We start from the raw sequence: 60948 nt of genomic DNA on the forward strand, positions 1-60948 counted from the left end.
CAAACACCTATCTGACTTTTAGAAGACATCTGAAGGCAGCCCTGTTTAGGGAAGCTTTAATGTTTGATGTTTTAGCGTGTTTTTAATATTCTCTTGTGAGCTTCCCAGAGTGGCTGGGGAAACCGAGAAGGCTCTCTGCCATGCACACAACAACAACACGCATCTCAAATTATAGCACAGTTATTGTAATTCTGAAGCAGGAAGCGTTTAGCTGATTTCCACTTCACCCTTCTGCTGGCAAGATTTAAGCAGGAAAATGGCTAATAAAAATCTCTCTCACACACATGCAACCACGCACTGACACGCAGAGAGAAAGCATTTGGGGATAAATATCTTTCCTCCCTTTAAAACTTTACTTGCTGGGTTTGGCTAGAACGCAGGTGTTTTTAATGGTTTCGAAAACACAACACGTGGGGGAAAGTCATCACGGAAACAGTAACGGTCCAAAATAGGCAAATGCATGGAAGGTACTTTCGCCGGAACACACAGGACTCAACGACAAGCTTACACCAACACTTTCCGAATCAGAAGCTGGAGTTTCTGCTGCACCAGCACCTGCTGCTCTGTTGACAGCTACAGGTTTCCAAATTTCCATGATGCACAAACGCTGTCAACATCTCTTCAAAGGTCCATTATCTCTCACATGGACATGAAACCTGATGTCCGTCTTACAACTGCACAAACCCTACATGGAAGGAAGCACATGTCTAGCTCTTCCAAGGGGCGCACTATTTGCCACCTTTTCCTCCTGGCATCTGCGCAAGTCACGTTTCCCCCTGCTTTCCAATTTCCAGCAAGTAGGCAGGCTATTTCTAGATGCCCACGAGAAGCGTTTAATTGGACCTCAAAGCCACATCCTTAATCTGTACGTGACCGTGGTCTCCAGGGAGTCCCTGAAGACAGGTTGCTCAGACAGTAAGCAGGTGTTGTGTGCCTAGCCGAGAAGATACTGGAAGCTCTGCATGACAGTTTCTAGAGCTGGATTCTGCAAACCTCTATTTTTAACTGATTAACCTTGAAAAGAAGGTGAAAACAGCCGGCATGCACACTACAAGCCTTCCCCATGGTGGTGTTATGGCAAAATGTGATGTGATTGTGGTAGCCACATATATTTGAAATGATTCTTCTCCATGGACAGGTAGAGTTTACAGGTAGAGAGTCAACTTTCAGCAACATCAGGTTGGGAAGAAGAAGAAGAGTTTGGATTTGATATCCTGCTTTATCACTACCCTAAGGAGTCTCAAAGCAGCTAACAATCTCCTTTCCCTCCCCCCCCCCCCACAACAAACACTCTGTGAGGTGAATGAGGCTGAGAGACTTCAGAGAGAAGTGTGACTAGCCCAAGGTCACCCAGTAGCTGCATGTGGAGGAGCAGGGAAGTGAACCCGGTTCACCAGATTATGAGTCCACCGCTCTTAACCACTACACCACACTGGCTCTCTCAAGGAGAGGAGGCATGGCTGAGAGGAACACAGTCTTTCTGCTCTCTGTCCATTGCTTAAGAGAATTTATTTTCCTCCTCTTGTCCGGTTTATTTCTGGTATTGGAATCAGGATGAAAGCAAAGTGCCCAATTTGACAGGTCACGGGGAAGTAAAGTGGAAGAGTTCAAGTCTCCTCACCAGAACTTATGAGGTTAAAACACCAATTTGGATCAGTGCAAGACAAAAGTGGAAAGCAAGATTTCCTCACTACGCATGGAAACAGGAGTCATGCAATCCTTTCTCCTGCTAAACCATAGATGGATTATTAGTTTTTCCAGCTCTGTGAAAATCTAGTTTATTATACCTGATCAAGTTATCTACCAAACGAAAGCATTAAAGTCCCCCCCCCCCCGCATATTATATATCACACATTGTTCTTCCTTGTGTCTGCAATGGCACTACCCTACTTAAATCAATTGATGAATTTGCAGGAGATATTCTTTTTGGAAAGACATACATTGCAAAGACCTGGGAGGTGGAGCAGGCAGGCTGTTCTTAATCAGAGGAGGGAACAGATGTATAAATGAAAGTATGCAAGCAAAAGGACAGAGAGATTAAGGACAGCAACTCGTCCCTGTCCATCAGCAATGTTCACTTGCCTTTGGCAGCAGGTAAGTGGTGATTTGCATGAATGTGCAGATCGTTCCCTCAGGGCCAAACAGGATATGGCAGTAACCTGGAAGTGGGGAGGGTGGTCCCAGTCAAAATTGCGCCCCCAGCGGGATGAAAAAAGCAGCTTGTTGCTACTTTCAGCCAGAACCATAGCAGGAGAGGAAGGACTGAACCCTCCCTCCTCATGCCCTGTGGTCCCACAACCACTTGGACTCTCTAGTGACTGCTGTTTACATCACACACACACACACACACACACACACACACTAAAACCTGCAATTAAAGCTGCACCTAGTTTTGTTCGTGTGGGTCAAGTTATCTTTATCCTTAGCACACAAACTGCAATGAAACCCTTCACACAAATTTACACGGCACAGAGATGCTTTTTACCTAAATGGCAAGGTAGGGCAACACAGTCCATGTTAGCTGGTAATTTCTCTGTTTTGGCTCTGAATTTCACCTGCATCACTGCTGCAATTTACTGTGGGCTGGAAGTTCTAGTTTCTCCTCTTTCTGTTCACAGGAAAGCCATGTTCTTCCCATATAATCCTACTCAGACCCAGACCCTTCCTCAGGCACTTTTAGCAGAACTATGCTAAGTGGCAACCAGGGCCAGATTAAGGTTTGATGAGGCCCTAAGCTACTGAAGGTAATGGGGCCCTTTATATGTCCAGCTGTCCTTTGTCAACAACAAACTGTCACTGTTTTTTGTGTTGAATATATGCTATATGGTAATTTATGGACCTAATAGGTATCTAAAGCCATTTGCACATAACAAAATATGTATTTTATCAAAGTAATTGTATTTTTTTCTTTACATTTTTTTGGGGGCCCCAAGCTATAGCTTGTATAGCTTATACATAAATCCGGCACTGGTGGCAACAAAGGGAAGGACCTTTTTGGTAGTGGCAACCTGTCTCTAAAAAGCTCTCCACATAGAAACTTGCCTCACAGATACATTGTTATAACATAGTGCACGTTTTAAGATTTGCCTCCTGCTATTTTATTTCTGCATTTCATGTCCGATCAATCTAATTGTGCACTGCCCTGAATTTCTACACTGACTGGAGGACAGAATGAAAAGCTTTTAAACAGACAGACATCTCCTTCCATTAGCTTTCCAATCAATGCCAAATACCCACATGGCCTTATATTAACAAAAATAATATTTGTTTTGTCATGAAGTTAAACCTTTTCCTGCTGTTTCTTACTCCCTATATACAGGTGTATGCTGGACTGATAATAAACATTTTCTTTAACTGCAGAAAAGGTCAGACCAAGAAACATCCCCACATTAAGCGACCACAGAAGGCACAGTATATTTTCCACAGTGCTGTGAAGCGACAGCATGCTGAGGGCATTGTGGGTAATTTAAATGGCGGTCAGCTTTCAGACTCAGCTGCCTGGTATGGGGATGGGGGATAGCCTTGGCAACATTAGTGGATATTTCTGAAGCACTTGAATTTTGGGTGCTGATGCCAGTCTTTGGTGTTCTGTTTATTACTTATTATTCATACTAATGCTTTTACACATACCTTTCAAAATGGATCACACAATCAAATAAAAGAATACAAATTTACAAAACACAACAAAAAACCAAAATCACCAAGAAGACAAGAACTTTCACAAGGAATGGGAAAAGTTTATAATTTATTTACGAGACCACTGTGAGCAGGTTAAAGCATTAGCAGGATTTTAACCACACTTGCAAAGTAATGGAAAGCATGGATAATTTAGAAGGATAAAAAAATTGGATAAGTATTGATATGCAGTTGTAAATAATACCGTTAGGACCCATGGAAGGGATGGAGGGAAGTCAGGAGATTCAGAGCAATCTCAATCTTTGGATTCGGAACTGTTTTTGTTGTTGTAAGTTTATATTTTTTTAAAATCATATATCCCAGCATCACCACACAAAACAAGACTCAAAGAAAAAGTGAAACCAGCAATCACACGAAAACACAACAGCAGTACAATCCTATGCACATTTACTTGGAAGTAAGCTCCACTGTTACTCTCGGGTCAGAAAATCCCTAACACAGCTGAAAAGTTCGCTCCTGTTCCGTTCATGGCTTCAGATGTCAACGAATCATTATCCTTAGGATATTTTTTCACCACTGGAGGTCACTGCAACCTTAATGTTTCCTTCCCAAGTTCCTGACAGACTACTTCTCTATTTGATGCTGGCATTCATAAAGCATAACTCAGAGCAGTTTACCTTCCTCTGCTAACAGACGTCATTGTCCATGTACCAGTAGCCATGGCAAAGTCAATTTCTCCCCTCCTTCCCCACAACATGTGGGTCCCCACCCAAGACAATTCGCTGCCTGGCACAAAGGAAAAGATGTCTCCCCCATTCCATGCACAAACTGGCAATTAAATCTTGACACTGGAGTTTAATTAAAACATTGGCAGTTGGGAAGCAACTCCCCTGAGCCAAGGAGATAAATAACTTTAGATGGCATCTGAAGGCAGCCCTGTATGGTAGCTTTTTAATGTTTAATTATGTTCTTTACATATGTTGGAAGCTGCCCAGAGTGCCATTCAGATGGGTGGAGTGTAAATAATAAAATGTTTTTTTTGTTGTTGTTGTTGTTGTGAAATAGGACGTCCCTGTTTTCATCCGAGAAATGTTGGAGGGTATGTTAACTCATTCATTCGTTTATTTCATTTATATCCTACCTTTTCCTCCAAGGAGCTGGGGCAACCCAATAAGATGTGTGGGTATAAATAGTAAAATTATCATTATGGGATGGGATGTCCCTATTTTAATCGGAGAAGTGTTGAAGGGTATGCCAGTCATATCCTAAGCATTTGAAACTCTACATACTAAACAAAGTCAATTCAAGTGAATTAAAGGGTTCGTATAGTGTTCTCTGTAGAAAACAAACACAACATTTTGCATTTTTGAAATTTAGCTATACACTAAGCTGCCAGGATTGCGCTGATTATTGCAGCTAACACTCAAAAACACCAAATCCATAGCAATTAGTACTATTTTCCTGAATTTACTCAGCATCACAATATGCTGCGTTGATGGAAATTTGTCCCAAAAAAAGGTCTGAGGATAAAGAATTTTAAACCCCACCCAATTATTTTAAAACATGAATGGAATACTCAGGTGCATTAAGAAATAGACATTGCAATGACATGAAGCCTTGCTGCTCAAATGTTTTCAGAGTTTTGACACTCAAGCTACACATAATTTGGGAGACGAGACCCACACCAACTGTTAACATCCAACCCACATTATCATTAACAGATGAAAACTGACCTAGCTCTTCCACATGGGCAGGTAACCCAGTCAGACGACATGAAGAATCACTCTACCAAAATACGAATGATGAATGAAATGAGACTAACCCATTCAGTGAGGGGCAGGGACATTCTCAGATACTGTATATAAAAGCCTCTTCATTTTCTGGCAATGTAAAGGGAATTTAAAGTGGGTGTAAACGAGAGCTAAGTTCATTTTAAGGTCTCTTTTGGCTGCCAGAAGTGCTGCAATGCAAATGAGAGTCAGGCCGATAGTGGTATGGATATATTTGTTGTTTCTTTAAATAAACAAAGCAATCTTGTGCAGGAAGATATAGGGGTCCTTTGACTCTCATGAAAGTGACACACTCAATGAATATGGGGAGTTTCCCGCTGCCACTACAATGTACGTGGTTGTGCCATGCTTATCATTTTAATCCTCACATGCAAATGTACAGTGGTACCTCAGGTTACATACGCGTCAGGTTACAGACTCCGCTAACCCATAAATAGGGCTTCAGGTTAAGAACTTTGCTTCAGGATGAGAACAGAAATTGTGCTCTGGTGGCGCAGTGGCAGCAGGAGGCCCCATTAGCTAAAGTGGTGCTTCAGGTTAAGAACAGTTTCAGGTTAAGAACAGACCTCCAGAACAAATTAAGTACTTAACCCAAGGTACCACTGTAATCCATTTTTTAAAGAGGTTCGTCTATATCCATCTTCATCCTAAACTAATACAGTGGCACCTCGGGTTAAGTACCTAATTTGTTCCAGAGGTCCGTTCTTAACCTGGAACTGTTCTTAACCTGAAGCACCACTTTAGCTAATGGGGCCTCCTGCTGCCGCCGTGCCACCGGAGCACAATTTCTGTTCTCATCCTGAACCAAAGTTCTTAATCTGAAGCATTATTTCTGGGTTAGCGGAGTCTGTAACCTGAAGCGTATGTAACCTGAGGTACCACTGTATCTTCCTCTCCTCCGTTTGTTGAGTTCAACTTTGTCTATTCTAGATTGTAAGCTCCTTGTGGGCAGGGTCTGTCTATTTTTGACTAAGTAATTCTGTAAAGTATCAAATGCATTGATGCTAGTTTTTAACATCTGGATTTCTCCAAATGTTGTGATGCAATTCTCCCAACATAAAAAAAAAATTGTACAAAAAGACTGGTCATTTTTTAACTGGTCATTTTTTGCCTCCAAACTGATTAACTATACCAGACATAGGCAAGCCCAGATATTTGGGACTACAACTCCCATCACCCCTCACCACTGGTCCTGTTGGCTAGGGATGATGGGAGTTGTAGTCCCAAAACATCTGGAGGGCCGAGTTTGTCTATGCCTGAACTACACAGTTCTGTGGCATCACTAATTACAGTTTGGTCAATGGTGGTCACTGTTCATTGCCCTTTCTATCTATCATAAATGCATCCAACACAAACAAGTTAATATTACAAGATGCAATTCCAGAAGGAACATTTCTATGATTGGCTTGAGTCAGAAACACTGTTTGAAAATACCGTGGCTCATAGAACACACACACACATTAATTAAGGAATTAATGGCATTTGCTGAATGTTGTGCTACCCTTTGTGACTTTGGAATGTAGCTATGGGGTCAGGTTTCCTTCAAGGTCGTTGAATGTAACCAGATAAGAATAAAGAGTAATATAAAAAGAGAGAGTAATGAAGTGCTCGTACACAGACATCCAGATCTGGTGGGACTAATTAACAAATTCTTAGATCTTATTTTTATTCAGCAGACAAGTGGCTAACACATAGCAAGTGCGACATGTAAGAGGAAACAGATGCCAAGCCTCGAGCAATGTGAGAAACACGTCTTTCTTTTGATTGACAAGCGCATGTGCTGGGACCTGTGTCACAATCCGCCTTTCTAGAAAGCTATACTTAACTGAATCAAAATGTACGCATTCTCTCTTTTTCACGATGTGGGCCTTTGAGACTGATTTCATTTCTTTGAGTCTTGTTGGCCAAGTTGGGTGGCTTACAGTTGGGTGGTTTAAATGCTTGGTTAAAGCATTTATTTTTTAATACCCACCCAACATTGCTCCGAAGAATATAGGGAACATCCTATTGTTCCTCAGGAAGTTTCTCCCACATTTAATCTCACCACACACAAAGACATCATATCATAGCTGTCAAGTGTCCCTTATTTGGCGGGACAGTCCCTTATCCCAGCGCCATGTCCCGCTGCTGTCCTTTATTGATGTTGTCCCTTAAATAAGCTACTGAAGGTAATGGGGCCCTTTCTATGTCCAGCTGTCCTTTGTCAACAACAAATTGTTGCTGTTTTTTTGTGTTGAATATATGCTATATGGTAATTTATTGACCTAATAGGTATCAAAAGCCATTTGCACACAACAAAATATGTATTTTATCAAAGTAATTGTTGATCCCTTATTTTGGCTGCTGATCCCTTATTTTTGAGGCTGCTGGTCCCTTATTTTCAAATCTGTAAGTTGACAGCTATGCATCATATACACATCTACATCGGTCACCTTGAGCCAATTACAACTTCGGCGCCCAACCTACCTCACAGGATTGTTGTAAAGACAAACGTGTGAGAGGAAATATCACGTGCAACACCTTCCACAGATAAATGAAATGAAATAACATTTTAGCAGTAAGCTGCCTTGAGTCCCTGTCAGGGAAAAAGGCAGGATGTAATAATAATAGGGCTCCATTTACAATAAATGAATCACTCTCTCCGTGTTTCCTAATAAATGGCTGGCTGTAGAAGCATCGCAGTTAAAGAATTTAAAGTGGATTGATGACCTTTTCCTTCAAAATTATAGGAAGGGATTCGTATGGCAGCTTCATTCATTTGGTGCAGGGATTTTATTTTCCGTATAAATAGGATTCTGTTTTTGTAACTACACACACACATACACACACACACACCATTTTTGAATGTTATCCTAGATGTGGAGGGGAGGAAAAATGGGGGAAAGAGACATTCCAAGATCAAATCAGAAACCAGGGTGGCTTCTGTAATTCCAGGACTCTCTCTAGAAAAACGGGACACTTGGAGAGTATGTTTTTACTTCACTGTTGCAGAGGAGCCATCAAAAATTTAAATGCTGTTGGAGCCATAGTTAATGATCTTGTAATGTCCCTTCTTATATGGCCCAGCATATAAGCCATGCCAGAGAATCAATATGGAAATGGCAGAATTCTCCAAGAAATTTGGATGGGCACGCGAAGGTGCAGTAAATATCAAAATGGGTGGAAAGTTTTGCATGTAATAGCAGCCGCTGGACAGTTCCAGCCAAACATGGAAGCCATAACACAGCAGAATTAGAAAGAAAATACAGTGGTACATCAGGTTAAGAACTTAATTTGTTCTGAAGGTCCGTTCTTAACCTGTAACTGTTCTTAACCTGAGGTACCACTTTAGCTAATGGGGCCTCCCGCTGCCACTGTGCTGCTGCCACCCGATTTCTGTTCTCATCCTGAAGCAAAGTTCTTCACCCAAGATACTATTTCTGGGTTAGCGGAGTCTGTAACCTGAAGAGTCTGTAACCTGAAACGTCTGTAACCCGAGGTACCACTGTATAAAACAAGTGTGACTCTTTTATTTTTCAGCCCCTTACTTAATAATAATAATTTTATATGTTGCAAATACAACAAAAGAACAAGGGAAGAAATATTGCCAGATCACATTAGCAATAAAAGTATTCCCTCAATTCTAACTTAAACATATATATTACTATTAGTAGTCCATGTGCCCAGATAGATAGCCGAATGAGATTGATGAGATAGCAGCAGCTTCATATTTAGCATTGCCTGGGAATTCTAAGACACACACAAAAAAACCAGTGCCGTTTTGAATGGCTCATTCTGCCATCTTGATTCCCAGTGGCGTCCAGCTATCATATATTTACAGAAGCCGGGCTCAATGGTCTCAGAAACCATCATGCAAACTTTGGTTATATTTTAAGGGGTGTCCAAATGCATAGCAAACCAACAAACAACTTTCTAGAATATATATATTAGACACGTTCAAATGTACAAAGGACAGGAAGGACTTCAGACCAGCTGAGTGGTGAATGCTGGGAGTTTATCCTTCCAACCCTGAAGGATAAGCCTCTTTGCAACCATGAGGGGTTCACAGAAACCATCTTCATTGGCATCTGTCACTCCTCACATCACAAGAAGAGCTGCAACTGATACAGGCAATAACGAGCTAAATGGGCTATTGGTTGAAATTCAGTGTTTCTCAAATTGGGTCACCAGATGTTCTTGGACCACAACACTCACCATCCTGACCACTAGTCCTGCTCCCTAGGGATTATAGGAGGTGTCCTGGAATAATATTTCACTGTGATTAAAAACTGGATCTGTCAGTCAGAACAAAAGATACCCATACCTCTCCACCCAGTCCAAAGTTTGAATTCCACCACAGGGAAGACTTTTTCATCCACCCCCATACTGTGCAATCTTGGAGTGCTGCGATGCTTATCTCAAGGATTGAATTGAGTGGCACTGAAAAAGGTGCTCCTATAAATACCTGAAACATTTAAGGCCTTGCTAGCACCTTGAACCGGGTTTGGTAGCCCAGAGGCAGCATTTAGAAGTGAGGTTACAGGGAACCAGGCAGAGGGCCTTCTCAGTGGGGGCGCCCACCCTGTGGAATGCCCTCCCACCAGATGTCAAGGAAATAAACAACTATCTGACTTTTAGATGACACCTGAAGGCAGCCCTGTTTAGGGAAGTTTTTAATGTTTGATTTTTTTATCATGTTTTTTTAATATTCTGTTGGGAGCCGCCCAGAGTGGCTGGGGAGGCCAGGCCAGAGGTAATAAATTATTATAATATTATTATTATTTAGGATAATATTTAGGATGTGGGATGCGGGTGGCGCTGTGGGTTAAACCACAGAGGCTAGGACTTGCCAATCAGAAGGTCGGCGGTTCAAATCCCCACGATGGGGTGAGCTGCCGTTGCTCGGTCCCTGCTCCTGCCAACCTAGCAGTTCGAAAGCACGTCAAAGTGCAAGTAGATAAATAGGTACCACTCCAGCGGGAAGGTAAATAGCATTTCCGTGCGCTGCTCTGGTTTACCAGAAGCGGCTTAGTCATGCTGGCCACATGACCTGGAAGCTTTACGCCAGCTCCCTCGGCCAATAAAGCGAGATGAGAGCCGCAACCCCAGAATGGGCCACGACTGGACCTAATGGTCAGGGATCCCTTTACCTTTACTTTATTTAGGATAGGTATTACACCTTCCAGTCCGGCTGTTCCAGTGAGGAACCAGGCAGCCACATTCTTCACCACTTCCAGACAGCCTTTAGGGACAGCGCTATGTAGGGCACGTAAAACAATAATCCAGGTGCAAGGTGACCAGAGCATGGATGACTGATTCCAGACTATCTTGGTCCAAGAATAACCATGACTGGTGAACCAGCCAGAGTTGGAAGGTCAGCTGTGTCTCCAATGACAACACTGGGCAAAGGAGCATCTCCAAGCTATGTACTTGACCGCAATAAGGAGTGTTATTCCACCTATATTTGCTCCACTCCATGACCGCTGAGCGAAACCATGCTTACTATTTTTTCCTAACTGAATAATCTTACACATGCCAAGGCCAGCTTTGAGTCTTTAACTGAGGAATAAAAATAAATATATGCATTCATCTATAAAACCATTATTTTGCAGTCATCAAATACGAATCGATCCTATGGGAAATCTGTTCCTGCTTGGGGAAATGGAGAGGGAAAAGAGAAGACATGGTGACCTCTCTACCAAATAATGGGTAAAATAATGGAAATTTGCCTGTTGGGATGGAGAAGTCTGATTGTAAATACTTTTCCGGGGAGTTCAAATAGTGGGTTGACTTGATAATGAATGGTACAAGTAACAGGTTAGCTAACTACAAACATTGTCTCTCCCAGCAGAGGTCACTAGAGGATGTTTCATGGATCAATGAGAATTTAGGATGGCCATGAAGGTGGAAGGATGCAACTTTTCAAAATGTGAAGACAAAATATGCCACTGGCCTAGAATTCTACACCAACTTATGATATATAACTCTAGAATACATCATCTTGCACTTCTATTTCGTCTCTTTCAGTTTCTAAAATTGCATTTTTATCAGTTTTTTCAAATACAGCAGAAGAGATACACTTAGGGAAATCTTTAAAGCATATAAAGAGAATGTTGCCTGGACACCATAACCTGTTTTTGCAAACTATCAACAGTCGACTCTGTATCAAAAGGCAAGCCTGCTATTGAAATGTATCCCCCCTCCTCAAAAGCATTTCAGCTACCTGTGTATCTGCAGATACTTCGGTCTTTCTCTTGCTTCCATGGTTTAGTAAGAGAGTCCACAGCACATGCCAAAGGAATGAGGCTAAGAAGCAGAAGCAACCAGCGATCCAGACAGCTTTTCCTTTCGAAAGGAGACCCATTTTGGGGTGGGTGGGGTGGGGATGTTTTAGCATTGGGGGCAGGTTTGGGGCATTGCTAGGGAAATTTTGCCGGGCTCATTCAGTGGCCTTGCTCAGCCCAGCCAGAACTACCTAGCTATGGAAGGCATGGATATGCTGCCGGCTGGAAGGAATCCACCGGCAAACTCGATCAGACCTATAAGGGAAGCAACGTGATGGCCCAGTGACAAGCACGAAACAGGTGCAGAGAAGATGGGCAGAGCCTCGCTTGGAAGATAATTCATCTGACATTCTCAAATGGACCAGGGCTGTGAGCATCAACCTCAGCAGTTCCTAACTTCTGCTGCAAGTCATCTGCTCTATCGTTTTCTATCCCTCTAATAGCTGAAAAGGGAGGAGAGGGGGAAAATGCAAGGGAGATGCAAGGGACTTGGGTGTGGGTGGAGGGCAGAGACATCAAAACAAGGGGTGGAAATCTGTTACAGATGTTAAATGTTAAAATTGGGCAATGGACAATATAAAAAGGTAAAGGGACCCCTGACCATTAGGTCCAGTCGTGACCGACTCTGGGGTTGCGGCGCTCATCTAGCTTTATTGGCCGAGGGAGCCGGTGTACAGCTTCCGGGTCATGTGGCCAGCATGACTAAGCCACTTCTGGCGAACCAGAGCAGCGCATGGAAATGCCGTTTACCTTTGCACCGGAACGGTGCCTATTTATCTACTTGCACTTTGACGTGCTTTCAAACTGCTAGGTTGGCAGGAGCAGGGACTGAACAACAGGAACTCACCCCGTCGTGGGGATTCGAACCGCCAACCTTCTGATAGGCAAGTCCTAGGCTCTGTGGTTTAAGTGTTTCCCAACCTTGGGCCTCCAGCTGTTTTTGGACTACAACTCCCATCATCCCTAGCTAGCAAGACCAGTGGTCAGGGATGATGGGAATTGTAGTTCAAAAACAGCTGGAGGCCCAAGGTTGGGAAACACTGGACTTTAACCCACAGTGCAACACGCATCCCTGAATGGCCAATATAGCTGCTAATATTTCTCACTTCTCACATGCTACTGAATAGAACTTCCACTTAAATTTGGAACCTGTAATTGGAACTTGGAGAAGGCATTGCTACTTTTCAGCCCACTAGATGCGAGGCCTGATTAGCACTCCGAAGTATTGTGTAGAAACTGATCAATCTCTTCTAATTAGGGATAGATTAAACTAGGGGTGCTTAGGGGTAAGGTGGTTGTTTAGGCTTCACAAAAGAAGTTCGAAAGACAGTACCAGTTCTCAAAAAATGTGCACGTGCTTACTTAACTGCTTGCACAGCCGACTTCTGGCTACGTGATGGAATCTCCTCCTCCTCTCTTCTCTCCCCCACATTGTTGAGGGTAAACACACTTGGGGGGACGGCAGACCCCAGTACCTCCGAGCACCTCCCAGTAGGCATGTCTCTGGAATGGCGTGTCCCTTCACTCCAAAATGCCCTCTGTGACACTTCCCATATGAAAAGTGCACACAAGTCTTTTGGCATCACACAGCAAGAAGATAGAGACATCCGTAGATCTAAACTACGTTTTATTTACCATATATACAGAGAATACATAATCCCATCTATGCCCTCCAAACTCTGGCAGAAAACAGCAAGCATACAGCAAAAGCGAAAGTACAGTCCAATAACACTCTCAGATGGAAGAGATAAGACAGTCTTCCGTTCCCACACTCTTCTCAGACATCTCATGTGATTTATACTAATCACACTAGCCAGCATCGGCTTACGTAAAATCCTAACACACACATCCTCCAAATTTGCTCTAGAGAAGGTTGGGGACCTTCCAGAGGAGATCTGGAGCGAGTGCAGAGAAAGGAGGGGAGAGGGAGGGGAAGTTTCCTTTCACAAGCGGAACCCTACTCGCTCAGCGTTGGAGATTTGGAAACAATTACCGTAATACAAACCGAAACATAATACATCTCACCATAGTGAGGAAGGCTGACCAGGTGACATGACCTGCCATTCAACCATATTATTCCTGACATTCAGTCATGTATTTTTTGAACTCAGTGGTGGACGCCACAGTTTCCTGCAAACATGCGCTGGATTATGGAGAAAGCTAGAGAGTTCCAGAAAAACATCTACTTCTGTTTCATTGACTATGCAAAAGCCTTTGACTGTGTCGACCACAGCAAACTATGGCAAGTTCTTAAAGAAATGGGAGTGCCTGATCACCTCATTTGTCTCCTGAGAAATCTCTATGTGGGACAAGAAGCTACAGTTAGAACTGGATATGGAACAACTGATTGGTTCAAAATTGGGAAAGGAGTGCAACAAGGCTGTATATTGTCTCCCTGCTTATTTAACTTATATGCAGAATTCATCATGCGAAAGGCTGGGCTGGATGAATCCCAAACCGGAATTAAGATTGCCAGAAGAAATATCAACAACCTCAGATATGCAGATGACACAATCTTGATGGCAGAAAGTGAGGAGGAATTAAAGAACCTTTTAATGAAGGTGAAAGAGGAGAGTGCAAAATATGGTCTGAAGCTCAACATCAAAAAAAACTATGATCATGGCTACTGGTCCCATCACCTCCTGGCAAATAGAAGGGGAAGAAATAGAGACAGTGAGAGATTTTACTTTCTTGGGTTCCATGATCACTGCAGATGGTGACAGCAGTCACAAAATAAAAGACACCTGCTTCTTGGGAGAAAAGCGATGACAAACCTAGACAGCATCTTAAAAAGCAGAGACATCACCTTGCCGACAAAGGCACGTATAGTTAAAGCTATGGTTTTCCCAGTAGTGATGTATGGAATTGAGAGCTGGACCATAAAGAAGGATGATCACCAAAGAATTGATGCTTTTGAATTATGGTGCTGGAGGAGATTCTTGAGAGTCCCATGGACTACAAAAAGTTCAAACCTATCCATTCTGAAGGAAATCAGCCCTGAGTGCTCACTGGAAGGACAGATCCTGAAGCTGAGGCTCCAATACTTTGGCCACCTCATGAGAAGAGAAGACTCCCTGGAAAAGACCCTGATGTTGGGAAAGATGGAGGGCACAAGGAGAAGGGGACGACAGAGGATGAGATTGGTTGGACAGTGTCATAGACGCTACCAACATGAGTTTGACTAAACTGCGGGAGGCAGTGGAAGACAGGAGTGCCTGGCGTGCTCTGGTCCATGGGGTCACAAAGAGTCGGACACAACTAAACAACTAAACAACAACAACTAAACAACAACAAAACCATACCCTTCAACATTTCTCTGACAAAAATAGGGACATCCTAAGGAAAAGCAGGACATTCTGGGATCAAATTGGAAACTGGGACAGCTTCTGTAAATCCAGGATTGTCCCTGGAAAAAGGGACATTTGGAGGGTCTGCAGTCGGGGTGCAAATTGGCGATAGCACTGGCTAAAGTTTGTAACTGCATGGCTTGGAAAGCCAATCTGCCAAGCGGTCAGTGTTCAAGCTGATCAGGGTGTTTTTCAGGCTTTGTGCGTAAAAGTACTGCTGCCTGTTTCCAATTTCTCTAAGTGGTGGAAAGCTTCAGGAGTGCAGCTCTTACCTGGGTTCTCTGTGTTTTCCCTTCTTGCCCACACATCTGTCTTGTTGCCCCAACCCCAATTTAAGCAATATGAAAGTTCTGTCCCAAATATGGCTGTATGTAGAAAGGAAATACATATGAAATACAGTTTGAAACCTAGCAGTCAATACCACGATCCAAACACAATACATGTACTTGGAAGTAACCATGCAGGGCTTTTTCTTTTCTCAATGAAACCTATTTTTAACTAATTAAAGCCACAGGTGAAATTTGCCACCACTGCTCCTGCATGATTCCCTTTAATATAGCAAAAAGTGGACGGGAGAAGGAGGACAGTATTTTGTGGAGTGCTCAACGTGGAGGAGACTTCCACCTAGAGGAAAGTTGTGCAATTGCTCCTTGTATGAGATTAATTTCAGAGACCCTTCACAATTAGCCAAGTGCAAAGATCTTTTAAAATTACTTCCTTTGCCCTTTGAAACAACCGAACATGTACAAAACAAACCTCCTGTCAGCAACCTTAAAAATTGTAATCTTAGATTGCACAATCTTTTTGCAGCAAATTTATGCACAAGGATTTGTCCAGTCATTCGCAGCGTTTAAAACATGGGGGCAATGCCTCTATGTTTAAAACCTTACATTTGCCCAACCATTTCTGTGGCACTACAGCAGACCAAAATGAATTACAGTGGCACCTTGGTTCTCCAAAGCAATCCATTCTGGAAGTCCATTCGACTTCCAAAACGTTCAAAAACCAAGGCACGGCTTCTGATTGGCCCCAGAAACAATGCCACCAACCGAAAGACATTTGGCTACCAAAAAACATTCACAAACCGGAACACTTACTTCCAGGTTTGCACATTCGGGAGCCGGTTCGTCAACTAAGCCATTTGGGAACCAAGGTACCAGTGTACAGCTTTCTAACTCAAGCACAAGGCCACATGCTCTGAAACAGTCCTGCTAGTTTAAAAACAGACATAATCACATACGGTCATAATCATGTGATCATACATTGTAAGACACCTCAAAACCTCACAGCACCTTTTATTTCAATCCTTTGAAAACTTTCACACAGGCAACATGGAAACCATAAGCTCTCAGTCCTGTCGCCTCCCTCAACTAATCCAACTGTTTTCAACTGTATTCATTTACTGAAATTGTTTATACACCACTTTCAAACCATCGCAGCCTTACCCCAATCCTACACCCATGTGAAATATGACATCTTCTACCCTAGGAATCATCAAGTGGACCAACTTTTTGACTAACTTAGTCAAATCAGCCTTTGAATCGAGACTGGCCACGAGGCAAGATGAGGCGACCGCCTGAGGCAGCAGGAGCCACACTGGCAGAAGATGTTCCTGGGGTACATCTTCACTCACTCCCTTCTTCCCTGCTGGTGAGGGAGGCATTATTTTGTGGTTGGCCTCAGGCACCAAAATGTATTGGCCAGGACCTGCTTGGAATAATTTTATATTTCCAAGAAGAGAATATGTTTACGAACATGCTTCTCTGTTCAACAACCATCTGATGCCACAGAAAGCAGACCAATAGTATATAACATTTTATACGCACACAAGTGTTTACTTCATTCTGTGTGTGAATGGATGATTCTGTGTGTGTGTGTGTGTGTGTGTGTACACATTTGTAATCTTCACATACCTCTTCTTTGCTTTTGACTGCCTCCAATTTTTGGAAGAACGCCATGGTGTCCTCCCGGCTGTTGTAATACCGCGTGTTCATTTCATCCATCCGGTTGATCTTATAGAATTTCGAATGGTAAGCTACTACATGCTTCTCCATCATGGTTCCGTAAAGTACCGAATAGGAGTGGCTCCCGATATCTCCTGTCTGTTGCCTGCAATAAAAGGAAACAAACAGAAAGTGTTTATATGGCGGCAAACTTAGCATCCAGCAAAGCCATGTATTCAGAACAACATAGCAGCCAGACCTGCATGTGTCTATTGAGCAAATCTTCAATCGATTGCCACAAAACAGTGTTTCAAAAGCATGCACAACTGAACTTTAATTTATAGCCTTTGACAACGGAGATTCCTTAGGACCTGATCCCTAATAATCAAGAGGATGATTCTTAGTGTACAAAAGCTTTCACAACTGCGAAATCCCTGAACATGAGGGGGGTTTAAGCGTGCAGTTCTATCTTCTTGAGGCAACCTTCTTGGAAGCAGGTATCCATGGGACAGGACTGAAAAACCTGCCCACTGAGTGCCCCTGTACTGAGGCGAGTAATGTGTAAAAGGTATGTCGAATTTGTATAAAAGGCTGTGCACATTATGCACAACAAATGTTAGCGATTATGGCATTTTCCGTCCGCCTCTCAAGCTCTGATCCAACTTCAGTCGAGCCCGGCAGGACCCATAGCTGTCAACTTTTCCCTTTTCTTGCGAGGAATCCTATTCGGAATAAGGGAATTCCCCTTTAAAAAAAGGGGAAAGTTGACAGCTATGGCAGGACCTTTACGCTCCTCCCGCTTAAAGAACTACGATTCCCGACAGCCCGCTGGGCTTGTCGGGAAAGGAGGTGTTGACATTTCTCCTCTTCCTGCCCGGGCAAGTTCCTATAGCTCAACTTCTGGTTTCGTTTTGACTGTTTTGGATCTCTGTCTCCTTGGAGAGGATCCCTAAAGTAGGTGCCTTTCCAAGAGGCAAGGGGGAGAAGCCAAAGAGCCAGCCTCAATTCCGTGGGATTCCCCTCTCTTTCCTTGGCCCTGGAAATGGAAGGAGCGGACGTGGAGGAAGGGCTTTTCGTGAGCTGCCCCGTTTGCCTGCGGGAGCTCCCCGCCAGCTCCATCAACTCACATCTGGACAGATGTTTGCAGCAGCAGAGCGAAGCGGGAGGCAGCGAAGTCCCAGAGGATGCGGAGCGAAGCGGCATCGACGGCAGCAGCAGCAGCAGCCCAAAGGACGCGGGGATGGGCGCGTCTTGCCGGAAGAAAATGCGCCTCTCCAACTCCCCGGAGAGGAGCAGCGGGGAAGAGCGCGCGGGGATGGGTAGACCCGATTCAGCCCCGCTGTTCTCCCTTTTCCACAAGGCCAGGAGCTCCGGGGCACCTCGGGGCGCCTCTGCTGCTGCTGCTGCCGCCCCGTCTCCATCTCCATCCCGGGCGCAAACGGGAGAGAAACAGCCGGACGGGGAGGATCATCGGGGCTCAGGTGCGCGTGGCTGCGAGCTGGGCTGGGAAAGCCTGGCCCGAAAGCTGGAAGGGAAGCCCCTGGCGGACAAGCTGCGGCCCAGCCTCCTGGAAGACTACGTGGGGCAGGATCAGGCGCTGGGCGAACGGACGCTCCTGCGCTCCCTTCTGGAAGTGCACGAAATCCCCTCGTTCATCCTCTGGGGGCCGCCGGGTTGTGGCAAGGTGAGTAGTTGCAAGGGATCCCCAGGGCAGTGGCGTAGCGTGGGTTGTCAGCACCCGGGGCAAGGCAAGTAATTTGCGCCCCCTAACCCTAACCCCCACATGTTGCGCCCAGTGCGGCCGGCCCCCTCTGCACCCCCCACGCTACGCCACTGCCCCAGGGGTCGTCTAGTCATCTAGTCCAGCTCTCTGCAGTGCAGGGATCCAACCCTTCCTGGGTGGGGATCGAACCACCAGCTTATTTATTTATTTATTTAATTTATCTACCGCCCTATTCCCCCCGGGGGGTCTCAGGGCGGTTCACAGAGTAAAATCGAGATATAAAACCACAAAATACATAATAAAAATAAACAACAACAAACCAGTAGCCACCCTACAACAACAACAAAAAACCCCACACATTTTAAAAGGGCATAGGATGTAAAACAGATCAACCAACGGCTTGCTTAAAAAAGAACATTTTGCCTGCCTAAAGGTGTATAATGAAGGCACCAGGTGACCATCCCTGCATTCCACAGATGGGAGCCATGCTCCGGACCTCTCAAGGAGGATGCACATGAAGGAAGGCCTCAGAAGATGATCTCAGGGTCTGGGTAGATTCATATGGAAAGAGGTGGTCCTGCACCATCCAAGGCCTTATAGGTTTTACAGCCAGATGTGTTGTGCAGCGGGGGGGGGCTCCTTCTTACTTTCTATCCCCCTCCTCTCTGACACACTCCACAGGGCACAGTCCAGTGTTCGAAATTAGCCAGGCGCCAGGTGCGTTTTTGCGACTGGCGTGGGTCCAATTGCGACCCCAGGGAGATCTCTGGTTGCCAGGTTGGCGACTGACATCTCCATCAGGCTTGCCCCTCCAGCTTCCTTAAGGAGTAGAGCTTTTTTTCCCCTTCCATTTATAGCCCACCTTTTCCTCCAAGGAGTACGTGGTTCACACACACACTCCCAACCTGCATATTAATACAGTGGTACCTCAGGTTAAGTACTTAATTCGTTCCGGAGGTCCGTACTTAACCTGAAACTGTTCTTAACCTGAAGCACAACTTTAGCTAATGGGGCCTCCTGCTGCCGCCGCACCGCCAGCGCACGATTTCTGTTCTCATCCTGAAGCAAAGTTCTTAACCCAAGGTACTATTTCTGGGTTAGCGGAGTCTTTAACCTGAAGCGTATGTAATCTGAAGCATATGTAAACCGAGGTACCACTGTAATAAATCTCATCGCAAAAAAAAGGACCTGTGGCATACTGAGGGAGCGATAACATTGAGAGTAGCTCATCTCTGTTTCACATTTTTGTGGTCTTTTCAAGGGCAGAATTGAGGACTATCCCTTAAAAAAAAACGTGAAATCTAGGATTCAGCACTGCTGTGACTGCCTTCCAGCCCTGAAACAAAAGGAAGCACATACCATTCCCCTTCTGCAGCACATACCATTCCCCCTTCTTGTGTAACTGGTGAACCTAAAACCAAAGAGATACAGCGTGTACTCATGAGTTTAAAAGTAGCATCTCTTCACTGAGAAAGTCTGCCATCTCTTTGCCATATTTGCCAAGTCCTAAAGTTGCATCCAATTTCCCCACCCTGCTCCAGCAATTTGAGTAATTCTGAGAAGCATCCTGGAAATATTGAAATAAAATAAATGTTTGAATTATTCTTTCTCAGTCTTCTCTGAACTGAAACATTTCCCCCTCTTTTTCTTTTTGGAAAAAAAGGTTTATAACTGAAGTTTGTAGGGCAGCAATTAGACTTGTGAGCAAATGGGCAAAGGTAGACGTGTATGCACCCTGCAGTCAAAGAAAAACAGGATGGCATACCGAAAAATAAAAAAATCCAACATTTTTCTGATAGGTTGCACTCTAAGTTGCTTGATACCTCCCCCCACCCCCCCACCCCCGTTCCCACAATATTCTTTTCCAGCTCCTCAGCTTTGCTTTCTGTTTCAAAGCCCATCAAAACTTGATCAAGACGGGCCCTTTTCCACAGAAACCTTGTGAGATTGTGGGTTAAATGATGAGTGTGGTTTAATACGTCATAATGCTACTGTTTTTTTGGCATGTTGTTACCTCTGCTCTGTGTTGTTACCTCTGCTCTGTGGGGGCGCGGTGGGCAGCAACTTACATAAATGTAGGTTAGAAATTTGGTTTCCTTTTCTCCATCCTATACTCACTTGTACCCGCTCCTTTGATTCCCGCCCCTGACTCTGCCTGAATTCATCTGTTATTTCAATGGTACCAAGCACAGGAAAAGCTTTCGTAGTTTGCTCTCAACGATAACAGACAGGGTTGCCATATATACTGGAAAATTCCGGTAATCTCGGGGCGTGGGCTAAATTGGCACCCTGGGGAAAATTTTAATTTAATAGTAAATGTCTGGGATTTCGTCCGTTCTCTGTTCAGCGGCCGCTTCCTTGTTGCCTCCTAGATGGTAATTTTGGAAGCCCTCTCGCCACCCCGCTGTCCGCTGTTGTCGATCACAAATTTGGACGATTGTCAAAAAAGAAAAAGAAAAAAGCTCAGCAACGTTTTGGAGCAACTATGTCTGGATTTGTACTTCTTGAAATATGGCAACCCTATAACGGAACAAATCAGGAATAAAGCATTTAAGTGAGGAAAAGTTATATACAGTGGTACCTCGTTTTACGAACTTAATCCGTTCCGGAAGTCCGTTCTTAAACCAAAGCGTTCTCAAACCAAGGCATGCTTTCCCATAGCAACGGGGGGCTCAATTTACAAATGGAACACACTCAACAGGAAGCGGAAGATGTTCTGCTTCCAAGGCAAAGTTCACAAAGCAAAACACCTACTTCTGGGTTTGCAGCGTTCTTAATCCAAGTTGTTCATAAACTAAGCTGTTCTTAAACCAAGGTACCACTGTACACCTTGATGCTACAGCACATGAGACATGTGTCTTCCAAGATTCTCCAAGTTGCTCCAGGAAGAGACTAAAAAGCTCAGGCTAAGTGTCAGCCGTGCAGGTCGAAAGGGAACAATACTCTTGAAGTGACCATCAAATCTGTGGCTATTGGAAGTGGTGATAAATTATCCCCGAACCTTTAATACTAGCATCCTGCGTATAAGGTAAAGGTAAAGGGACCCCTGACCATTAGGTCCAGTCGTGACCGACTCTGGGGTTGTGGCGCTCATCTTGCTTTATTGGCCGGGGGAGCCGGCGTACAGCTTCCAGGTCATGTGGCCAGCATGACTAAGCCGCTTCTGGCGAACCAGAGCAATGCACGGAAATGCCGTTTACCATCCTCCCGGAGTGGTACCTATTTATCTACTTGCACTTTGACGTGCTTTCAAACTGCTAGATTGGCAGGAGCAGGGACCGAGCAACGGGAGCTCACCCCGTCGCGGGGATTCGAACCGCCAGCCTTCCGATCGGCAAGTCCTAGGCTCTGTGGTTTAACCCACAGAGCCACCCGCGTCCCTAGGCATCCTGCGTATGCCCACAGACAAATAGCATGAACCAGGAGCATCAATTTGTTCTATCGGGCTACAAATTAACTTTTAAAAAGTTTTCCCTGTTTCGTCTCGGCTGGTCCAGCTGCTTAAACACAAGCTTGCAACCTGAGTAAGCTGTGCTATGATTTATGACCCTCTAATGTGCAAGATTCAGATTTTTGCGTGTCTGCCATGAAGCACCCAATTTTAGTCTAGGGATACAGCAGGGAAACATCCACGGCTGTAACCCAAGCACAGAATAGCTTTGCTGTTGCAATTGAACCTCAGAACTGGCCAAACCAAAGGTTTGGTATAGCCTTGTTTTTGTACTTTTTTTGGTTATGTTTTAACACCCGTGCAAAAGGGTTATGTAAGGGGATGTCTGACATGTTATTACTTAATAAATTGACTCTGAAGGCTGCAAACCAGCTGTTCTCGGTCTTCCATGTGCAATCTTATACTACGTTAATGGAGTTAATAGACGATGGGAATGTGTTAACTTCAAAGCAACATGCTGCCTTGGCAATCTGTATTAAGTTTCACAGGGCTTATTTTTGTCTTTTAGCTTTTAGTTCAAACTTCATCATGACACGGCAAAAGTATTTGTAGTTTAGGTCAGGGGTACAAATGGGGTATTTTAGTTTGGAACATATTGAAGTGTTCACTTCTCTGACAGCTTGATTGATTTCTGAATCGTTTCTTCTCTGTGCTGTTGATCAGCCTCTTTTTCTTCTTTCCCAGGTTGTGGCTTTCTACCATAGACACACGAGTCTTATTGGCATTCCTTGTATTAAATTGAATTGGTTTCCACTACAATTGCTGGTGCCAGGCATACAGGGCTGTCAGTATAAACAAAGTGAGGCTCCTGTCTCCATCAATTATGATCATCTTTGCCTTTTGCAATACAGTGGTGCCTCGGTTTAAGAACAGCCCTGTTCATGGCTGTCAACTTTTCCCTTTTCTTGTGAGGAATCCTATTCGGAATAAGGGAATTTCCCTTTAAAAACGGGAAACGTTGACAGCTATGGCCCTGTTTATGAACTATTTGATATAAGAACTCCACAAAACCAGAAGTAGTGTTCCGGTTAGTGAACTTTACCTCAGTCTGTGAACGGAAGCCGAACAGTGAAAGAGCACCGGCGGCGGGAGGCCTCATTAGCGAAAGGGCGCCTGGGTTTAAGAATGGCTTTGGCTTAAGAATGGACCTCCGGAACAAATTAAGTTCATAAACTGAGCTACCACTGTATAACAGTGGAAAGTCAGCCTATTTACGTCTTCTTATCTGTGCGACCATAAAGGAGATACTTTGCTTCTTTAGAGACACAGCTTGCCAGTGTATATTAACTGACTATAGTCACTGATGATTTTCACAGATTGTGGGAAAATTCACAGTAGGGATGAACTCTAGAATACCAAAACAGTATAATTGGTTATGATCCATCTTGTCTTGATAGCATGGGTGGGGAAAAGGTGCTTATTTCTTAGCAACTCTTACAAAGGTTACGTAAGATGACCACGTTACAATTCAGAAAGGAAAGTCTGAAAACAATGCTAATCAAATGATTCCCTGTGTACAATTTCCAGGAATACTATTGTTTAAAAAATAGGACTGAATAACACCCTAAAGGCATGCCTGCATTAAAATGCATGGACATGTGATTTCCTGTCACACTTCGGTGGCAGGTCAGAGTTCAAACCCACTCCAAACATAAAGAAGTATTTTGGGGACATTCTTATACTTTTTTTGTGTGATGTATTTTTATTGTTATAAAATAGATACTTTTATGCCAGGAAAGCAAACAAACCAACAGACAGACATACAATCCAATAAACAAACTATAAATTGACAAACAGACAATAGCAATATATGAAACAACACAATTCTTATAACTGACATCATTTGTAGTCCCAATGATGTGAATGATTGTAAAACTTATAAAACATGAAATTAAAAATGACTTCCAATTAGTCTCGCTGTACTTTATCTGTTGACTATCTTATAACGCACAGTTACATATTTCATATATAGTTTCTGTTAACTTCCCTACAAACTTATATTTATACAATGAATTATACAATTCAGTCTAATTCTGCCAAGAAGTTTCCTTTTATACCGGGGACATTCTTATTCTTAGTTTAGTTATTCTCACTTTTTCCCTGACAAGGACTCAAGGTGGCTCACAGATAAAAACAAGAACAGTTAAAAACATAGGGGGGAGGAACCAATTAAACATTGATAGAGTTAAATCTATCTGTAATCTATTAAAAACATACAGATAATCGCAACAAAAACAGCACGGCACCAGCCCTTTCAGTAAAATCAGTCAGTTCCCAAAAGCCTGTTGGAGCAAATAGATATTTACCTGCCAGGCAGCCAGTCTAATTTCTCTAGGAAGGGAGTTCGAAAGTCTTGGAATAGTCACTGAGAAGGGACAATAAGCTTTCAGCCGGCCAAAAGAAACCAATGGTTTTTGTGAACCTATGGCCACTTGAAGGGTGTTTGTTTCAACAAGTGAGAAGCATTTTGTCACTGAGGAACAAATGCCACCTCTCTTTGGAGAATGGGGGTTCAAGTTTTGTATTAATCCTCGGTTGTATGTTTAGGTGACGAGTGCTGAAAGTGGTACATGACCCTTGAATAGGACAATGCAAATGAAAAGCATAAAAGCCAGCCATCAGGAGTAGCAATTGCAAACCTCTATGCCAACCCTTTCTTGGGAGAAAAGCAATGACAAACCTAGACAGCATCTTAAAAAGCAGAGACATCACCTTGCCAACAAAGGCACGTATAGTTAAAGCTATGGTTTTCCCAGTCGTGATGTATGGAAGTGAGAGCTGGACCATAAAGAAGGCTGATTGCCGAAGAATTGATGCTTTTGAATTATGGTGCTGGAGGAGACTCTTGAGAGTCCCATGGACTGCAAGAAGATCAAACCGATCCATTCTGAAGGAAATCAGCCCTGAGTGCTCACTGGAAGGACAGATCCTGAAGCTGAGACTCCAATACTTTGGCCACCTCATGAGAAGAGAAGACTCCCTGGAAAGACCCTGATGTTGGGAAAGATTGAGGGCACAAGGAGAAGGGGACGACAGAGGACGAGATGGTTGGACAGTGTCCTCAAAGCATGAGTTTGACCAAACTGTGGGAGGCGGTGGAAGACAGGAGTGCCTGGCATGCTCTGGTCCATGGGGTCACGAAAAGTTGGACACAACTAAATGACTAAACAGCAACAACAACATGCTAGCCCTCCTTTCCCTTACAGAGAGGTGTGATCTGTAGTTGCCAGTCCCAGAAGATAAAGATAGTTGTGGCCAAGCATCATTTTTGTCAAAAGGGCTTGGCAGCAAGGCCATTTGGGGAAATGGGGGCTTGGCTGTCTCTTGTCTATGTCTCTGTTCACCCATACCAGTTGCTTAAGGGGTTTTACATGTGGCTGAGATTCGTTGTCGCAACAAGACTTTTTTTGGGTGGAAGTAGATTTAGACTTGAGCGGCTCAGTCCCTGCATTAACAAGACTAGGACGGATGTTGTGTGAAATTGTCAATAAATTATGAAACTCCGCCCTGCACCTGTTATCTCTACCTTGTTTATTGAGGCAAGAAAACTTGAGGGTAATCGAATCTGACTGACCTGAAAGGGGTTGGTTACCGTTTAATGGATTACTCCATTAAACAGCAAAGCTATCTCGGCTGTTTGTTAGGAAGCAGGAATTTCCCTGGTAAAATCTCTGCCAAATCAGGGATTTCTTTTTGCACCCTTCAGGGCTAATTTCCACAGTTTCCAAATTTCCAAATGGTGGGCCCATCACTGCATGCAGTCTTTAGTAGGTGATGTGGCCAAACACAAAGATGCCCTGAATTTCTGTAGGTAGCTCCCTTTTGCTGTGTACAGTGGTACCTCGGGTTAAGTACTTAATTCGTTCCGGAGGTCTGTTCTTAACCTGAAACTGTTCTTAACCTGAAGCACCACTTTAGCTAATGGGGCCTCCTGCTGCCGCACCGCCAGAGCACGATTTCTGTTCTCATCCTGAAGCAAAGTTCTTAACCCGAGGTACTATGTAACGTATGTAACCTGAGGGACCACTGTATATGTTAAATCTCATTTTGCATACTTGACCTGTATACACCATTTTCTGTTGAGAGTATGAGTTCTACATCAAAAAAAACCCAACTACATTTCTTCCCCCCCAAAAAAGAAAACAACCCACAATTTACTGTGATAACGTGGGTCAGTGTGGTATAGTGTGGTTTAGGGTGTTAGATTAGCACCCAGCTTCAAATCACATTCAGACACAAAGCTTGCCGTGTGACCTTGGCTAAGTCACAATCTCATCCTAGCATGTCTCACAGGATTATTGTGAGGATAAAATGGAGGGTCAGGGGAAAGAATTAGCCTTGAGCTCCTTGGGGAAATGGTGGGGTAGGAACATGGTAAATATCTGATTCTCCTTGAGAAGTTAGGAAATGGAAGTATATATTGTCACAACAGCTCTTCTAATTTTCTTCATTGCCACTGGCCTTGATGAGGACCTCCTCCTTACATATTTATAATTTATTAAATTTGTATACTGCCCTATATCCACAGGTCTCAGGGCAGTTCACATGATAAAATTATAACATATAAACATTAAATAACACAATAAAAATAAAAAATAAGCCCAATAACCCCCTCTCCCCAACACATTTTAAAAGGGCATTGGATGTCAGTCAACCAAAGGCCTGGTTAAAGAGAAACGTTTTTCCTGGCACCTAAAGGTGTATAATGAAGGCGCCAGCCGAACCTCCCTGGGGAGAGCGTTCCACAAACGGAGCTGGGAAGAAATGGAAAGTTTCACGTGTAATGCCCGGCGCTCTTAATTCGACTTGGTGGTCCTTGGGTTTGTGGTCCCCACCCTGCAGAACTGCCTTTCACAGCTGGTCTCCTGGGAATGTTGGCAATGGGGCTGTGAAATAAATGCAGCGTGGTTTCCTTGGCTGTTCAGACCCCTGCCTTCTTCCCAGCTGGCAGCAGACTTCTGTAATAAATGTAGTTCCCCCATCCTAAGCCCTGAGGGTCTTTGCCAGGGAGAGCTAACAGCATGAAGCAGCTGTTGGCCACACCACCATTGCAATTGCATGGGGAGGGGGATATGGATTCCATGAATACCCAATGGAGGGTCATTGATTGCCTTCTGGGTGGGCGGTCAAGTTACCAGCAATAAATGTTGAGGACCAGGTGATGCACACATTTAAATAGAGAAGGGCAATTGTGACGCTGATCTTGGTAAGTCTTTAGAACCCGCTATCTAGTGCGCAGTGCAATCATGTGTTTTAAGACAAATTAATATTGGATATATATTACCGTATTTTTCGCCCTATAGGACGCACTTTTCCCCCTCCAAAAATGAAGGGGAAATGTGTGTGCGTCCTATGGGGCGAATGCAGGCTTTCGCTGAAGCCTGGAGAGCGAGAGGGGTCGGAGTCGCCTGCATGCAGAAGCCTGCGCGCGCTGAGCTCAGCACGTCCAGGCTTCGTGGACCTCTCAGCAAGCAGCGGGAGCCAGCGCTGGGCTCCCACGGCTTGCAAAGAGCTGCCTGTTTGGGGGCTGGGGTCAGGGGAAGCTCGGGCCTCCTCCGCCCCAGCCCCGCGCCTGGGGGGGGGAAATAATTTTTTCCCCTTTATTTCCCCCCAAAAAAACTAGGTGCGCCTTATGGGACGGTGCATCCTATAGGGTGAAAAATACGGTATATGAAAATAAAGGATTAAATTTCTGCTCTTGGCCTTCCAGAGAACCCTCTAATTCCAAGGAGTATGAGAGAGGTGTGGGAGACTTACTACTGTGTTTTGTGTTTTCAAATAAACCATACGCCATCATTATGTTTTGTTTCAGGAGATTGTGTTAGCAAGCATCATGGCATCAGGGTACAATCAGATTTAAGTAAATTCATGTGCAGATTTTAAATCACACATTGATTATTCAGAAGTAAGCTTTGGTTTGCTTTCTCCTTGCACAGTTTCAAACCTTTACAGGAAAGGTGGTTAATAATTTTTAATGAAAATTTAGCAACGTATAAGGTAGTTGCAAACATTACAGAAGTTCAGATTTAATGCATAACTCCTCTTAGACTTGGATTATTTTGACTTTTATCTCTTGAAAGGAAAGGGTAGGAAAGAATGGATCCCACAGAAAAAATTGTGCATAGCAGGGTGTAAGTTTGACGAAAAGGGAAAAAGAAGAAACAGCCTTCTTTATTTTCTAGGAGGGACCGTGTTAGAAGTGAGAATGTTAGCTGTTGTATAAAGTAAAGGGACCCCTGACCGTTAGGTCCAGTCGTGACCGACTCTGGGTTTGCGGCGCCCATCTCGCTTTATTGGCCGAGGGAGCCGGCATACAGCTTCCAGGTCATGTGGCCAGCATGACTAAGCTGCTTCTGGCGAACCAGAGCAGCGCACAGAAACACCGTTTACCTTCCCGCCGGAGTGGTACCTATTTATCTACTTGCACTTTGACGTGCTTTCGAACTGCTAGGTTGGCAGGAGCAGGGACTGAGCAATGGGAGCTCACCCTGTCACGGGGATTCAAACCGCCAACCTTCTGATCAGCAAGTCCTAGGCTCTGTGGTTAAACCCACAGTGCCACCCGTGTCCCTTAGCTGTTGTATATCATACTGTAAAAAAAAAAAAAAATCCTTTCCATTTACATTCTATTTATGTATCCTGTTGTTGTTTTTAATAGAAACCAGTATTCTTATGTCTTAACACCTGTTGTTTGTAATTAAGGCTGCAACTGTATACACAGATATCTTAAGAATATGCTCTACTGAATGCATTGCAATATGCATATGAGCAAATATCCACTAAGATCATCTACAGCTTGGAGATAGATTAATGCAGAATATTCTTCCCCGCAATAAATAAAGGAACTGAACTTTTTCAGATAGCCTTCAAAACATATGCTTTCCTGAATCAGCAACAGCTTGGTAATCTCCGGTTTCTGAAAATGGAAGAGGATAGCCTAGAAAAGTCTAAAAGTGGTTGGACCACCATCGGCCCCAGCTGTTATGGTCAGGATTCAGCTCTTATGGTCAGGACCCCTGGACGGTTAAGTCCAGTCAAAGGTGACGATGGGATTGTAACGCTCATCTTGCTTTCAGGCCAAGGGAGCCAGCATTTGTCCACAGACAGTTTTTCAGGTCATGTGGCCAGCATGACTAAACCGTTTCTGGCACAACGGAACACCGTGATGGAAACCAGAGCGCACGGAAACACCATTTACCTCCCTGCCACAGCAGTACCTATTTATCTACTTGTGCTGGCGTGCTTTTGAACTGCTAGGTTGGCAGGAGCTGGGGCAGAGCAACGGGAGCTCACTCCATCGCTGGATTCGAACCACTGACCTTCTGATCAGCAAGCCCAAGAGGCTCAGTGGTTTAGACCACAGCACCAGTGTAATTTATCAACACCCAGAGAACTACAGGCTCCGCATACATACTTGGACTGAGCTTGTACTGGCTTATATCCAACGACAGTCTTTCTACCTTCGGCTGCCTAAAAGGTTAAGGAGACGAAGAAACAGGAGAGAGGGTGAGAGAGAGGTTGGGGGTGTATGTGCTGCCATTGATGGAACAAACAGAAGTGCCCTGCTCTCACAGTTAGTCCCCAGGACATAAAGCTCTGGCTCTGAAGCGCTCTCCAGTAGAGGATCAGATTCGGAACACCTGCTGAAGTAGTTCTGATCTTCGGGATATCTTTTCGGGCAGCATTTAGGCTTGTCACCGCCTGCCCTCACCAGCTGCAGAGGATCTTTTGGCCCAGAGCAGCTATTGGAGAAGAAAGTGGGGGCAGAGGGGGCTGCTGCCCAGTTGTTGCTGTTTTTTAAAGTACCGTATTTTTTGCTCTATAAGACTCACTTTTTCCCTCCTAAAAAGTAAGGGGAAATGTGTGTTCATCTTATGGAGCGAATGCAGGCTGCGCAGCTATCACAGAAGCCAGAACAGCAAGAGGGATTGCTGCTTTCACTGCACAGCGATCCCTCTTGCTGTTCTGGCTTCTGAGATTCAGAATATTTTTCTCCAAAAACTAGGTGCGTCTTGTGGTCTAGTGCACCTTATAGAGCGAAAAAATACGGTATGCACAGCTTTTTTGCTCTTCCTGGCAATCTGAATAGAATTAACATCCGGCCAAGAAAAGTTCAGATTTGAAAAGCCTTATCCGTACATATATCTTTTGGAACTCCTGAATGAGCTGATTGCTTAGATGAGTCTATTGAAAACCTTTTCTTAATTGTCTAACGTGGCTTCCCTGATAAAGCAGGCCACCCATTTCTCTGAGAAAAAGTTGGTTATTTGTAACATGCCGTATTAGCCCGAATATAAGCCGCACCCGCAAATAAGCTGCACCTTTAAAATTCAAGGCAGGGAAAGAAAAAAAATACAATACACAAATATAAGCTGCTTCCTTAAAATTCCACAGGCACTCACGCCCATAAATGGCAAACGTAGAAGAAAATCCTATGGGTAGTAGAGAGGTTAAACACCTGTTTGTAGCACCGTAAATGCAAATAAAAAAATCAATACTGCACTGTAAAATACGGGGAAAGCGATGAATGGCATTAGAATAAATTGCACAACAGTCTCAAGCTCACAAATCGGCAGTAAAACTTTTTTTTGTTTCGTTTTACCATATGTCTGTTTCGGCTGTGATACCGTAAAAGCCAATTTTTGTAAGGTCACGAATTGCACTTTAACTTTTCACGGTTGGAATTTTTTTGGGGGGGGGGATTTGTGGCTTATAATGGGGGCAATACAGTACATTGAAAGCCCTCCCAGGGCGGCATTTGAAGGTCCACGAGGCCATCATCTTGCTGAAGCTAAGCAGCTGTGGCTCTAGTCAGTATCTTGGAGATATCAGGCGCTGTCTTAGAAGCAAGTCCCCTTAACTCTTATGCAGGAGGGGAATGCCTCTTGTAAGATGATGCCTGCTAAATTCAGGGATGGGGATGAGGCCCCCCAGAAGTTGTTGGGACTCCAGTTCCCATGAGTCCCAGTTAGCAATGGCCAATGCTTGGGGATGGTAGGAGTTGCAGGCCACATTCATCCCATGCTTCAAAGCAATCTCATGCCCACTCACAGAATTACCTATTCTCAGAGTGGTTAACGGTCAATCTCTATTCACAGGGAGCCCTGGGAATTGTAGCAGGTCCCATAATTCTTGGGAGCCATGAGTGTTTGAAGTGGTAGCATTGTTCTTTAAATGTGTGGCATGAATTCAGCCATCGTTCAGCAACAGGTAAAAGAGCCACAGGTTCACTATCCCTGATGCACATGCAACTTCTAAAACTGAAGGAAGCATGCCCCCCCTTCAAAACAATGGGTTTAACAGATATATTAATCCTTTAGTTAATGAATTAAAACTCATTTTGATTGTCTGCTGCCTTTGGGTGATTTGCATCATGCTGAACTCTTACATCTCGGCTACACCAATTAATTGCTGTTTTTTCTTGATTAGTGCACCAATTGAATTAATGGAAGCTTGCAGCCGTTTTTTGTTCTTTGTTTTGTTTATTTATTAGATTTATATACCACCTTTCATCATAAGATCTCAGGGCAGTTTGTAGAATAAAATACAGGATAAAAACAAGTAAAGCAAAGCAGTAAAATAAAAACACCCACCCCCCAAGGCCTGGTTGAAGATGAATACTTTAACATATTGGGGGCTAAGAGTGGAATCCAGTGCTGCTCCTATTCCAGAGCAGACCCACTGAAATTAATGAACGTGACTAACTTAGGCCATTAAGTTCAGTGGGTCTACTCTGAGCAACGCTTAGTTGCTACAACCCTCAGTCTGAGAGAGAATAGCTTCACAGCTAAAGCTACTCGGTTTGTCCGTGACTCAACTGGGATATGAGTCTATATTAACCAGATGAGCCCGTATTGATCAGGTCAGGTTATACAGTGGTACCTCGGGTTAAGTACTTAATTTGTTCCGGAGGTCCGTACTTAACCTGAAACTGTTCTTAACCTGAAGCACCACTTTAGCTAATGGGGCCTCCTGCTGCTGCCGGAGCACGATTTCTGTTCTCATCCTGAAGCAAAGTTCTTAACCTGAAGCACTATTTCTGGGTTAGCGGAGTCTGTAACCTGAAGCTTCTGTAAACTGAAGTGTATGTAACCCGAGGTACCACTGTATAGTCTTTCTATCCTTCGACTTTCTGTGGATACTGAATCCTGACAGCTGTGTCTGATTGCGGCAGGATAGGGAGGAGGAACTAAGCTGAGCTGAAACTCTGAAATCGTGAAAGCCTGCTGCCTCCTACTCGCATTCCTAAAGACTCTCTTGCTGCCTCCCTGAAAACATCTAAAGCGTTTGCTATCCAGACGGTTGGTTCGCCACACCTGTCCCTCTGCTAATCCTTCCTGCTCTGTTCAGGAATGTCCCCTCATAGTCTTACTCGAGCTTATCTTGCTGTGGCTCCTTGAATAGACGAGGAAATGTTTGGCCGATGGACAGAGAACGTGAGTTTGCGGGTGTGTCCACTCTAGGTTCTTTTTCTCCACGGTGGCCATGTTTTTCTCACTTCCAGGATATCCAGATAATATTTGTCCTGAATAGTTGCATCCCTAGCTTTCCCCAGTTTGTTTTCCTCATTTCCCACCCTGGTTTGGTTTACTGAGATCATGTTATATCAGGCATCCCAACCTTTGGCCCTCCAGATGTTTTGGACTACAATTCCCATCTTCCCTGACCACTGGTCCTGTTAGCTAGGGATCATGGGAGTTGTAGGCCAAAGCATCTGGAGGGCCTCAGGTTGGGAATGCCTGACTTATATTATGTGAGCCTAAGGCCAGGTACACACGGTACCTTTGAAGCATATTTCCACCCATCAAAGATTCTGGGCACCCACAGCATTACAGTTCCCATCAGCTCTTAACAAACCATAGTGCCCGAAATTCCTTTGGGGGTCGGGGTGGGAACATGCATTGAATGCTCTTTAAAGATATAGAGTATATAGTCTTCCTTAGTATAGGGCAGTTTCCTCTATTCCAGTCGTGTATTCTTTCTTCTCTTGTTATAAGTTGGGTTTCCCTCCTTTATTTCCGTTTTTCTTCTCCTAAGGTGTTTATAAAAGATAGCTTAGGTAAACTGAGCTATTTCTGCTCTGCTGGGGTTTCCAAGGTGAATTTTGAGACAAATGTACCGAAACATCCAAATTTGTACCTAAAAATATTTTCATAGAAACGTGATGCCGAAGGCATGCCTGACTGTGACACACACCCCTCCCACACATCAAACTCCATGTATGCTGCCCCTCCGGGGGTCACTAAAGCTGCCCCTGCCTTGTGTGTGTCTTGCCTTAGACCACAGAAATGGTGGCTGTTGTCAAGGCAGGTCACAAAACCATACTGGTAGCTTTGTTTGCTTTTGGCAGGTCACAAATTGAGAAGGCCTGCTGTCAGGAGTACCAAAGAGTGTTCATAAATAATTGCCGAGTCCTGCCAGAAGGGCAAAGAGGTTGGCGGTTCGAATCCCCGCAGCAGGGTGAGCTCCTGTTGCTCGGTCCCTGCTCCTGCCAACCTAGCAGTTCGAAAGCACGTCAAAGTGCAAGTAGATAAATAGGTACCGCTCCGGCGGGAGGGTAAATGGCGTTTCCGTGTGCTGCTCTGGTTCCCCAGAAGCAGCTTAGTCATGCTGGCCACATGACCTGGAAGCTGTACGCCGGCTCCCTCAGCCAATAAAGCGAGATGAGCGGCGCAACCCCCGAGTCGGTCACGACTGGACCTAATAGTCGGGGTCCCTTTACCTTTACTTAAGATAAATCAATCTGACAGCCAAAAAGGCCGCTCATTTGTGTGGGCCAAAGCTGTAGTCAGCAACAAAATAGTCCGATGCAACACACAAACCTTTGGATTAACTTGGTTATTGAAATAATCTGAACTCAGTACATAACATTAATGCTTTAAGTAGGCATATGATGCACCTGGTGTTCAAATGACTTTGCACACACTATTTCAACGGTCTTTAGAACAGAGTGGTAAAGTTGGGCTATCTTTGCTGATTTCTTGACCAAATTAATAATAATAATAATCTTTATTGCGGTCCAACGACCCATAACATGGATTCAGAATAAAATACAGATTCATACAGACAGCCCCCCCCCCCAGGGAACGGAGACCGAAGTGTTATTTGTTTAGTCATGGTTATGTTGATCTTTGATTCGTATGACTTCTGAAAGAAATTTTGCCACAGCCACTGTGATATCATTGGACTTGTCGTCCAGAAGATATTTGAAATAGTAGGCTTCAGATTGACCCAGCCTATTTGCCAATACAGTGGTACCTCAGGTTAAGTACTTAATTTGTTCTGGAAGTAAGTTCTTAACCTGAAACTGTTCTTAACCTGAAGTACCACTTTAGCTAATGGGGCCTCCTGCTGCTGCCGCACAATGCAATAAAATATGCTTCATGCGGTCGACATCCTGAGAGCATACACAAGTCCTATTTTGATAAGGAATACCTCTCAGTCTGCCATTTAACACTTCTGATGGGAATACATTTAATCTGGCTTTGGTGAAAAGATGTCAATATGTTGTTGACCAAATCAAATACAATCTGTTTTCCCCAGTTTCTTGTGGCTATTATTGTTGGTTTTAATGCATGGGGAGGAGGACCTTTTTCCTATCAAAGGCAGTTCCTAGGGTAGTGATCTGTTCGGAAGGGTTACATACCAATAGGCCAGAGACAAAAGTGTTCAGCATCACCTGTCTTTCTGCCCCCATAATCACATGCAATTGGCTGCCAGGCAGAGACAGATGACTGCTGCCAAACCTCAAGAATCAGCCACTGAATAGTGCTGCATTGTGATCTCTCTCAGGCAAAGCCTCCACATGTGGAATTTGGGTTTCCCAAATCCTTCCTGCTTCAGTACTCCCTAAAAAAGCTGTTCCTGAAAGTCTGGGATCCTTCAGTACTGCATTTAATGCCATGTAGAGGGCTGCAAAAGGCAATAAATCTGCAGAAATCTGGGAGGCAAGCAATCTGCAGAAATCCAAGATGGCTGCCTTGTGGGAATGGCATGCAGCTTTCTGCTCGCACAAATCTGCCTGCCAATATCCGTAATAATAATGGAAGTAACAAATGGGAGCGCTCCCAAGCTTGGTGTATCAAGCTGATTCTTGTACCTTGGAAGCCTGGGATACAAAGAACTAGAGGCCAATGAGGATTTGGGCTTGTGTTTTGGAAACAGCACCTTGTCAAGCCACATGGCAATTTGTTTTTGAAAATGGAGAGGCTTTCTGAAGCCAGCTGGTGATAAATGGCCTGAGAGTCTGCTGTCCAAAGAGAAACCTTCTCTCCCACTGGCTAAAATAGCTCTTTGGATTCCCCTTCAGGGGATGGTAATTTTCGCGCTCTCTTCCTGTCAGAATAATGTGTCCTTTTCAACTAATGCCAAATAGATTTTCCAATCAGAAAAAGAAAACGAGATGTTTTCTATCCCAAAACACTCCTTCGCTTCTTCGCATCCCAACACTGTTTCCCCCTCTCACTCTTCACAATGCCTTTTAGCCATGTCTTTTGAGTTCTCGGAGGAAAATCAACACCCTGGTGCTTTTCTTCCTTTCAGACCACCTTGGCTCACATCATCGCGAACAGCAGCAAGAAGAACGGCACACGGTTTGTGACCCTGTCGGCCACGAGTGCCAAAACCAACGACGTCCGAGAGGTCATTGCTCAAGCGCAAAATGAAAAGAGGCTCTGCAAGAGGAAAACGATCCTCTTTATCGACGAGATACACCGTTTCAATAAGTCTCAGCAGGTACCGATTGCTCCCGTCTCAGTAGGAAGTAGTCAGAAGGCGTCCCTTTGGAAATGAATGGCTTCTACACGATGTGGTTGAGCAATACTTAAATTGATAGGTTTGTAGCATCTCGACTGAGAGTCTGTGTGACATAGTGGTTAAAGTGTTAGACTAGAACTCTGGGAGGTGAGGGTTCAAATCTCCTGTCGGCTATGAAGCTCTCTAGGTGTATTTTAATTTTATTGTATTTTTAATCTTTTGTTGGAAGCCGCCCAGAGTGGCTGGGCAAACCCAGCCAGATGGGCAGGGTAGAAATAGTAAATTATTATTATTATTATTATTATTATTATGAGTCGTTGGGCCCGTCACTATCTCTTAGCCTAACCCACCTCACAGGGTTGCAGTGAGGATGAAATAAAATATAATGTCTCATCCTTTTTCTGAGGTTCTCTATGTGACCTACATGGTGGGGTTATCCCATTTTTTATTATCTCTACCTTACAAGGTAGATTAGAAATGAAAGAGAACGAGTGCCCTAAGGTCACCCAGCAAGCAGGAATCTCTCCCTGAGTTTGTTGACGTGCATTTGGCTTTCAAAACTAGAACTTAAACTTCTTTTAACCTATATTGAAACCACACGTCTGGCATCTCTTTGCTGACTGAATTGAGAGTTCATTTGCAGCATTAGGAAGACTACAGTCTAGTTTAAACCACAAGCTCTGGGATTAGGAAGTTGGCAGGCAGTCCAGCATTTCAAAATACACACCCACCCTGCGAATAAACATGCAAACGGATCATCCCTAAGTCTGGGTATGGGATGGGGGAAAAGGCAGGAAAGCAAAGGCAATACTGACTGGATTTTTACATAATTTCTTACACTTGCATCTTAGAGTTTTCAGTTCTGCAGTCGACATGGAATATGAGAACTCTGGGCACAAAGAGGTGTTGATAGTTCTAAAAGATGTTTTGAATGATGGATTGCTGCAATGGGGAGATCTGCGTAAAATGTTCCATGAATTCCTAAAGTCGCATTCGAATTGTTTTCCGGCAAAATATCAGAGTTACATGATTCTTTACGACCTCTCTGAATATTCCTTTTGGGGAGAAAGAGGCACAACGGACTCACTTTTGTCAGTTGAGCATTGCAGTAATGATGAATATGTGAACACTTTGCCTCTGTATCTCGAACAGTAAAGCAAAAATTGCAGAAACTTTTTTCTTTTTTACACAACACAGCCCCTCAACATACACTGTAAATGGAATGAATAAAGCTGCTATTACAGACCAAATTAAGAATTTGCTTAATATATGGCATGCAACTATGCACTTGGTTTTTCCTTGAAAGGTGCCTGTGAATTGGGGAGGCAAATCTCTTTACTTCCCACCAGAAGGGGAACAGAGGTTGCCCCCCACCGCTGCCACGACACAGCTAGGAGAATTTTCTTTAAGGGTCCTGGTCACTCCTGGGGAAGAGAGATCCTGGTTCTGTTCAAGGTAGAAGAAAGGAGAGATGCACTGCCATCTCAGTGAAAACCACACACACCCTAATTATGTATGGGGGGAAAACAAGAGCATCTAGTTTGGTTTTTGGACGAGCTGCCAGCGAAACGTCCCAAACGGAACTGCTTCAGTCTCTGAGCGAACGGGAAATCGCAATTGCCATTGTGAATTAATTGTACTCACGGGGAATGCCTCAAGTTGTCGTTGATGGGGACCAGTTTCTTCTGCTTCCCTCCCATTTCCAGGATACCTTCCTTCCTCACGTTGAGTGCGGGACCGTGACGCTGATCGGGGCAACCACCGAAAACCCTTCTTTCCAGGTCAATTCGGCTCTTCTGAGTCGCTGCCGCGTTATTGTCCTCGAGAAGCTCTCGGTCGAGGCGATGGAAGCTATTCTGATGCGAGCTCTCCAGTCCTTAGGGATTCAGATTCTAAGCCAAGGCGAGCAACCCGCTGGCTCTGTGAATGGCAGCGACAGCAAGGACTCCGAGTAAGTATGCTTTGCGGAGCGCAGCGTGTTAACCCACACCACCCGAGGAATCCATTGACAGCCTGCCAGAGCAGGAGTGAGAAAGAGGTTATGGAGTGGTTAGGAGGGGGTGGGAATAGTTTTAAAACTCATTTTCATAGGGGAAAAGGATGCATGTATGCTCACCGTAAATGGTATAAAAAAAAACAATGCAAAGCTGTTGTCTTTCTTTCTTTCTTTCTTTCTTTCTTTCTTTCTTTCTTTCTTTCTTTCTTTCTTAAAACCCATGCTTTCCGGATTACAACAGAGAGCATAACGCCAGCTGTTGCAATTTCTGATTTGCCTGCAGGATATATTAAAGTGCACTACAGCTGGGGATTTGATTTGGGTTCCTGTCTCATTTGTATGCCATTGTTCTTGTTGCTGGCTACAAATGCATCATATAACAGCCAAGTGTTAGCCAAAATATCCCTTCTCTCCTTAACTTGAATCTCTTGATCCAAAATGTAATTGAGTGCTTGTTCGACGGCAAATCAAGCAGGGACAGAAGAATTGTTCCTGCATAACCAGTGCTGTACAGTGGTACCTTGGGTTACATACGCTTCAGGTTACAGACTCCGCTAACCTCGGGTTAAGAACTTTGCTTCAGGATGAGAACAGAAATCGTGCTCTGGCGGCTCAGCAGCAGCAGGAAGCCCCATTAGCTAAAGTGGTGCTTCAGGTTAAGAATAGTTTCAGGTTAAGAACAGACCTCCAGAACGAATTAAGTTCTTAACCCAAGGTACGATTGTATGTCTTGTTTTAAACAAAACCAACAACACACAAATTACTCGTTCAAGAATGCCAAACAATCCGGGGAAGTAAGAGAAGTTCATCTAAAAATATTCAAACGCTTCTGCTATGCTTTCTTCTCTGTCTATAAACACAGTCTAAAAGTTCTGAAGTCTACATGTAAGAAGAAAAGGCTACTTCAGGTTGGGCATACAGTCTTTGAAGCATATGGCCATAATCTAAGGGGTCGTTAGTCATGTTCCTCCTCGCACGCCAGACAGAATTCAGTACAGTGATACCTCGGGTTAAGAACTTAATTCGTTCTGGAGGTCCGTTCTTAACCTAAAACTGTTCTTAACCTGAGGTGCCACTTTAGCTAATGGGGCCACTGCACAATTTCTGTTCTCATCCTGAAGCAAAGTTCTTAACCCGAGGTACTATTTCTGGGTTAGTGGAGTCTGTAACCTAAAGTGTCTGTAACCTGAAACGTCTGTAACCCGAGATACCACTGTATTATGTGTCTGCCTTGCATGGCGATAAGTGGGGGAGGAAGAGACCACACGCTGGTAAATCTCTCTTGACAGATTTAGATATTGCCTCCAATCTGTTGGGGAAAAAATGGATGCTTAAGTCCCACAAATCAAATCAATAGGACTTAAGTGATTTGTTAGTGACCTGGACCATGGATTTCAGTAGAGCTTAAGTGTGCAGTGGTACCTCGGGTTACATACGCTTCAGTTTACATATGCTTCAGGTTACAGACTCCACTAATCCAGAAATAGTACCTCGGGTTAAGAACTTTGCTTCAGGATTAGAACAGAAATCGTGTGGCGGCAGCGGAAGGCCCCATTAGCTGAAGTGGTGCCTCAGGTTAAGGACAGTTTCAGGTTAAGTACGGACCTCTGGAACGAATTAAGTACGTAACCAGAGGTACCACTGTAACTAACTTTCTCTTGGAAGAAAACACTTGCGGTTCACTTATAAGAAAGGCATAAAGACCTCTCTTTTCTTCAGTTTAGATGTGACTTTTTTTGCTCCAGTACATGCAAGTTCCTAACTAGATTGCATAAGTTAGGGAAATGAAGGAATTCTGTTTCCTTATTTAGGATGCCCGGTTTGTACGGCTGCTTATTCTTTTTGTTGCAACAGCGCATGAGCTGTGAGTGCGAAGTGTGGGTCAGAGCAGCACTGCTTCTCGGGCTTCATATAATGCCACAGCTGTGTTTACGGTGACTCACTGGATGGGTTTGGGAGGCTTTCATTTCTGGGTGGAATGTAGGTAGAAGGAACAATCAAGCCTTCTCCTCCCAAGGCATTATATTTCACTAGACCCTAGGCATGCATTGAGTAAATATTTGTTCTGTCAATGGAGACCAGATTTTCGGGATCAGTTTGGTGCTGTTTTTTATTTATTTATTAGAACCTGTTGGCTCACCAACTGGAGCCCGGTGTAAGATACTTCTTTTAAAAAAAACGAAAACTCGTTTATCATAAGGAGCGAGTTAACGTTGATGTGTACAGCACTTGCATAATACTGCTAGCCGGAGGAAGTGGAAATATATTTATATATTATCCTCGTCGGTTCTGCCAGTTGGGTAAACATGTATAAACAGAAGCGCCGAAAGGTTAGCAGGACTGGTCAAGGTCACATAATAAGCAATAGCCAGAGCCAAGAAATGGCAAGACTTCTTAGGTGCCCTTTATATGTTAGAATCAGTGAATGTGAGAAAAGCTCTGGTGGATCTGACCAAAAGCCTATCTAGTCCAGCATCCTATTCTCATAGCGAATTGTTCTCTGGTTTTCTCCAGCAAATGATGTACCCCAGCCTTGACGCAGCTTCATCCCACAATTCTGCTGCAGAAATGTTTATTTCTGTTTTATTGATTTATGAGATTTATATACTGCCCTTAATCATGAGATCTCAGGGCAGTTCACAGAATAAAACACAGGATAAAAAACAAGTAAATAATTAAAACCAAACAGCAATCCAATCGCACACACACACACACACACACACACACACACACACACCCTCACCCTCCCCACAGACACATTTAAAAGGCTGCAGGATGTTAATCGGCCAAAGGCCTGGTTGGAGAGGAATGTTTTCTGCCTAAAATATATATATATAATGAAGGTCCCAGGTGGATCTCCCTGGGGAGAGCGTTCTACAAATGGGGAGCTACTACAGAGAAGGCCCGTTCTCGTGTTGCCACCCTCTGAACCCCACGTGGAGGAGCCACACAATGAAGGGCCTCTGATGATGAAAGCAGGGTTTCTATGGGGAGAGGCGGTTTTTGAGGTCTTACGGTCCTGAGTTGTTTAAGAATTTAAAAGTCTGGTGCCTCCTTGGTGGGACCTTCATGTCCTATACAGCCTAGGACCCTCGTACCTACGGGACCACCTCTCCTGGTATGTCCCACAGAGGACCTTATGGTCTTCAAACAAAAACATCTTGGAGGTCCCAAGCAATAGAGAGGTTAGGCTGACCTCAACCAGAGCCAGGGCTTTTTCGGCTGTGGCTCCGATCTGGTGGAATGCTCTATCACAAGAGATTAGGGCCCTGTGGGACTTGACATCTTTCCGCAGGGCCTGCAAGACAGAGCTGTTCCACCTGGCCTTTGGCCAAGGCACAGCCTGACTCCCTCCTTTGGCAATCCTCACAGAACTCTAGCCCAATGGTTGCCATTAATCTGATTTGAATTGATTTTATAATGAAATGATTTTAGAATGTTGCATTATTTTAATGTTGTTAGCCACTCTGAGCCCGGCTTCGGCTGGGGAGGGCGGGATATAAATAAAATTATTATTATTATTATTATTATTATTATTATTATTATTATTATTATTTGGATTCGTATATGAACGCAGGAATAAAGAAAAAGAATTGCCTGCATGGTGGGCTAATGGCATGCCTTTGCACTCTCCATAAGAACATAAGAAAAGCTCTGCTCCATCTAGACCAGTCACCTGTTCTCACAATGACCAACCAGACGCCCCTGGGAAGCCAGCAAGCAAGGTCCAAATACAACAGCCCTCTCCTACTTCTGGTTCCCAGCAGACGGTATTCAGAGGCATTCAGAGGTTAGAGAATAGCCATATTGCTTGTAGCCATTGAGAGCTTTCTCCTCCATGAACCTGTCAAATCCTCTTGGCGGCCATTTCTACGTCTTGTAGGAATTGATTCCACAGTTTAACTCTGCCTTGAGTGAAGGAGACTAGCAATATCCCAGTGGAGGTTTCTTCTATTGCACTTAGTTGTAGTTTTCCTTTACCTCTTAGGTAACATGCCAACCTTAGGTCAGCTGGTGCTAGGTCCTAGGCTGTTTTTCCTGCCTGCCTGTTTATATTTTTGTCTCTAGGTATCACCGGTTACAAGGTACAAACATCAAGGCTTGGTGTCCAGTTATGTCCTGTGTTAATTTGGGAGACTGGCAAAAATACGAAATAGTGCAAGTGTAAGATGAGAGTATGGGGGGGATATATTCAGAGGTTGGAAAGTAGGTTAGTTTCCTGACTTGCAATTGTTACCTCATGTAGGATAAATGGGCAGCCATAGAATATGGAAGCAGAAGAGGAAACTTAGGTATGTTTTAATATAAGGCTGAAATAATCAGATCCTTCATAATTACGAAGAAATTCCTCAAACCAGTAAAGAAAGAATAGTTTTGTGGTTTTTAAACTTTTATTTTGCTTTAAACAGGTACATATAAATATTTTGATTTTGATGCTTCTGCCCACCACAAAGTTGTTATTAACAATTTGTTTTTAACCTGGATTCCATGCTGAGGAACGGGCGGTTTTCAAAGGCGCACATTTTTTAATTACCATATGCAAATGATTAATAGGCATTCTCCCAGAAATATGAGGATTCTGGGATCCCTTTCAACACAGGTTATCAGGGGAGGGAGGGATGTATTGCTTAAAGCACTGAGCTCTGTAAAATAGTAAAGCAATTAATCAGCATTAAAAAAAATAAATCGGGGGAAGTGCATTCTCGGTTTTTGGTGAATGCTAATTATTCTCCTGGCACCTGTTTGATCTCAGGCAAGTAAGTTCATAGTTTGTTTTGCTCCTCTAGCTGCCCAGTCAAACGGGTACTATAATACTGGTTTTTTTAAGTTAAAAGAGTAATAGAATAGCATTATGGTGTATATTGGTAGTTTTCAAACATTGTTGCCAGGAACACATGGATTCCTTGCAGGCAGTAGAATCATAAATATAATTGTAGAGTTGGAAGAGGCAACGAGTCCCCTGCAATGCAGGAATCTTTTGCCCAATATAGGGCTCAAACCCACGACCCTGAGATTAAGAGCCTCATGTTCTACTGACTGAGCTATACCAGTACACAGGCATTAGGGGTTCCTTGGAAGGGGCACCCAAAGGGAGAGACTATTACTCAGTGGCTGAGCATCTGATTTATATAAGGTCAGAGCAGGTAGCAATGAGCATTCTTTCTTTGTCTCCCTGTGTGGTGTATATGTCCAGTTTAGACATTATACCAAAGGCAAAATTGCCCTGGGCCATTACCAGTTGTACTAAGGACAAACCTACCTATGTGCTGGTCCCTGCTTCAAAGAACATGCTTGCTGCTGGTTTTCAAATCCACTTGCAAATAGTGTGCTCTGGGTACTGGCATTTTAAAACAAAAACATCTGGCTGCTTTGGCAGCCATTTCTCACCTGGGGAAAACTTAATATACAGTCATACCTCAGGTTACGTTTTTTCAGGTTACGGACTGCCGAAACCCGGAAATACCGGAATGGGTTACTTCTGGGTTTTGGCGGTCACACATGCGCAGAAGCGCTAAATCATGCTTTGCGTATGCGCCGAAGCGCCGAATTGCAACCTGCGTGTGTGCAGGTGCAGGTTGCGAATGCTGCGGGTTGCGAACATGCATCCCACACGGATCACGTTCGCAACCCGAGTGTCCACTGTACTCCTTTTCATGTTACTTTGCGTGGACTTACTCTTGTGTGTTTTATTGTATGTTGGAAAACATATTTAATAGTTTTAATGCATTGGAATCCACCTTGAGAACTTGGGTTAGTGGGCCAGGTATAAAGGATACAAGTAAACTGAAGACCCCTCTCCCTTTGTGCAGTGGCTTGCTTGAGTCACCTAAAGCTATTCTGCTTGCAGCACGCTGTTGGCAGCAGGGAGAAAAGGGTGCGTAGTCCCGCCTTCAGTTATTTGCAGCTTGGCAGCTTCCTCTGGGAGACACCCTGGTAGGAATCCCAGGAGGAATTCTGTTGGCCTGTGCCAGGTAATCCTATTATGACTGTATTCTTGTATATCATGGTAGCGATTGTTCTTCACAATGCGCCTCTATATCCAATTACATGGAAAGATAGTAGCCCTTAGGCCAAGAACACGTGTAGGCATGAAACGTACGTATAAAACAATGTCAGAGAGTTCTGAAGAATCTGCGAGATGTGCTGAACAGTTCTGTGCGGGACCAGATCACATAAAGATCCATTGTTTAAATGGTCTCTCGCAAGAAAATCTCCCAGCACGTTTCTCTAAGTACATTTTACAGGAAGGTGAGCTATAGACAGTGTTAGAAACTCAGATATACAGTGGTACCTCTGGTTACGTACTTAATTCGTTCCGGAGGTCCATTCTTAACCTGTAGCTGTTCTTAACCTGAAGCACCACTTTGGCTAATGGGGCCTCCTGCTGCCGCTGCGCCACCGCTGCACGATTTCTGTTCTCATCCTGAAGCAAAGTTCTTAACCTGAGGTAATATTTCTGGGTTAGCGGAGTCTGTAACCTGAAGTGTATGCAACCTGAAGCGTATGTAACCTGAGGTACCACTGTATAGGCTAATTGCCAATAAGCCTAGGGTATCGTCGCGACAACTAAATGTCTAGGTGCTATTTTTGTGATGAGATATTATTATTATTATTATTATTATTATTATTATTATTATTATTATTATTATTATTATTATTGATGGGGGTGAACCATGTGCTCCTTGGAGGAAAATGTGGGATATAAATGCAATTAATAAACTCTTCTGCTTAAGAATGCTGGAGGGGCCAGCAAGATGGAGATGTCAGTTGCAAATCTGGCATCCAGAGATGTCCATGTGGTTACAGTTGGAACCTGTGCCAGTTAAAAAACGCACCTGGCGCCTGCCTAATTTCGAACGCCACCTATACATACATTACCTGTGATGTGTTTAGCTGGGAGCCTGTGTCTGTATCTGAGGTGGTGAAATCTTGTGGTTTTTCAGACCCAGCCACCCAGCCTGTGAGATGTGTATACTTTAGGCTGTTCATTAACTCCTAGAATCAGGTTGACGTTCACACATGCATCCTTTCTTCTGACCATGGCTACTAGCTTTTCCTTTTCCTTTTTGGATTAAATCTGTAGGGAACCTTCTTCAGCCCCGAGGGCCACATTCTCTTCTGGGAAAACCACCTGGGGGCCGAAGTGGCCAAAGTAACAAATGTAAATTTTAGCTTTGAGCAGTAGCCTACTTTCTCGCCACACTCACACATCCCTCTTTATCCTCCACCCAGGCGAGCAAGAATCATTCTCAGTGTTCAAGGACACATTCCAACTGGGGGGAAACCACTCAAAGTGGCTGGGGAAAGGGTTGTGGCCTAGGAGGAGTCCCAAGGCCCCTGGAAGGGCAGATTTGGCTCCTGGGCCTGTTGTTCCACACCCCTGCTGTAAATTCACATTCCCAAGCACCCATGTTGATATTTTGTGCATAAACGCACTTCTCTAAATGACTGATTTGGTTATTGAAGGGTATAATTAGATCAATTCAAAACGAATCCCTTGACTTCTCTAGCCGCTTGATAACCATTTAAAGAAAACGACCGTAAATCCTTCAGTGAATGAAGTGCGGAACCTCTGGCAATCCTGGGTTTATGTGCAGTGCCAACATACTCCATAAGGAATTGCTGTCTGTTCCAGTCTCCCCGCACTAATCCCCGTTGGATAAAAAGGGCAATGAGTCAATGAGCTGGAAACAGCACAGGTTGAAGTGCTGTACGTGCCGGATTCTGAAGCGGGGCATCTCCTGCCCTTGAAAAACAGGTTGGCTGTGTTTCTGTATTCACAAAAATGTTAAGGAGATGGAACCACCATTTGGTGTAGTGGTTAGAGCAGGGGTCAGCAAGGTTTATCTTGCCTGGGCCGGATTGGTCCCATGAAGATCCCTCTGTGGGCCGGAATGTGTGAGCGTGTGTGCCTGTGATTTTCGGCGTCTGCGCATATGTGATTTTCGGAGTCTGCATCTGTGCAGACGCAATTTTCAGCACCGTGGAAGCGAGTCCCCACACTACGCTGTGCCAGTTTAGCGCAGCGCGTGAGCAGACAACTCAGTTTGGGGGCAGCTCGTGGGCCGGTCAAACAACCTCCGCGGGCCACTTCTGGCCCATGAGCCTTAGGTTGCTGACCCCTGGGCTAGAGTGTTGGTATAAATCTTCATTTACCCATGAAGCTCACTGAGTAATCTTCAGCCCACCTAGGGAAGTTTTTAATTTTTGATGTTGTATTGTGTTTTTACTATTTTTGTTGGGAGCTGCCCAGAGTGGCTGGGGCAACCCAGTCAGATTTGCGGCATATAAATAATAAATTATTACAGTGGTAACTCAGTTTACGAACTTAATACGTTCCAGAAGTCCGTACTTAAACCAAAACCGTTCTTAAACTGAGGCGTGCTTTCCCTAATGAGGCCTCCCGCTGCTGGTGCCCTTCCACCGTTCGGATTCCGTTCTTAGACCGAGGTAAAGTTCTCAAACCTGAACACTATTTCTGGTATTGCAGAGTTTGTAAACTGAATCATTCTTAAAAAGGACTTAAACTGAGGTACCACTGTATTATTATTACCTTACATGACTGCTGTGATGATAAAATGGAGGTAATCATGTAACCCAACTGGAGCAACTTGGAAGGTTGGTGATAAAATGGATGAGTGAAAGAAACAAATGTGATAATTGCAAATGGCACCTTCTCCAAAAGAAATTGAAGTGTGTGGTTTTTTCCCTTGGGGGCATTTCTAAATCACTGGTGAGTGGTATCTCCAGTGCTGATAGATTCTGTAAATTGAAGGCCTATTCTCTCCTCCCTCCTTTTAATCTGACTTTTCACAGCAATGCTAACATCTCTTTTCAAAATCTGTAAATTCTGCTATCTTTATGGTCAGCTTGAGGCAAATGGTTGTGGGTCCTGCAGGCATCTTTCAACACTGATCTTTGGGTTAATTTGTTATTTAAGTAGGGTAAGATGTTATGGAGAACTCAAGGCAGCTGTCGAAGGCAGCAGGTCTCTGTTTGCCCTTGAGGAAAGCAGGACATGACATCATCATGTTGCGAGTTGCTCTACAATTTTCTACTGTTCTGTTAAAGTAAATTTTGTCCTTTAACCTGCCTAATGCTTCCTGGTATTGAGCTTTTTTCTCCCTTTTTTTTAAAAAAAAGCATTCACATAGTTTCTCATGTTTGTGCTACTGAGTTTCACACGGGGGGGGGGGGGATGGCCAAACCCTGATTTTGAACCCATTGTAGTCTTGCTTTGGCAAGTGCAGTGCAGCACCAAGGATTCATGCTGGCACAATGGAAACCTCCTTTCACCACAAACCCCTGAAATCTGTTTTGTGATTTCCCTCCAGAGCAGATTTGAGGAGGGCACAGGGTGCACGCATGGGAAAGTTGCATTGGGCAAGAGGGAATCTTCTCATTGACAAGACACTTATTGAATGCAAGCTTTAAGATCTTTTTTTAGTTCCAGTTTAACATGAGCAATGCAAATAGTGGGTTAGGTTCTATTTCAATTCAAGAAAAATAAAAATAAAGCAGGAAGTTGCTTTCTTGGTCCTTACAAAAAAATTCCTTCCAGTAGCACCTTAAAGACCAACTAAGTTAGGAAAGGAATTTTTTTGTTTTGATTATGGCAGACCAACCTATCTGTTTCTTGGTCCCTGTTCAGTATGACTCCCTGATCAAATCTAAAGTTAATCTTATTAATAAATTAATAAATCTAATTTATTTTTATTATTATTATTATTATTATTATTATTATTATTATTATTATTATTTAGATAAGGTGTTACAAAGTTTGTCTCTCTTGCCCATTGTCTGGCTGCAAGTACAGACAGGTTTCGTACAATGGTTGAAATGTCCAAGGTGATTCTAGTTACAGGTAGGTAGCCATGTTGGTCTGCCGTAGTCAAAACAAAATTTAAAAATTCCTTCCAGTAGCACCTTAGAGACCAACTAAGTTTGTTATTGGCAGTTCCCTCCCTGCGAGAGGCCAAGTTGCAGGGAACCAGGCAGAGGGCCTTCTCGGTGGTGGTGCCCGCCCTGTGGAATGCCCTCCCACCGGATGTCAAGGCGATGGACAACTACCTGACATTCAGAAGACATCTGAAGGCAGCCCTGTTCAGGGAAGTTTTTAATATGTGACATTTTAGTGTATTTTTCATTTCTGTTGGAAGCCGCCCAGAGTGGCTGGGGAAACCCAGCCAGATGGGCGGGGTACAAATAATAAATTATTATTATTATTATTATTATATGAGCTTTCATGGTGGGACCAACTGCGAGAAAGGGCTCCTTTCGGGCCACTTGTCCCTCCACTGCCACTGCCCGCCTCACTCGAGTATAAGCCAAGGGGGACTTTTTCAGCATTAAAAATGTGCTGAAAAGTCGGCTTATACTTGAGAATATATGGTAGTTGGTCTCTAAGGTGCTACTGGAAGGAATTTTTTATGGTGATTCTAACATGCTGTAATGCTTAAGGCATAGTTTGTGGATTGCATTCTCTGTTTAAAGCCCTTGTAATATTTAAGGGATGTGGGTGGTTCTGTTGTCTAAACCACTGAGCCTCTTTAGGCTTACCGATGTAAGGTCAGTGGTTCAAATCCCCGTGATGGGGTGAGCTCCGGTTGCTTTGTCCCTTCTCCTGCCAAGCTAGCAGTTCGAAAGCATACCAGTGCAAGTAGATAAATAGGTACCACTGCAGCGGGGAAGGTAAACAGCGTTTCCATGCGCTCTGACATTCGTCACAGTTCTCTGTGCACCAGTAGCCTGTTAGTCATGCTGGCCACATGACCCGGAAATCTGTCTGCGGACAAATTCCGGCTCCCTCGGCCTAAAAGCAAGATGAGTGCTGCACCCCATGGTTGCCTTTGACTGGACTTAACTATCCAGGGCTCCTTTACCTTTTACCTTTTTACCTTAATATTTAACTACTGTGGTATTCAGTTAGGAATAAAGCTCATATCCATTTGGCACTTAGTGGTCAGAGCAAAGAAATGTGGCCTTGTGGACAATAGGAAATGCACTCAGATATCACGTCTTTCATTTCAGATGCTGTGTGTGCATCGAGAGAAAAGCTGTAAACACCCTCGCGTATCTTTGTGATGGCGATGCAAGAACTGGGTTGAATGGACTCCAGATGGCTGTTCAGGCCAGGTTAACTAAGCTCCAGCAGCAGAGTAGCACACGTGGCTGTTCTGTTAACGAAATGATCATCACAGAAGATCATGTTAAGGAGGGACTGCAGCGATCCCACATTCTGTATGATCGAGCCGGTGAGTAGCTAATAAAGAACGCTCCATGTGATGCAATGCTATGAATGAAGCTTGAATAATAATGAAGCAATGAATAATAATAATAATAATTTATTATTTATACCCCGCCCATCTGGCTGAGTCTCCCCAGCCACTCTGGTTGGCTCCCAATCAAATGTTAAAAACAGTACAGCATTAAATATTAAAAACTTCCCTAAACAGGGCTGCCTTCAGATGTCTTTTAAAGATAGGATAGCTGCTTATTTCCTTCACATCTGAAGGGAGGGTGTTCCACAGGGTGGGCGCCACTACCAAGAAGGCCCTCTATCTGGTTCCCTGTAACCTCACTTATCGCAATGAGGGAACCGCCAGAAGGCCCTCGGCACTGGACCTCAGTGTCTGGGCCGAACAATGGGGGTGGAGACGCTCCTTCAGGTATACAGGACCAAGGCCGTTTAGGGCTTTAAAGGTCAGCACCAACACTTTGAATTGTGCTCGGAAACGTACTAGGAGCCAATGCAGATTTCTCAGGACCAGTGTTATGTGGTCCCGGCGGCCACTCCCAGTCACCAGTCTAGCTGCCGCATTCTGGATTAATTGCAGTTTCCGGGTCACCTTCAAAGGTAGCCCCACGTAGAGCGCATTGCAGTAGTCCAAGCGGGAGATAACTAGAGTATGCACCACTCTGGCGAGACAGTCTGTGGGCAGGTAGGGTCTTTGCTTGCAACTGAAACAGCTCTCCTTCTGTCATGTTAAGGTTCCCTTGGCAGAGATGATGCGCAACTCAGTCATACAAAGTGTTGGCCAACATGCCAACAAGGCTTTGTTTTAAGATAGGTTTCTTTCGGCAATTGAAGGGGTGAAATCCCTGTGGGCCTGGGCTCCTTCGGAGGGAAGGGTGGCATCTAAACTCGATAAATAAAATAAAAATGATGCTAAACTGTATTTTAATGTCACATGAAGGAGGGACAGCATGAAGGTTGATGCAGTCCCCACAGCCAGAACAAGGGCATATGGAGCGTCTTGTTCACAGTTCACTCAAATTGGAACTTATTGTGGCTGAACAGTGAGCATTGTTTCATTTAAACGATGGTTTGTTAAAGCAAGTGAAGATCCTAAACGTAAAGCTTGGTCTTGGTTTATACCATAGCTTAAATGAAGCACAGTTTGTCCTTTTCCAGACAACGCTAAACACAGATTTTTTTCAAGTAAAACAAATCTCACAGAGATGAAGGAAGAGCACATAAGTCAGACATATTCACATAGTACTAAAGTATCACTTACCGTTATGTCAGAACTGGGCCTATGTATGCCATAATTCTAATCACTATGGTGGCTTTAAGCAGTTACAAAAAAAACATAATTATTGTATTTGAAATAAGCCTAGCTTCTAGGCTTGCATACTCTCCTCTCTCCCACCACAGATGAGAGGAAGAGTTCATGTTTGATTAACCACAGCTTGCTGTGCTGTCTGAACAAACTGTGGTTAATCTCAGCTATGGTTTGTTTGAAGCATGGCAATTTAAACGATTGCTTACGAGTTGTTTCGTCAAACCATAGATGAGATTAACCACAGTTTAGAGTTCAGGTGTAATGTTAAGCTGTGGTTAATTGGTATCAGAAGCAAAATCGTCTGGTCTCCTCCTCACAGCCACACTAGAAGAGAAGAAGAGGGGGAGCACATGAGTCTGGGAGGAAGCTAGGCTTGTTTCCATCACGACAAGCCATAATTTACTGTGACGTCCAAATGCAGCCACTGTGGTTTAGCTGAAACCCGTTCATTTATTTACTTTTAGAATTTAGAATGATTTAGAATTTAGAATAATACCTTTGCTCTTAAAGCAGGTTGCGATACGTTAGCGAAAGGAATGCAACAGTGCAACGGCAGCAACGTTAGCAGTGCCAGTGAAACCAATAAAATAGAATACATAAAATTCTAAAAATACAAAAGAGCCCAGCCTCATTTCCTCCTCCAGGGACCCAAGAGACTGCCTGAGCCAGAAGGTCTTGTCTAATAAGATAGCTGTTGCCTTCCAGAGACCATTCTCAGAGGCCCACGCATCTCCACACGCTGCTCTTCATATCCTTTGCACCTGTTCCAACAATAGGTGTGGAGAATTTGAGGAGGCCCTGCTGCTGGGAAGATGAAACTCATGAGAGGGGTTTGGCTCGGAACATACTGTGAACTTCGTGCTATTATCTCAGAGGGAAGAACATTGAAAGGGGTAGGATAATGCATACCGGGTCTCCCTGGGGACCGTGTGGCGGTGGAGGAAAAACCGCTTTGTCTGTGGCTAAGAATAGCTTGTGGCGCTTCATGTGTTGCCTCACGAGCATTTTCAGTAATGTACAGATCTATATTTTAAGAAATGATATATACAGTGGTACCTCGGGTTAAGTACTTGATTCGTTCCGGAGGTCCGTTCATAACCTGAAACTGTTCTTAACCTGAAGCACCACTTTAGCTAATGGGGCCTCCTGCTGCCGCCGCGCCGCCAGAGCCCGATTTCTGTTCTTATCCTGAAGCAAAGTTCTTAACCTGAAGCACTATTTCTGGGTTTGCGGAGTCTGTAACCTGAAGCGTATGTAACCTGAAGCGTATGTAACCCGAGGTACGACTGTACCGTACTTTTCGGTGTATAAGACGAGGGTTTTTTCTTTTAAAAATAACTTTATAAATGAGGCTTGTCTTATACATGGGTAGTGCATTGGTGGGACGGGCAATTGGTTGCAGCCACAACCAGGAGATTCTCAGTGTTGATTGAGCATTTGAGTGGTGGCTGCGGCAATGGCCGCTGTCTATTGGCTGCCGCTGTGGCAATTGGACGGGTCAATTGCGTCTGGTGGCGGTGAGCGGGCATACGATTGGTGCCTTTGGCGACATGTGCAACCATGCGGGTGAACAATATTTAGCAACCCCCCCCCCCCAAAAAAGCTGAGCAACTCTGGGCATTTCCCCCCCAAACAGCTTAGCAACTCTTGATAAGCTCCCCCCATTTTCTTAATTTGGAGTCCCCAAAATAGGGGACATCTTATACACGGGGGCATGTTATACACGGAAGAATATGGTAATGCGAAGATTTTGGCTGTGTGCATACACACTTCTGCAGTATTGGGATACACGTTTTGTTTTATTTTACTGGGTAATCTCTAAGTGCCAGTTTGTACAACTATAAAACAACAAACAGGGTGGTGATGCAATGACTACTGCAATCAACACAAGATAATAGTTTGCTCAAGGACATTGTCCTCTTTCTATGTTCCTCCTGATGGAAACATGCAGATGGGGACAGATTTAAGTCGTTTGCATACGGTCTTCTTTTGTACATGATTTACTACCAAGCTCGAAGACGTAAGCTCTTTAGCGACAAAATGTCAGATTACCAGAACGACATTCCAGCTCTCAACCACTGGTATATCACAAGTGCCCCTTTGCAATTGTTCAAGAAAAAAATCTCTTTTGGAAAGAGAAGAAATGAGCACTGAACTACTGAAAACATTACAAGTGAACTCTTTATTTACTGCGTTTGCTATTGTTTAAGATAGCTTTCCCTATTTGGGAAAGAAACTACTTGTGCCATTTTTATGGATGTTTATTGTTTGTTTACACATAGTTGCCTTAGTGATATTACCTTGCGTCAATTGCGGTTTGTACAACCAGCAGACTCAATTGATAAGGATTTTCCTGGATGGGGCCATGTCAAGCTGCGTGGGTTGGGGTGTTGCATGTCTTCCCATCTGGGTGAGATGTCTCTGCATTGAAATCAATAATGTTGGGGAGAAGGGATCAACTGGCCTTCTGCTATTTTGCTTTGTGCAGAGAATTCTTGGCACTGGGGTACATTCAGATATGTAGCAAGGACACAGCTGCAGCTGATGTCGTCATTCTGATTCTGTTGGTTTGCAGACTCTGGGCCTCATTACATAATCTTGATACCATCTTCAGCAAAAGGGATGAAGGACAGACACAAGACTCTAAAACAGCAGTGTTTACCACTCTAGGTTTCAGTTACGTGCCATCATTATTGTTAAAGCAGGAATAAACCTGACACAATATATGGATATGGTTTTATTGTATGTTTAAAGAGCCACAGCAATGTTCTTTAAACTCTGGCCTTCAGAACTGGAGGAGACCTAGGGAAATCGTTAACCCCCAACATGGGCATTAGTCCACCATGATTTGTGGACTGGTGCTTCACATTTCCTAAAAATCTCCCATTTATATACTTAATACTTTGCTGTTGGCAGAATGAGTTAAGAGTTTTCATGGCTTTTTCTTTGAGAAAACATAGTATCGTTTAAATGCAATCCCTGCCGGTGCTCAGTATTGACATTCATACCAATACTTAGTTGAAATTTTCAATTATTTGATTTATTTTTGGCACTCCTTTTTAAGGAAATGAATTTTGCAGTTTGCTTATGTCAGAGCACCTGCATATAACCGCATGTGAGGATCCCTAATTTGATACCAGCTCTTGCTAAATTCGTGACTTGGCAACATGACGTGTCACAAACGCTGGCCATTTCTGTCTGTCTTTGCGGCGGAGATCGGAATTGGAGATTGCGCTATGAGGATTAGGCTTGTCTCCTTGTATTTAACTAGTTACGTGCTAGTATTTAAATAGTCTTTGAATGAATGCTGTTCATGTACTCTCAACTCTGAGCTTCGTTCTGTTGCCGGAAGTGGCATTTCTATCCATTTCCTGACCAGTAAAATATGTTTGCTTAGTGATACAACGCAAACTATTTCTAAAATATTTTGATGAGAGAAGGTTCTTTTCTAAACTTTGTACAAAATATGACTGTGACAGTGATTGCGGGGAGGATAGCAAGAAAAGTGCAATGAAAGTGGCCATTTTTCTATTTTTCTCTCCCTAGTTGTTAACCATGATAATTATTATTCCAGCTTCTGCCCATCATAAATAGTGATGCACAATCTTATAGAATTTGGCCAATGGACTGTCTTGCATTGGCTGAGAGCAGACATTAGATTATGTGGTGTTTGGTCTCATTTCCAAGTTATACTTGGGTATAGCTCTTGCTGGCAGTCACTCCTCATATTAGCATATTAGCATATTACAGTCACTCCTCATATTAGCATGGGTTCATATGTGTACTTTTAGAGTTTAAGATAAGTACAGAAGACTTCACAAGTGAAGTGAAGTACCGCACTTACCTGAACATATTGGCACAACGCGACCTAATCCCTACCCTTGGAGAACTCACTTTTTGCACCCATTCATTGTGAGAGCTTTCTGCTACTCTTCTCCTTTTTTCTGCTTCCTGATTTTTAAACGTTTACCAGGCCATGAAGTGGCCCTTCCTTTTGTCCCACGACAGCTAAGTTTATTCAGGGTTCTTTGGTGAGGGACTTTTATCAAAATCGTTTTGAAGTCCCAGGTACATTTTCTTCATACAGCCATACCTCGGGTTGAAGTCGCTTCAGGTTAAGCCTTTTCGGGTTGCGCTCCGCGGCAACCCAGAAGTAAAGGAGCGCGTTACTTCTGGGTTTCACCGCTCGCGCATGCGCAGATGCTTAGACTGACGTCACACGCGGAAGCGGCAAATCACGGCACACGCAGATGCGCGGACGTGGGTTGCGTTCACTTCAGGGTGTGAACAGGACTCTGGAACGGATCCCATTCGCAACCATAGGTACCACTGTAGTAAATATTATCCCCATCACAATATGGGTCACACATGTTAATCACTGTAACGTCAGGCAACTAAGCTTTTGATACTACTTCCTTTTAGGGCAGAAATGGCTACGTGCGGCTGTTTGAGCTTGGTACCTTCCTCCTCATAATACCAGGCTCCCAGATTATAAAATAAAATAAAATACAACAAATGCAGTGTGCAGTGAGCACTCAAGGAACTGGAAATGTGGAGTGCAAATAGAAGCTCGGTGCTGTACAGTGATTCAAATTTCCTGGTTCATGGAGAAGCTATTTTAAATGTCCCCAGAAAGCTGCCCATAGAAATCAATGGAGAGATCCAATGTTTTAATACAGCTGGGCTTGCCAGTCTGTCTTCTCCACCCACCACTGCTAAAATGTAAAGGAAACCCCACCCTTCCAACAAATAGCTCAACGAGTACTGAGCATGCTCAATGAATTTTTCAAGTGGCTTAGAAACACCGCATGAAAGAATGCCATTTGGGGGAGAAGAAGGGGGGCAGGTCACACTGCCTTTCTCAACATTTAAAGGCCATCTTGGTTTTAAGAGACCAGGCGACGCCATTCCCAGGACTGCGATGAGACTCCCAGCTGCTTGGTTTATTGCCGCCTGCTCGAGTTGAAAGCCTGAATGCTGTGGCAGAGCACAGACACGCTGTTTATATTGGCCTGATAACGATGGCATACCAGTGGGCTTTTTGTGTGGAGCGCTATTAAAAATAGCTGTCTGCTGGCCTTGTGTGTCGTAGAAAGAGACCACCCTGGAGACAAGCGGATAGGGAAATCCCACTTCAGAGGGATTCAGGCTTACACCTTTGCTAATGAAGATACAAGTGGTTCTGCCTTTAAATTCTAAGGCAGGAGGGTACAGATCCCATACTGTTATGTGTTGCTTCTAGTCTATATAACAAAACACCTGATAATCATTCCATGCATTGGGCAGCAGTTTGGGGCTGTGTGGAAAGTGCATAGCGGTACAACTTCACACCGTTGTATTGAATAATTACTTACTTACTTATATTTATGTTTAAAGACACATCCAGTGCTTTGTGATAAAGATGTACAGTGGTACCTCAGGTTACATATGCTTCAGGTTACATACGCTTCAGGTTACTGACTCTGCTAACCCAGAAATAGTGCTTCAGGTTAAGAACTTTGCTTCAGGATGAGAACAGAAATCGTGCAGCGGCAGCAGGAGGCCTCATTAGCTAAAGTGGTGCTTCAGGTTAAGAACAGTTTCAGGTTAAGTACGGACCTCCGGAATGAATTAAGTACTTAACCCGAGGTACCACTGTACATCTGAATGAACAGGAAATTTTGAAACATTCTGCTTGTAACTGAAATGATTACAATTGCACGTGAAACCTACAAAGCCTTACAGAATGAACAAATCAGACCTCGATCAGACCAAGGGTCTGTCTTGCTCTGTAGTCTTATCCCCTCTTACAAACAGGGCTTGCTCCGGGCATTTGGTAATTGGAAACTTCCTGATTTTGGACTTGGAGGCTGCATGTAGGTGTCAAAGCTAGTGGTCATTGATGTTGTGCATTTAAATAATCGTTTCAAAAGCCATCTAAGCTAATGGTCATCAGTGCTGCTTATAGCAATTAATTCAAAGCCTTAACTGGACCTTGTCGTCTGTATTCCCTTTCGACTGTCTTGAATGTTTTTTTCTGGCAATTTATATATTGCTTCGTTACTGTATTTTCTAAGTGGTGTACAAGTACTCAATTTAAATATATATATATAAAATCAAGATAAATTGTTTGTTTGTTTGTTTATATCCTTTTTCTTCCAAGGAGCTCAAAATCATTTACTGCCAGTCAGTTGCACTGAATGACCAAGTTTGTTGTGGAGGGTGTGATTTTTATCTATTTATTTATTTTTCTGAATAGGAGAAGAGCATTACAACTGCATCTCTGCCCTCCATAAATCTATGCGAGGCTCTGATGAAAATGCCTCTCTTTACTGGCTTGCCCGAATGCTGGAAGGCGGTGAGGATCCGCTCTACGTAGCAAGAAGGTTGGTAAGGTTTGCAAGTGAAGACATAGGTGAGTTACTTAAAGCAGACTAGTTTTATTGTCTTATTTGCTTTTTAGATACTGCTGTGTGGAGCTGTGTTTTCAGAGACGATGGGAGTTGTGGTCCACTGGTGCCCCAGCCCTGCTATAAAAGAGTTCCTTTTAGTACGCCCTTGGGAGAGGGTGGCAAGGAACAGAGACAACTCTCGCTTACTTGACATTGGAAGGTCCTTCTAGCTGTGGCTGGGCAAGCCTCTGCTGACTGGCTTGTAAGCAAGATTTGGGAGGCTCTATGTAGAGTGGACATGGGTGGCGCTGTGGTCTAAAACACAGAACCTAGGGATTGCCGATGAGAAGGTCGGCGGTTCGAATCCCCGCAATGGGGTGAGCTCCCGTTGCTCAGTCCCTGCTCCTGCCAACCTAGCAGTTCGAAAGCACGTCAAAGTGCAAGTAGATAAATAGGTACCACTCCAGCGGGAAGGTAAATAGCGTTTCCATGCGCTGCTCTGGTTCGCCAGAAGCGGCTTAGTCATGCTGGCCACATGACCCAGAAGCTGTATGCCGGCTCCCTAGGCCAATAAAGCGAGATGAGCGCCGCAACCCCAGAGTCGTCCGCGACTGGACCTAACGGTCAGGGGTCCCTTTACCTTTATGAAGAGTGGACCCCTAATTGAGTGCATTTACCTCTTCCTCACTGCTGTCACTACTTGCTCGCTCTCTTGGCCCCAAACTGTGTAGCTATCCAGGCAAAGAGGGCACGGAGAATTTTGCTTCTTCTTGCCTAGCTGTCCATACTCACTTTCTTGGAGGGCACAAGTGAACAGATAGCAACAGAGAGGGTCCAGTGGTTCCAAGAGTTTGTAATGGGCCCTCTCCCGACAGCACCAGCCCCCTGACAACAGCCCTGACATGACAGTTGGCTTAAGGAATAAGATGGGCACTGTATGGAGTATTCATTGCTGACCGTGATGTGCTTTCTTAAATGTAATTTTTGGTTGTAGGATTGGCTGATCCCTTGGCGTTAACCCAAGCAGTGGCTGCTTATCAAGGCTGCCACTTCATTGGAATGCCAGAGTGTGAGGTAAAGTTGGTATAAATTTACTTCTATAATTGTCAGCATCTCAACCACTAAATGTTGCCTGTGAATCCTGGAAGACATGCTCCCTGCTTTGCAGGCATTTTCCCACCTGGTCTGGGAGGGAGGGACGCAGACTGACTCCAGCTACAAAAGCTGAGATCACTGGACAGACTCTTGGGCTGCTGTATTTCTTAGTGGAGGCCGTTGCTCTTGATTTTAATCTTTTGTGTCTTTATTTTAGATCTTCTTGTGATTTGTATGAAAATTGTTCGGTTTGGTTGTTTATTAGTACTTTTGTCATGTTGCAGTTACGTGGTTTTTTCATGTTGCATGCCACCTTTAGCATGGTTTGAACTGAAAAGGAGGCATACAGATAAAAGTTGTGTATATGTTACTCTCACCTGCCACTTTCAGTTTCTTCTGTTTTATCAGTCTGGTTGTAATTAGGCATTGGCTACCGACTAGTTAATAAAACCTCTGTCGGGGGAACTGTCGAGGGAACTTTAAGGTTTTCCTATTCTCTGAATATATAAAAACCCAAAACAACCTGGAACCAGCGGACTTAAAAATATCACCTTATTTCTTATAAGAATAAGGAATAAGTCTTTGCGATCCACCACAGAAGCAAGTCTGATGGTACCGCCCAATGTCAGATTGTCCTCTACAAGAAATTGTGCATTTTGTGTAGTGGGCTTAGGTAACTCTCTAGCTAATGAAATCAACTTTGGCACCATCTGTAACGAGTTTTAAATCTGTTTATCTCAGAAAGCCTTGCAAAAACACTTCGCCGTTTTTATAGCTTCTCTTGTCACATGACCCATTTTGTACTCCAGTTTCTTTAATGCGTTTTGATCTTTGTTTTTGTTGTTCTGGGTTTAATTTGAGATTTTTGTACACACGCACTAGTGGCCAGAATTGTGGAAACCTTTTGGGGAAAGTGTATTTCTGAGGTTTGATGACACCACTTTTTTGGAGTAATACCATAAAATTATGTATCAATGGAAAGATAATTTAATGAAGAATGTAATGCAACAAAGTTTGTGCAATTATCTGTCAAATTATCTATCAAATGTTATAGCTAGATAACCAGAAAAAGGAAGCACAACTTGCTTAGGTTGAGATTCAGTAGGTTTCCTTCATTTGAATGTAGCCACTGAGCATGACTGTTTAGAGATTCAGTCAGGTATTATGAACCATCAAACCTCGGAAATACACTTTTTCCAAAAGGTTTCCACAATTTTGATCACTAGTGTACATTTGTATGAGTGTGTGGTTTAGAAATGAGTGAATAAAAATAAAATGAGTTTTCAATTCATTATCATTTCAATATCACTGTGTTCACATGACCCATTGTCAGCTGCACTGTGAGTGACACTATAAACCTGGATGTGGGAAAACTTGGGCCTTGCTGAACTTCACTCTGGGAAACAGGGTGTCAGACTAGCAGAGGCCAATTCAACAGGAGTCTTCTTATATATTATGTTCTTCTCTTTATTAGAAAAGATACCTGGCGGCCTCAGTAGCAAGCCTTCTGAAAGCACGTCAGATTATTTCAGTCTATTTTTCTATTTTCTCTTTCGTTGTACAGGTCTTACTGGCGCAATGCGTGGTCTATTTTGCCAGAGCACCAAAGTCCATAGAAGTGTATGGCGCTTACAACAACGTCAAGGCATGTCTGAGAAACCACCAGGGACCTCTTCCACCTGTTCCTTTGCACTTGAGGAACGCACCAACCAGGCTCATGAAAGACATAGGCTATGGCAAAGGTTATAAATATAACCCAATGTATAAGGAACCTGTGGAGCAGGATTACCTGCCGAAAGAACTGAAAGGGGTCGATTTTTTTACACAACAAAGAATGTGATGACCCTACGTGCAATGTGGTGGCCAGCTTTCTCCTGCCACACACACAGACATGCACACTTAAGTTTAATTTTGCAATAATTTCTGTTTTAACTCCGCCATGTTATCCAGGCACAGAATTATGGTTTTCTGAGGTAAAATATATCAGAAGTTATGGACTTTGTGTAGAAAATGGATGTCCACAATCTGGTCTACAGTTGTACATGTTTTAAGATCAACTGAAATCATTGGACATAAGAAAACATATCTAGGTCAGGCAATGGTCATTATTTTTTAAAAAGAAAACATTTGGGACACAATCTAGCCTAGGTTAGGAATTTGTTCTATACTGAATGCTCCCAATTAAATCACTTAAAAGGGGCCTGCTTCATGCCGTGGGCTTGCTCGAAACTGAAAAAGGACTAGGTTAAAAGAATAAAAATTCTGCATTTCCACCTTGATATAGAAAAAGTAATATGACGGGAATTTAACCCACTTGTCAGATTATTTTTGATACTGTGAAATTTTGTAAATAAAGGTTGATTTAAAACTTTCTTAGTGTCTGTTTTGTTGAAAGTCAAGATCAGTTTATGGTGGTGTGGTTCTTAACACTATTTTAGCTATTCTGCTTCCCACTTACGCCTCTTCCCTCTGAGCGAGTGCCATTCTGTTGCCAGCCGAAACTCCACATGAGGTTGGGGAGAATTCATTTTCCATAGCTTTATGGATGCTTGGCAGATTTCAGTCTCGTACACCTGTTGCATTGGATTGCTGTGGCCCTGTTCTGTGCTATACATCAGTAATTCCCAAACTCAATAGTGAAGCCCAAAGCATTCATGTGGAAGGTGGAGGAGGCTGCCGATTCTCTCTCTGCATGATGTACTGCTCTGTCTTGGCTTCTTTCCAGTCAGCATCTGCTTTTGGGGGAAAGGAGGGAAAGGTTAGGGAAAACTCTTGCTGTGTCTTTCATTGGAGAGTATATTTTTGATGCAGCAGAATAATCCTGGAATGGGGGCTGCTCATTCTGTCTCTGTAAGAATTACTGATCTGCGTTTACTTCCATTTATAATGCATGTTCAGAATAATGAACAAGGAGTCCCAATAAAGCAGTATGTCAGTCAGTCAGTCAGATTTTTGTCATATGGCCACTAAAATCTTACACAAAAAACAAAGGCCACAGTCCAAGAGTAAATT

The 60948-nt window shown here is 43.8% G+C and overlaps 1 protein-coding gene across 1 annotated transcript; it reads left to right on the top strand.

Annotated features, from left to right (window-relative positions):
- The first annotated feature begins 17826 nt into the window (after positions 1-17826).
- On the top strand, positions 17827-60308 carry WRNIP1 (WRN helicase interacting protein 1). The gene is made up of 7 exons (XM_081918235.1): positions 17827-18663; positions 35696-35887; positions 37615-37859; positions 48936-49159; positions 56709-56864; positions 57836-57915; positions 59501-60308. Exons 1-7 carry the CDS (start codon positions 18022-18024, stop codon positions 59774-59776), a joined length of 1815 nt encoding a protein of 604 aa, XP_081774361.1. The 5' UTR covers positions 17827-18021; the 3' UTR covers positions 59777-60308.
- Positions 60309-60948: the final 640 nt, after the last annotated feature.

This window comes from Podarcis melisellensis (genome assembly GCF_964234715.1).
Source record: "Podarcis melisellensis genome assembly, chromosome: 7".
In the NCBI taxonomy this organism is placed as follows: Eukaryota; Metazoa; Chordata; class Lepidosauria; order Squamata; family Lacertidae; genus Podarcis; species Podarcis melisellensis.

What these genes read in the sequence shown, in the direction of transcription:
- WRNIP1 (XM_081918235.1), top strand. Translation starts at nt 18,022, where the DNA reads ATGGAAGGAGCGGACGTGGAGGAAGGGCTTTTCGTGAGCTGCCCCGTT. An exon ending in GGCCGCCGGGTTGTGGCAAG is followed by an intron (nt 18,664 to 35,695) that starts GTGAGTAGTTGC and finishes TCTTCCTTTCAG; the next exon opens with ACCACCTTGGCTCACATCAT. An exon ending in GTTTCAATAAGTCTCAGCAG is followed by an intron (nt 35,888 to 37,614) that starts GTACCGATTGCT and finishes TCCCATTTCCAG; the next exon opens with GATACCTTCCTTCCTCACGT.